Source organism: Molossus molossus, unplaced genomic scaffold (assembly GCF_014108415.1).
Source record: "Molossus molossus isolate mMolMol1 unplaced genomic scaffold, mMolMol1.p scaffold_m16_p_1, whole genome shotgun sequence".
Lineage (NCBI taxonomy): Eukaryota > Metazoa > Chordata > Mammalia > Chiroptera > Molossidae > Molossus > Molossus molossus.
Genome location: NW_023425344.1, coordinates 210,070,222 through 210,141,902, shown reverse-complemented (window position 1 = coordinate 210,141,902; position 71,681 = coordinate 210,070,222). Strand labels below are relative to the sequence as shown.

General features: G+C 40.5%; 3 protein-coding genes across 7 annotated transcripts in view; 2 read left to right on the top strand and 1 right to left on the bottom strand.

Annotated features, from left to right (window-relative positions):
- The window catches only part of GMFB (glia maturation factor beta), a 19,411-nt gene extending 15,569 nt beyond the window's left edge, over window positions 1-3,842 (top strand). Inside the window, exon 7 of one of the 3 annotated variants that reach the window (XM_036273217.1) lies at window positions 1,119-3,842. In XM_036273217.1, coding sequence (XP_036129110.1) covers window positions 1,119-1,130 — 12 coding nt within the window. In that variant the 3' untranslated portion in view covers window positions 1,131-3,842. The other 2 variants (XM_036273208.1, XM_036273213.1) reach the window with 2 other exon arrangements.
- An 11,290-nt stretch (window positions 3,843-15,132) lies between these two features.
- Window positions 15,133-30,028, top strand: CNIH1 (cornichon family AMPA receptor auxiliary protein 1). The gene is made up of 5 exons (XM_036266438.1): window positions 15,133-15,316; window positions 20,312-20,380; window positions 24,528-24,640; window positions 25,977-26,120; window positions 29,113-30,028. Exons 1-5 carry the CDS (start codon window positions 15,236-15,238, stop codon window positions 29,138-29,140), a joined length of 435 nt encoding a protein of 144 aa, XP_036122331.1. The 5' UTR covers window positions 15,133-15,235; the 3' UTR covers window positions 29,141-30,028.
- Window positions 30,029-35,395: 5,367 nt separating this feature from the next.
- Window positions 35,396-50,821, bottom strand: CDKN3 (cyclin dependent kinase inhibitor 3). 3 transcript variants are annotated; one of them, XM_036280377.1, is made up of 8 exons: window positions 50,731-50,821; window positions 48,490-48,572; window positions 46,636-46,691; window positions 46,052-46,096; window positions 43,443-43,665; window positions 39,877-39,908; window positions 37,680-37,783; window positions 35,396-35,622 (listed from the first exon to the last, which is right to left on the bottom strand). In XM_036280377.1, the coding sequence occupies exons 1-8, from the start codon at window positions 50,737-50,739 to the stop codon at window positions 35,536-35,538; spliced, it is 639 nt and encodes a 212-aa protein (XP_036136270.1). In that variant the 5' UTR covers window positions 50,740-50,821; the 3' UTR covers window positions 35,396-35,535. The 3 variants fall into 3 exon arrangements, with proteins under 3 accessions (XP_036136270.1, XP_036136276.1, XP_036136284.1); XM_036280383.1 differs by lacking the exon at window positions 50,731-50,821 and adding an exon at window positions 49,528-49,548 and having other exon boundaries at window positions 35,398-35,622; XM_036280391.1 differs by having other exon boundaries at window positions 35,498-35,622; window positions 37,680-37,780.
- Window positions 50,822-71,681: the final 20,860 nt, after the last annotated feature.

Here is a 71,681-nt window from a genome sequence, read left to right as displayed (position 1 = left end):
TTCCACTAATGTGAAGTTCTCTGTTTCTAAAGTATTTATGTATTAACCTGACCATACTGGAACCAGACATAAATACTTATTTATGCCTAAAAATGCACTGTTACTTACAGTTTGTTTCCTGAGTAAAGAAAATCTTCATTTGTTCAAAGTTTGAACAAATAGGAAATCATCTTCATAGTAATGAAACTTTGTAAAATGTTTCCTTATATTTGTAATAGTTAGTTGGACTACTCTCCAGGGACTTTTTGCACTCTTGTGACTAATTTCTATAACTTATGGTTAAGAATTTGTTACTATTTGCAGACACCATCGGAAAGTGGGTATTGTGATAGACAACAGTTGCCTCCTTTTGACAAATACTGGATATTAGCAGTTTATATATAAAAACAGCATATTATCACTTGTCAAAAATTTGAAATTAATTTGGGGTAAGAGACTTGAGTGACCCAATTTTGAGCCATGAATAATAATTTACTATAGTGTAACCTGCATTACAAGTACATTTTTCATCAATTCTATCCCTTCTTTGGTTTCCTATATTTTTTTGATCAAGTCCAGAAACTTGGTTCATCAGTCGCTCATTCTTAAGGTCTGGGAGTTAGATTTTATAATTATAACTATTCTTATGGAAAATAGCATCTTAGGAATTGATGGGTTGTAACTAATCAAGGGCTTTATTCTTGGTTATGTCATTTCTAGAGAGTTTTGAATCTAGGTTAATAATACCTTATTTACAAAGCACCTCTTAATGTCCTGTGAAAACTAGTTATTTTAAAGTTGTTAATACTGTGCCTTTGATTTATTAGCTTTAAAGTTAGTTTAAGACTTTTACACTGCCAATATTCCAGATTTGGCAAAATTAATACTTTTGTAAAGGGTCCAAGTAAAACAACTTTCTAATGTGTGCATCTATAATTTGTAATAAAATCAACTTCATATTTTTAAAATTCCAAATGCTTGCATTGGTAAATGTGTGGCAGTTGAGAGTTATAATTTTGGGCATATTTGTGATTAGTTTTGTGCCATTGGAAAAAAATTACTTACCTTAAAACCTTGGCCATAGTTAATGATATTAACACATTGATAGAAATTTCATCATTTTATACCCTGAATTTCAGAAAATATTCTAAATCGGACACCTGCCTTGCTAGATGATGGCACCCTTGGCATAAAGCAAGAATTCTAATATATAGTGTACTTTAAAAGCAAACAAGTAAGTGACTGTTTGACATTAATTAGAAAAAAGATCTTGAGACTCTAAGGACTAACCACATTTGGTGAGTGAATTCTTATATCAAGAATATCTTAGTCATTTTAAAACTAGCAAAGGCATTTTTTTTTTTTTTTTGTATTGGCATATTTTTCATTTATATGGTCTTTGTCTTTTTTTTTTTTTTAGATTCTTGTGCCAACTTTAACAAAGAGGTAAAAATAGTTGGAGTTTTCACAATATTGAGAAGAGCATCTTCTCAACATTGTTTGGCATCACTAATCTAGAAACAGGAAGCAATAGGAAATTACTTGGAGATGAGGAAGTACTAGAGTAGGTATTTGTTTTGGTTAATTAATGGGAAAGATTTTTTATTACAATTTCCAGAGAGAGAAAACATCACCCAGGAATTTTAAGAATTCTTTAAACAGCTATTTTGGTATTGGAGAATAACCCTTATAGTTCTGCAGAAATGCAAATGTAATCCAAGTGAATTTAATGTAATCCAAGAGTGTTCTTAATGTTTTAAATGAAGGAAATTAGATTTGTTTCACCTGGTTCACAGCAATAAGAGAAACTAATGCTGCAAGAATGTATTTTTTAATGAGGTTCCTTATTTTGTCTTGCTCATTTTAGTTTTGAAAGTCCTCCATACTGTCAAATAATATTGACTTCCATACACAGAACTCTTAGTTCCCCTGTTCTCTAACAGGCAAAGAACTGTGATAAACCATGTTTGTTTTTAGGTTGTCTGCTTCTTATCGATAACATGTATTTTACATGGCAATAGATTGAGGTTAGGGGATCAGTAAACATTTTTTTATTCTTTTTTATAGGGAGATTTACAAATCCCATGTTCTAGAGTTCTCTCAGACATTTATGTAAATTTCCCTTCCATTAACCAAATTTTGTACTGTTCTTTACAAGTACATTTCTTATTTGATCTCTTTTTCTGCCTTCTCTAAAATAGTAACTCCAGATTTCATAACCCCAGTTTTTACATTCCATAACTCTGGTATAGCCATTCCCATTCAGCCTTAAATCTTAATCTTTCCATTTTGGCAGCAGTTTTTCCTGGGAACCTCCTTCATGGTCTTCTAAATCAGCATTAGTTTTCAAATTGTTGGCCTTGCATAAGTTCTGCATAGCAATCTAATGCTGTCAAAATAGTACCAGCTAGTAATCACAGCACATTTTTAGTATGGCTTTTGTGACAATGTAAATGACATGAAAACTGTCCTCAGGTTACCGTGCTGAAATTCCAAAATGTCAGAGTTTTGAATGGTGATCAAAACAGTTTGTTCTAGTATTGAAGCAATTATATTAGGAAAAAAAGTTAGTTGACTGACTGTTTTTGTTTAATTGACTTCTGAAATAAGTGTTCAAATTGTCTATTTCTAAAAAGTTTACTAAATGCCTAGTGCAGTTAAACATACTCTTGTTTAAGAGGGTGTTGCTAAATTTTTTATCATTATGAAATAATCTTTGTAGCATCATATCTGTCAGCACTTTTCTCTCTTTTTATCTCCTATTTTCAGGAGTCAAATGTAGCCATAAGTTAGTTATATTCTGATCTGACACTTTAACTAAAAATGTCCAGTCAGAGGAGTTTGTTGCCAAAATAAACGTGGCTGTCTTTATTCCCCACACGTAGATAGTAGTGAAGGTGTACTTCAAAAATGTTGGGACTGCTTTAAAACCTGAGCAATGTCATTACTCCATAATATGGACTAGTGATGAATAGATATTTTCATAAGAGTTTAAATGGTGATATTTCATGGAAGCAGAGAGTAACTCGTATTTTATCAATTCAAATATTCTTAGTACAGTTGCTTTCCCTATTTGTTCAATAGACTGATGATACTGGAATCTTCAGAATTTGAGCCTTTAAAATGTATGTGAAGACATGTCTCACACATTTCTGGACAAATCTTATTTTATACTTCTGGAAGAATGTAAATCATCTGGGCCACTTAAAACCAGTGGTCCCAAGTTGAATATTCTTGAGAAATTTGTTTCCTGTTATGCCATTTGACATTTCAAATCAGTAATCATGTTCCTGTAATATTTAAAACAACTACATTAAGATTATGATAGAAACTGTGTTTTCTTGCTTTTTGGAATATAATGCATATACATATAATTACTTGAATATTGTTTGGTATCACTAACATGCCAGGGCAGTGCCCGCTGATTTAGATGGTCCAATTCATTCAGGAGGCTCGAAACAGAAATGGTTTAGTCTTGTGAATTTTAACAGTTCCTGTCATCGTTTAACAAAATCAACAACTGACACAACTTCTCAAGCTGTGGTTTCAGTCTCTGCTAGTTCATATTGCATGTTTATTTTGGACAGTCTTCTGTTAAGCATGGTGCTTGTACTGGTTTAAATAAAATGTTAACATGAAAGGACTTCCAGCTTTTCATTTTTTACTCGCCGCCTCTCCCCTTTGGCGCAACTGTGGCATTTGTGTGAGCCACACAGATGCAGCAGTTTACTTTATCCTGAGAAACGAAGAGGCAAAATAAATGGGAATCACTTGGCAATGCAGGATAGGGAGAGAAAATACGATGAGATTATAAAATTTTCTAAAACCTGGTCTGATGCTAAAATTACTCATTTGTAGCAACTGAGGACTGTATTTCAAATGATGAACTTTTGTTTTCAAAGAGAAAACTAGATGTTAGAGACACTCTATACATCCTAAGAAATAAAAATAAAGGTTCTTTTATTGAGTATAGTTTATCACTGTGTATTAAACATTCAAGGAAGACCCATCCTGCCTTTATGATAGTCTGTTCTACATGATATGTGTTTCATAGGTATCTGTTGAGTGAATAAAACTCACCAATACTTACATAGTTTTTGCCACATACGTCTTGTGATTGAATGATTGAATGTGTGGTAGTAGTCACAGTATATTTATGGTTGTGAAAGTAGTTTATGCCTTCCTTTTTTTTTTTTTATCCTTACCTGAGGACATTTTTCCATTTTTTGTTCAGATAGAGTGGGAGGGGGAGAGAGAGAGAGAAACATTGACGTGAAAGGGACACATTGGGTGGCTGCCACCCGCACAACCCAACCAGGACCAGGGACAAACCGCAACCCAGGTACGACGTGCCCTTAGCGGGAACCGATCCCGGGTCTCTCTGGACCGCAGGCCGACGCTCTAACCGCTGAGCCAAAGTGGCCAGGGCTATGCCTTCCTATCTTTAAGACACTCACTAGATTTGTCCAGAGGGAAACATGTCTTCCTTATTTCTCAAAGTTGGCCATTTAGCTACTTGAGCAGTGCCTAAGTTTTTTCATCTTCCTTGTCTTTTTGCCCTTTTCACTTTTCAAAATGGAAAGCATTTGTAACCACTCATCTTACAGCCTGGGCCCACCCTCATGCATGAGGGCACACCCTGAGTGGCTATGGTATCCTTGTACAGTATATTTTTAGCTATGTTGGGGAGCCAATTAGATTTAGATCTTATTGCCAAGCATCAGGAGTTTTCAGAGTTCTCATCCTTTGCTGGAAATCTGCTCCTAGGCTACATGAAAGCTCCCTACTGAGGTAGCCCTCTTTTCCAGTGATGGAAAGAAAAAGCAGAATGCCTAGGTTGTATCCAAAAGCCACCTTGTAGTGCCCAGACAAAGCAGAGCGAGACTGTGTGTGTGGGGGCGGGGGAGGGAGACAGTCTCTATTATCTGCACAATTAAGTATAGATTCTCTAACCCTGGAATGTTAGGTCCTCCATATTTTGGCCAGTTCCTTCCTGTAATGCAGAAGCCAGACCCAAATAGGCCACAGCTCTTTGTTAGCTAGAAGTGCCTCAGCCGTTGCTCCCTGATGAAGGGGCAAGTCTTTAGGCAGCTGTTATTTGTTCCAAATGGATCTACCTTCCTGTTTTCAATCCCCTCCCACCCCTAATACATACATGATCTCTTGCTTCCAGCCCCTGCCTGTTAAACCCAAGGGCAGCCAGCCTGTATGATGTTGCCTGCCTGGTACCAAAAAAATGAGCTGGGCTAGTCTATAACTATAAAGTACCTTCAATTGCTGGCATTGGGGAAATGATCTCATCCTCTTGAATGAGGCAGTTAGCAGTGGGAGCTGAACTTGGGAGAATGCCAGGAGGTGGAGAATAGGCGACGTGCACCCCACAGAGCAGAGGGCAGGATGATGCCAGCGGAAGCAGTGCAGGCGAAGCAGGCAAGCAGCGACAGCTGAGTCCTGCAGCCCCACACTGGAGAGACACTCCTGCCTGCTAGATTCCTGGTGCCTCCTTTCATCCGGGGCCAGTCTTCAGAGTCCCGTCTCTCTGAGGCCTGGTGGGTCAGCTCTTTCTGGGTAACTACATGTCTCATTCCCACAAACCCTCTATTACTGAAGTTATTACGTAGGGAATGTCAGTTAATGTGCATACAAAAGTGCCTAGTCTCGTGCTGCCTCTGGTTTCATCTGGCACTGCTCCCTTCATTTACACTAACCCCAGCCTACTTGAGAAACATGCCCTGGGCTCATCCCCTACCAGCAGAAACACCTCTTTCCCATGCTGCTATTGCCTGCCAAAATCAAGCTCCAAAAACAATCCGAAATGCCATTAAACCATGAAATCTGTTGCACTAAATGTAGTAGTACATTCTTTAAAAAATCCACAACATTGACCTGGCTGGTTTGGCTCAGCGGTTGGAGTGTCGGCCTGTGGACCAGAGTAGGCCTGGGTTCGGTTCCTGCTAGGGGCATGTACCAAAAAAATTAAAAATCCACAAAACTTTTTTTTTTCCCTCACCCGAGGACACTTTTTGATATTTTGTTCATCTAGAGTCGGGGAGAGAGAGAGAGAGAGAGAGAAACATCGACATGAAAGGGACACATCGAGTGGTTGCCACCCACACAACCCAACCAGGGCCAGGGACAAACTGCAACCGAGGTACGCGCCCTTAGCAGGAACCGAACCCGGGTCTCTGGACCGCAGGTCAACACTCTTAACCGCTGAGCCAAACTGGCCAGGGCAAAACTTTTTATCAGTTCACTAGAGAAGAATTGGGAAAAACAAATAAGCAAAGGGAAGAAAAATTCTACCACCCCAAGAAATCCACTGTGATATTTTTGGTTATCTCTTTCCCTGTGTCTGGAGGAATTCTTGGGCCTTATAGTTTTTTTGGTCTCTCAAGAGTTATGGAATTATGTTCATTTTTTTCCAGGCAATAAGAATTCCAATCTAGTCTAATGTCAGAACTTCACTATCTTATTTTCTTTAAAGCTCCCTCCCTCTACCCTCCTTTCCCCCCACTTCACCTTCTCATATGCAGTAGGCTGGGAAACCCACCCTATGGAACAGGGTGTTTCTGTCCTTGATTGCCCTGCCGTGCTCCAGTAGTGGGATCCAAGGAGGCACCACATAAGGGAGCAGAAAAAGACTTAACCTGGAGCCCTGGCTGGTTTGGTTCAGAGGTTAGAGCATCAGCCGGCGAACCAGAGAGTTCCGGGTTCGGTTCCCGCTAAGGGCACTACCTTGGTTGCAGTTTGTCCCCAGCCCCTGCTCCTTCTCCCTCTATCTGAAGATAAATGCAAAAATGTACTCAGGTAAGGATGAAAAAAAAAGACAACCTGGCGTGAGTGGACTCAGGTGTGGTCAATGTCAAATGCCAGCTCTTTCCCCATGGAGTTATTTCTATGAGTTCCTTGCCTATTGCCCCTATTGCCCCACTGGGGACTTGGGCTGTAGATCCCTTGACTGGGGCCATACCTCCTCTGGCTAATGGCTTTGCAACTGCCCATCCCAGTTCTTGGCTTCTCATAGTCAACTTTTTGTTATCATTACCTTGCTTCTCCAGGCAGCGTCCGTGTCTGCCCATAAGCAACATGCATATTTGCCTGGCTGCAACCGGAGAGGGTACACGTCACTCCCTCTGCCATCCGGGTCAGCTCTCAGATCTGGGCCCTGAGTACCTGTCTGATCTCATTTTGTCGTATTCTCTTAGCCCATGACACCTGAGCCATGCTGGGCTTATTTTTGTTCCTCAAACATAAACCAAGCTCAGGCCTCCTCACTAGCTGTAGCTTCCTCCTGGGAAGATTACCCACCTCCCTTCTCTCCCCATGTCCTCTGGCTGGTTCCATTCTGAACTGAGCTTCAATGTTGGCTGTCACAGAGGCTTTTTCTAGTCATCCGTCCTAAAGTGACAACATATTTACCATCACATCACCTCTCTGGATTCTCTGCACAGCGTTTACCATCATCTGATAGTTCTAACAACTGGTCTGATAAAGGACTCTCAAATGGAATAGTCTAACAACCATTTTTTTGGTTGTTTTTCAAAAACTGCTACCTCTCTTTGTCAAATCTCTCTTTTTTCCTCTGGTTAGAAAGCTTCCTTGATGATACGCTATTTCCGTAATATTTCAGTTGCATGGTTGTTGAAAGTGCCTTTTCTGTTCATTTAAAAAATTCAATCTCATATTTGCTTCCAGCACAGGCTAAACTTGTGGCTTGAGGGAAGCAGGGTGCAGGACAGGTGTCCTGTCTGGCACTGCCGCCCCCTACCCCTGGTGTTGGGGAAGGGAGGGAGGAGACAGAAACGATGTGAGCTTAGGTGACTGCCCACACAAAGCTGACTACACTCTCTTTGATCGATTATCTTTGTACACTTGTGCGTGCTGTTGGTAAATAGGTTGCTATTCTTTCACATGTTATTGCTTCTCAGCAATACTGCCTGGCTCTGAGTACCAAGAGGAGAGCAGGTAGTCAAATGGTTCTTTCCAAAGGGTTATTTTTTGGATCTTTGAACGGCTTTTTGGGGTGTCTTCAAGATTACTCTTTCTACAACTTTTGTTTTGCTTGGATTAAATAATGATTATGTTTTCTCATTTTCTTAGTTTTCAATGTATTCATTGCTATTTTCCCCCACATACCCTAATAGATTAGTCAAATGCCTAGCAATTAAAAAAAAAAAAAGATGTTTTTATTGATTTTTAGAGAGAGGAAGGGAGAAGGAGAGAGAGAGAGAAACATCTGTGTGAGAGACACACATTGATAGGCTGCTTCCCGCATGCACCCTGGCGCCACTCTGACCAGGGATTGAACCCAAAGCCTGAGCATGTGCCCTGACCAAGAACTGGCAACCTTTCAGTGCGCGGGACAACACTCGACCAGCTGAGCCACACCAGCGGGGCAAATGCCTATCAATTTTTCCAAATGCTTCCACACAAGAAAATTTGTCTGTTTCTTTTTTCTGCTTGGAGCCCTCCCTGCCTTCTGTCCTCCCTCTGGATGGTAGCCGTGAGCCACAGCTGTCATCTGGAGGCTGCCTTCACTTGCTTCTTAGAGTCCCTTGTTGGATCCTATGCATTTTCTCGTGTGAACTCATTTTGCTGGAGCTCGTGGTACATGGAAGGAGAACTCTTGTACTGAGAGCTGATGGGTGGTTTGGCTGGTGTACCAGATTTTTTCGATGTGCCTCTCCAGAACCCCTGCACGTCCTTCTCCACCCTGATCAGGAGGCTGACCTAAAGGAACACATCAACTGCCTTCCTCATCCTCTGGTTTCTGCTTGAGTTCAGCCAGTCTCCAGGGAGGATGGAGAGTAGGGTGTATATTCTTTCAAACACTCTATGGCTCTCCACTGAAATTTCGCCTCTACTCAAGACAGCCCTCTCTGCAAAACCTGCTCCTTCTGGATTCTGATAATTGCTACCTCCCCTCCTTGAGGACTGCAATATGCTATCCCACTCTTTAGTAATAGCCCTTTATCAAATCCTCCTCAAATAATCCTAATTTAGAGTGCCATCTTCTTCCTAGGTATTAAGTTCTAAGGTGAAAATTATTTTCCCTCAGAATTTTAAGGGCCTGGCTTCTCCTCCCTCTAGCTTTAGCATGCTGTTAAGAAGTCTGATGCCAATCTGACTTCAATTCTTTTGTAAATTACATTTTGGTTCTCTCTGGAAGCTTTGGGGATCTTAGTTCTGTTTTGGTGAAATGTCTCAGTGATGAGCCATGGTATGGATCTGGTTTCATTCATTGTGTTAGATACTTGATGGACCATTTGGATCTGGAGGTTCATATTCTTCAGTTCAAGGAAAAAAATTTTCCATTATTTATTTGATAATCTCAATGTGTGTTTGAGGGGCCATCTCTTTACATCAACAATTTTTGAACACCAGCTTGGTGTCCTACAATTCAATGCAATTCTGACACTATCTACCTAGAATAGCATCAAATCCCATAGGTTAAGGGCTCAGTCCCACAGACTGCCCTCCACTTCAGGTGCCAATTGCAAGCCCAGGTTATTATCTGTGTTGTCATGTTGTATACCTTAAACTTACATATGTTATATGTCAATATCTCAATAAAGCTGGAAAAAGCATTTTAATATATATCAGTTTCCTGTCAACCTTTCCCCATGTATTTTAAAAAGATAATTGTAGCCCTGGCCGGTTTGGCTCAGCGGTTAGAGCGTCGGCCTGCGGTCCTGAGAGACCCGGGTTCGGTTCCCGCTAAGGGCGCGTACCTCAGTTGCAGTTTGTCCCCGGCCCTGGTCGGTTGTGCGGGTGGCAGCCACTCGATGTGTCCCTTTCACGTCGATGTTTCTCTCTCTCTCTCTGTTCCTCTCTCTCCCTCCCACTCTACCTGAACAAAAAATGGAAAAATGTCCTCAGGTGAGGATAAAAAAAAAAAAGATAATTGTACATGGTGTATATCAAATTTCATGAGTATACATTCTCTATTTTAAAAAACTTCATAGCCCTGGCTGTTTTGCTCAGTGGTTAGAGCGTTGGCTGAAGGACCAAAGAGTCCTGGGTTTGATTCCAGCCTAAGGCACTTACCTCTATTGCAGTTCGTCCCAGTTGGGGTCATGTGGGAGGCAGCCGATCGATCTGTCTCTCTCACATCTATGTTTCTTTCTCTCTCTTCCTCCCTTCTGCTTTATCTGAAGATGAAAAAAAAAAAAAAAAGGAAGAATATCCTCCGGTGAGAATTAAAAAAAACAAAAAACCTTATAAACCAAATTAGTTTTATAATATTTTTCTGAGTGCATATATCTTGGTTTACTTAGCAATTCCCATATTGTTTGATATATTGGCTTTTTCCAGAACTATTGCTAGAGCTATTTTGGTGCAAAAGGCTTTTTGTATGTTTTTAATTATTTTAGGAGGGTTATTATACTGAACTGGACGCCCAGCAGCAACAGACAAAGGAGCCCTGCCAACATTGAATACTTTTATTTATTTAAAGTATTGCTTTATTTCATTTACCACAATAGTTATCTTTTTAAAAATATATTTTTTTGCTTTATTGATAGGGAGAGGGAGAGAGACATAGAAACATCGATGAGAGAGAACATCAATTGGCCGCCTCCTGCATGCCCCCCATTGGGGATCAGGCCCACAGCCTGGGCATGTGCCCTGACCAGGAATCGAACTGGCGACCTCTTGGTGCGTGGGTTGACGCTCAACCAGTGAGCCAAACCAACCAGGTTAGTTATCTTTCTTTTTGAACTTGCTTTTTCTTGATTACTAGAGAGACTTATTTTCTCACACGTTGTTAGTCAATTACAACTGTAAATTGTATAGTCCTGTATTTTGTCCATTCATCGACTGGGGTTTTAAAATTGATTCTAGTGAGTTTTCAACATACATATTAATCCCTTGTCATTTTTTTCCTCTGGATGTTTCAGTTTCCTTTTTACTTTGGCATTTTTTTATGTTTTAATTTTTTATTTATTTGTATAATTGATCTGTTGATTGGGTGTATTGTGTGTGTGTGTGATGTAACTCACTGATTTTCAGTTTAGAAAGTATGCTCACATCCAGAGATTTGACAATCCTATATGTTCTCTTACCATTTTATGGCTATTCTTGGATTTACCTAATTATGTGACATAAAGTATTTTAATTATTTATGTACCTCAACTAAGGTTTTAATATCACCAAAAATATTATCCCCTAAATTTGGAATGCCTCTTTGAAAAAGTATTAAATTCTTATATGGAATTGGGTCTTTTTCTAGAATAAGTATCCTAATACATTGATATGTTTGTCGATTTTTGAGCCTCAATCATAGTGATACTTTTTGCAGCTTTATAAAATGTTTTCAAATCTTGTAAGGCTAATTTATTTTCACCTTCTTTGTTTTCAAATATGTATCTGTTATTGTCATAAATTTATTCTTTAAGGTGAACTTTAAAATAATTTTGTTCTAAATCTCATTGGGATGTAGGTTACAATCATTGTAATATAAATAAATTAAGGAGAAAATGACATCTTGTGTTGTTGTTAATCCTCACCCAAGGATATTTTTCAATTGATTTTTAGATAGAGTGGAAGGGAGGGATAGGGAGAGAGAGAAAGGAAGACACAGACAGAAACATCGATGCAAGAGAGAGAAAAATTGCCCCCTCCAACCCTGGCCCCAAGGGGCTGGGGATCAAAACTGCAATCCAGGGGAATCAAACCTGCAACCTTCAGGTCTGAGGGCCGACATCCCAACTGCTGAGCCAAGCCAGCCAGGGCAGAAAAATATCTTTTAAAACTTCAATCAAGAAGAATCTCTTTTTAGGTCTTTTATTTTTCTCAGTAAGGTGGTATAATTTATTTTCATATTAGTAGCACATACTTCTTGTTGAAGTTTCTAGGTATTTATGTTAATCGGGCTTTAGTTGTTGGATTAATTGTGATATTACTCATGATAATGGATTGATTGACCCAGAAATCTCTGTATTATTGAGCCTCATTGAGACTGAAATATGGCTTGGAACTTGGCAGCTCCCAGCTCTAGCTGTATGAACAGTTTTCTGGTTTTCATATCAAAAGCAGAAGTTTGTTGATCCTCTGTCATTAAGGTATTAAAGCATCTCCTTGTCTAGTTCCATGGTTCTGTGGTTGAACCACTTAGCCATTTACTTGTTAATTTTTTTTCATTTTCAACGCTTTGGCTTATTCAAAACTGATTTGACTTCCCTTCACCTATGGCCCATCTTGGCCCTTCCTGCCACATAGCCACTCTCACTTATGAATTCAGATTCAGTTCCCTTTACAGTCCTTTAGGCCTGTGGGTGGTAATGGCTTCTGGCTTTGCAGGCTGCAGAGTACCACATCTTCCCTTGTTAGTTTTCTTCAGGCCTGCCCACACCATTGCACATAGTCCAGGGCATTGCAATGAGGTACATGGCTGGACTGGCACCTGCCCCAGGTCTGGCCTGGCCAGGACATGCCCAGCTTCCAAAGGTGAGAGTCCTTGTAATGTTGAAGGTGAGAGATGGAGTCTCATTACGGTTCTTCTAGGCCGTGGCCCCCTCTGAGAAACAGAATGGAGCCAGTCCAACAGGACTGGAGGGAAATGGATTCTTTTCAGATGATATTTATTTTTACTTAAAAAAGTTACAATATGTTTCTAATAACACCATATAAAAATTTTTTAAGTGTATAATTGAAAGATTAAGCACAAAAGACTGTAAAATTCAAAGATTAACAAATGATAAAACAGATGCCCATGCACACATTTTCTAGCCTAATTACCACATGTAGAGGTACTGGGAATGGTGCTCAGTGCCAGCTGAATAGCACCTCAGATGCTCCAAGACGTGTAGCTTATATGCACAAATTTGCTTCTTTCTTTGTCATGTTTTCCAAGCCAGTGGAGTTGTTAGACTCCCAACATCAACGGTTCTTTTGATGTTTCAGAGTCTAATGAGGTTGGTATAAGATGACATGAACAGCAGATACAAATAGCAACCAAGCAGTGAACATATTAAACTTTTGATAATTACTGATTTCTAACTTACTCTGGGATTCCACTTATTGCTGGGTTCTGCTGACTGCTTTCTCTTTAGTGTTTCCCCCCTGTGGCCTTGCCCTCTGTTGCCGAGTGTCCTTGTATGTCTCACATTCTGTGAGAATCTGTGTGGTCAGCAGGAGGATGCTGTCCTGGCTTGGCGGAGCATTGTACAGCTGCCCCTCCTCAGTACCTAGTGTAGATGGGATGCATTTATAAACACAGGGCTGAATCTCATGATTTGACTTGGACAATTCCCTGAAAACTGTTTACCCCAAGACCAGGAGAGACATCTGCCCTTCATTAGATCATGAGTTCTCTTGGACAAATATTGCCGAGTGCAGTATTTTGCTACGCTTCTATATACTGAATAAGTCTTCCTTGACCTGTCTTTCTCTCACCATGATGTCCTATCAGGCAAATCCTACTGAGCTTATCTCCCAAATACTACCAAATATGTTCACTCCTTTCTCTCCCAGCGTCCACTGCTTTAGTCAGAGCCTCAACCACTTTTGTCGGGACCATTGCTTTGAGCTCCTTGTTTCCAATCTCATACTCCTTAAATCAGGGTCGTGCACAGTGGGGCATTTGTATACTGCACACCAGTGGCAGGCCCAGGTTAGTGGGCTGAAGTAGCCTGCATTTCTGTGTCCTGGTGTGGATTTCTGTTTATCTGGAGAGTGTACCTTTGTAATTTGCCACATAATCCTGGTGGCATAGACTGGCACTGTGTAAGACAGTAGCCACTAGCCACATGTTTATTTAAATTTTAATTAATTAAAATAAGTAAAATTTAGCCCTGGCCGGTTTGGCTCAGCGGTTAGAGCTTCAGCCGGTGGACCAATGCTGTGGGTTTGATTCCAGTCAAGGGCATGTACTTCGGTCGTGGTTGGTCCCCAGCCCGTCGGGGTCCTGCGGGAGGCAACTAGTTGATGTGTTCCTCTCATGTCAATCTTTCTCTCTTTCTGTCTCTCTCTCCCTCCCACCCTATCTGAAGATAAATGGAAAAATATCCTCAAGTGAGGATTAAAACAAAAAAGTAAAATTTAAAGTTCAGTTCCTCAGTCATACTAGCCACATTGCAAATCCTCAATAGCCACATGTGCTAGTGGCTACTGTGTTGGACAGTGCAGGTAAAGAAAACTTCCACCATTGCAGAAAGTTCTGCTGGACAGAACTGGACAGACTCTGCTTCTAAACCATTCGCTGTACAATTTGCTAGTGTGAGCACTCTTTAATGAACATCTAAACATGTCCCTCTTTTGCTTAGAAGCCTTCAGTGATTTCCACTTCTGTCAGCAGGCGTCAGTTAGCAGGCAGTGAATCAATTTCGTGGGTCATAACCAGTATCAAAAACAAACAGCAAGGAGAGAGAACAGAATGGGAAGCACAAATGGGTCTTTAGTATTGTTTTGTGAAATTTTTGTTTCAGTTATATCTGTATTTCTTTGTCCCTATATCTAGATGTTCATCTCTCTCTATTTCACTATCTATATGATGTTCTACTTGGTTGCAATGGGAAAAGTCTTTCTAATTGTGCATGATGTGACCCTCTATGATGTGAACCCTCCCTAAGCCCTTTCTAACTCTCAACACTGTCTTGCCCTACCCTACCTATGTTCCACTAATTTAGAACTGATGATTTCACCTAAGACATTAAGCTTTTGTTTTTTTCTTTCGTTTACCTCTGTGCCTTTGGATCCTCTTCTTGGGCTGCTGATTCCCCTTCTCTTTATTTGGACAACTTCTACTCATCTTGTAAGCTTCAGTTTAAGAAACAGGAATCCTGCCTTGAACACTCCGGGGCGGACTGCGTGACCTTCTATAACCTGCCGCAGACTTCTGTTAACCAGGTTATAATACTGTCATGATTTATTTAGGTGTTCGTTGCCGGCACTATACAGAGTTCTTTCAGTGCAAATATTACCTTACTCATCTTTGTATTTCAAAGGAGCACAATACCTGGACCATACTAGGCTCTCATTCAATAAATATGTATTCAAAGAATTAACGAGGTAGAAAGAAAAAATCAATCAGCTGTGCGGACAATATAAATGCAACGCAGAGTCTTGCCATCAGAGGGCGCGGGCGCACCTAGGCCACTGCGCAGGCGCACTGGGAGGGCGGGCGCCGCAACGGCGGCGGCAGCGGCAGTCTTGGCTGTGGCCCGGGGAAGTGAATGGTTTTACCCAGAGGGCCCTGCGCCGCCTTTCTCCGCTGGCACGGTCGCTGCTCCCTGCTCCCTGCTCCTCCTCCCCGGCCATGGCGTTCACGTTCGCGGCCTTCTGCTACATGTTGGCGCTGCTGCTCACCGCAGCACTCATCTTCTTCGCCATCTGGCACGTGAGTAGCCGACGCCGGGGGAGGGGGAGCGAGGTGGCGGCGCAGCCTCCTCTAGCCCGGGCCCGCGGTCGGGGTAGCAATGGACCCCCGAGGTCCGCGCGCCGTCAGTGGGGCGGGGCGGGGCGGGGTGGTGCAGGCCGCGCTGTCGGGGGTCTGCGCCCTCGCTCGCAGGCCCCGGCCCAGGTCCTGGAGGAGACGGAGCGTGCGGTGGTTCGAGGATGCGCCCGCCGGGTCCCGGGCAGGCCGCGCGCGCCGCTGTCCTCCTGGCTGGGTGGGGCGGCCGCGGTCCTGACCGGCCCTGCGGGACCCCGCTTCGCAGGCGCCGACTCCCGGCCGGCCCACCGCTCCGCACCCCAGCATCCCACGTCCCGGGGGAGGATGTCTAGGGCTCAGAGAGGCATGCTGTGTACTTAGCGGAAATGAAGTTTTCCAAATTATTAATACAGATTGACTTTCTTTTCGGGTTGCCACAGGAGTGTGGCCCAAATGGGATAGTTATAACCTACTTGAGATGCATTTCCAACTCTACAGCACTTGTTGGGTGCTCTTCAGGTAGAAGCACCGTTTTCGGATTGTTTCCTTGTGAACTTTGATGCAGGCTAGATTGATTAGTTTGGTGACCTCATCTCCGAACTTTTCCCCTAAATCATACTTTGACCGCCAGAGTTTCTCAAGAGACAGCCTTTCTAGCCACCTCTGTATTGAGGGGAACTTGATTTAGTAAAGGTAGTTTTAATTTGATTTTGAAAATGCTCAGAAAACTTAAGCTTCTCTAGGGAAGTTTTTTTTTTCTTTTTACCAACATGCTGCAGAATAGAAGCACATCTTTACCGGTACCGGGAAGGAACCAAATACATTCCCTGTGACATTCTTCTGCAAGAGACTTTTAAGTAATCCTGTTCCACTACCACAAAGTTAGAAGCAGCCTTCTGGAAATCAGCATTCATTAAAAATTTATCTTATATTTGCTTCCTCCCCGCCCTTATAGTCTAGTATCTTCTGGAATATTGGTCTTAATTTGAATGATTGGGCATGTTCACTGTCATGTAAATTTTAAGTCAGGTTTTATGTCCATAACAAGGATTTCTTTATGGACCATAAACGGACAGGATCATTTAAATGGCAGCTGTTCTTGTGCAGAAAAAACCTTAAAGATAGAATGATATCACAAATGCATTTCCTTTTGCTAAAGAGTGTGATTATGTTTGTAATTGTTAAGAACTCCAACTCTGTGTAGTGGAGAATGCTTATGTTGGCTGTTAAAGAACTCCCTTAAAGTACTTGTCAGTAGGAACCAATAACTTAAAAGAGCATTTTAGGCTCTGGTGGAAGAACACTAAATAAAGACGATTTAGGATGCAGACTGACTCTGTCTCAGTAAGCCTCTGATGAAACTAAACTGAAATGTGTGGTTCCCTTCCACCTGTAGATATGGATTAAAGTCACTTCCTGCCTGATGGGAGCTCTTTGTTTTCTGAGTGATGAGGATCCCTAGAAGGGAGCTGTGGATGCCCTTTTTTACATGTTGAACCAGGTCGTGTTTGGCTTAATGAAAATCTGAACTGCAGTTTTTAAAAATGTATAGTTTTAGCTTTGACATGACTCTGTGTTAGGGTGCAGTAGATAAACTTTAAGTCCTGTTTTAGAACTTAAAAATATTGTTTGTACTCCACATATTAATGGAAAGCTTTATCTTTAGGGATTTCTTAGTAGTTCAGAGGATTATGCATCCTTTGGGAACAAATTGAAAATTCTAAATAAGTAAATAGTTTCAATTTTCCTATCTACTCCAGAACCTTCTGTTTATTTTCTTAGGTAATTTAAGTAACTGTCAGAAGACTCATTTGGAAATTTCAAGTATAAATACACAAAATCCTGTTCACATTAATCATTGCCTAGAGGATTTTTTTAATGCTGATGGTAACATCTGTCAGTTCAGTCCTAATTCATGTGATTGATTCTCTGTGGAGAATAGAGTTGGGAGCACAGATTTGTTTGAAAGCTAAAAATGCAGAAGCCTGTCCCTAAAGACGTACATCAGAGTGGAAGGTATCCTGAATTGGGTAGTTTGGTATTTTTAGGGATTTATTTGTTTTTATTGTGTTTGCATTTCTGTGGAAAATTTTGTAAACATCTTTGTCCAGGTACACAGTCACAAAAGATTTGAAAACTACTAGTTTAAGTGTCTTTTCAGAAGAGTTTTGAAAACTAGCTTATAGCACTTAAACAGAAACCCTCGAGCATCATACTATTAAAAGATCCCTTGAAATCACCTGAAGAAAATGTTCAATAAAAAAAAAAAAAGGGCAGTTTTAGTCTGGCCCGTGTGGCTCAGCAGTTGAGCTTCGACCCATGCACCAAGAGGTCTCCGGTTCAATTCCCGGTTGGGGCACATGCCCTGGTTGTGGGCCCGGTCCCCAGTGTGGGGCATGCAGGAGGCGGCCAGTCTGTATTCTCTCTCATCAATGTTTCTATCTCTCTCTCCCTCTCACTTTCTCTCTCTAAAATCAATAAGAAAAACAAAGGTCATTTTTAAAACATAAGTTTGGTACTCTGCTATTAAATTGGATCTTGTTATAGGCAAGTAATTGTATTTGTAATCATGGTCCTTGTCTTTTACTAAAATGCATTGGGGATAGTCACAGCTAATGTCAGGTAACTGACTAATGTCTATAAATAATCAGAAATTTGTATCTTCTAATTATACAGGATTAGAAGGATATTTTTCCGTTTTTTGTACAGATAGAAAGGGAGAGAGAGAGAGAAACATCGATGTGAAGGGACACATCGAGTGGCTGCCACCCGCACGACCAACCAGGGCCGGGGACAAACTGCAACCGAAGTACGTGCCCTTAGCGGGAACCGAACCCGGGTCTCTCCAGACCGCAGGCCGACGCTCTAACCGCTGAGCCAAACTGACCAGGGCTATACATTTATACTTTTAACATTTATATATGTTAGGGATCATTAGCAGAGGAAAATGCCTTTTGGTGACTCCTGTACTGTTTTTTTTTCCCTTAGCATAGGGCTGTCTTTTCTTTTTTTTCTCCTTACATTCAATAAATATTGATTGAACACTTAAGCATGTACCAGGCATTATTTCAGGCCCAGGGGCATAGCAGTGAAAAACTTTGCTTTCGTGGAGTTTACATTTTAATGTTTAATTATTTTCCTTTTATTTCTATTTTAGTTAGAATTTTTATTGTCAGATTGGTGAGTTTTATGACATTCTAGAAATTTTTCAAAAATCTTTTTATGATGCTAAGAACCTGAATAGGAAAGTAAACTAGCATATTAAAATCTAGACATATATGACTCCATTGGTTACTGGTAATATTGAGTAACACTGTCACACATATAAAAATACTGTTTGTAACCCACCAGAGGAAGGGCAGATTAAGCTCTCTGTCCCCCAGGTGACCAGTGGCAGCAACTAAAATATCTCCCCCTAAACTTGGTGACTTTAACTTCTTATTTTGACACTTAACACCACAAAGTGGTGCATGCCCATATTTTGATTTTTAAATACATGTTGACTTTGAATTTCTGTGTTTAGTGACCCTACATATTAAAACCACATTTCTCTAGTGTCTGGACAAAAGCATTTTTGCCATGTATTTGAAGTGGATGTGATCTCTCTCCCCTTATATTTATAACTTTTGCTTATCACTCTGTGAGAAACTGTCCTTACTTTACCTAGGCTTACCCTTATTCAGTCTTTAGTTCAGTGATGAGATGAAATGATCCACACTCAGGAATATGCATGCGTAAGAAATGAAAGAAGGTCAGATTGATCACTTTTATCGTGGCCTTAAACAGGGCTTTGCTCTTGCCTGTATGGTGCCTTTAGGTGAATTGGAACAAGATGCCTCTTTGGGCAGAAGAATCCTCCCTCCTGAACAGACACAGCCTCTGGGTGTGGTCTGGTGCAGCAGAGGCCATGCCAGGGTGCTTGGCAGCAGAAGCATGGGCTGGCTAGGAGCCCCCACGTGGGTGGTCTTTTGTCCTGTGCAGAAACTGCACTCCTATATGTGGTGGTCCTGGCTATGAAGTTGAATAATCCCTACTATTTCTCTATTCTAGACCATTTCTTCCATTTCCAGACTGAAGCAGGACTTTGAAATGTTGTGTGTTCGGGCACATATGGGAACAAACTGAAGTATGCGAGTCCATCTCTAATGTCCCACTGAACACTGTGATGAGGGAGGGGCATACACAGATGATTAAAAACTACTCACCCTAAGGGGCACAGTCCGGTGGGAGACACAACCTTTATGGAAATACGTTATTCCAGTGCAAGAAATGCTGTATTGGCAGCATTATAAAGCCTTGTGCTATGTGGAGATTAGACAGATGGGCACTTATTTCTGTCCAAGGGAGGAGTTGACATAGGAAGAGGATTTTTAGGATAAAAAGGAGTTTTGATAAGTAGTTGTAGGTGGGGCGAAAATCATTTCAAATCAAAATAACTTGAACGAGGCATAGAAAACAATTAAAAATGGAAGGTATTTATCACAGTAGTATCAGATCATTTTAGTGATAATATAAAAGTGTTTTCCCCCTGGCTGGTTTGGCTCAGCGGTTAGAGGGTTGGCCTGCGGTCCCGAGAGACTCAGGTTCGGTTCCCCCTAAGGGCATGTACCTCGGTTGCAGTTTGTCCCTGGCTCTGGTTGGGTCGTGCAGGTGGCAGCCACTTGATGTGTCCCTTTCACGTTGATGTTTTTCTCTCTCCCTCTCCCTCTCCCACTCTATCTGAATAAAAACTGGGAAGATGTCCTCGGGTGAGGATTAAAAAAAAAAGTGTTTTCAGTTCATCAAGTTTGATTCTAGTTATTTATTAGCACATAACGAGTTTACTGTAAATTGGTATACATGTGATGTTGGTATACTTTTGCTTTTGTTTCATTAAATTTATTCAATTATTATTTGATGATGGGGTAGATTTGTTGCTTTTTATTAAAGTGAGCGCTCCTAACTGTTTTAATTTTATTTTAGATTATAGCATTTGATGAGCTGAAGACCGATTACAAGAATCCTATAGACCAGTGTAATACCCTGAATCCTGTAAGTTATAATACCGGATTTTTCTTTAGATTTTAAAACTGTTTTTGTTTTTAACTTGATATAATTTGAAAATGGCCAATATTCTCAGTAGCATGGTATATTTGTAGTTTTTGAAACAGGCAAACTTTTAAAAAAATATTCTTTTTCCTGTCCTTCTTGACTATTCTGACTGTTATTAATCTGCTGGTGGTCTTGTCAGCTGTCATACTAACATTCTTCCAATCTGCTTTTTACATTGTCGGCCAAAGACAGTTGAAAAGGTCAAAAAGATTAAAAGAGTCAAAATTGCATTAAAGGTGTGTACTGCTCTTTAGTTTAATGTTTTACTGCTACATTCATTTCATGGGGAGGGTTAGGGCATTTGTATTTGTAAAATGTTCTGTTCAGTGTGCTCGTTCATATGCCTGTTGAGGTTTATGATTTCATATTTTATGCAAATGCTTGCTGGCCCAGTCAGGTAGGAAAGCTGTTAAATGCTTATGCATTTTTTAAAAATGTTATAGCCATAGGCACTTCTATATTAAATTATTTGGTGCAGTGTTTGACAGTTGGTTAACATAAAATGACTTTTATAGACAGTGAGATTATTCACCTGTAGTTACTGTGAGGGAGTCTTTAGTACCCTATCTAGTTTTATCTTTAGTTATGTCTACTCTGGAATTAATTCACTGTTTCAGCTGATGTGTATTTGGAGCCTTATTTAGGTACATAGCTCTGTTCTTTGGTTCTGGAATCTTGCAGTAATGGCTGCCAGAATTTTGTGATAACAATTTGTATACAAATACATCGTTATTTCTAATATATATCCACTGTAAATTTCTAAAACAGACCTATCTTACCGAAGGTTTTGATTTCTGATGGGTTTATTATAATGTAGCTCCGTTGTGGTTGGGGTTCTTCTGTGTCTTTCACTTCATGTACTTTCCTCATGTAGGAAGATTCCCTTTGAGCCTGTAGGTGTGATTTACCTAGCTGGTCAGAAACTGAAAGGTGGTTTGTAAGAAAGCAGTGGCCATGTCTTCAAGAAACAGTATACAATAATAATTCATCTTTAAAAATTACTTCATGAAGATGAGACTTCAGTTGTGTAAAACCATAATTCAGTGGCTTGCTAGAGGGATTTTATTTGGAAAAGGGTGTATGATAGTGATGTTCAACTGGTGTACAGCAAGAATTTTTAAAATATGCGATATCTGACTACTTAGTCAGGGACACTGACCTCTTTTCTCTAAATTGTCAAATAAAAATGACAACAGCCAACGCAACATTAGCCGCCAGTGTGAATAAACAAAATACCTATTATTATTTTTTTTGTCAGATTGACAAAAATATATATATATTTTTTGGTGTGCTGCAGAATTTTAGTAATTAATTTATATGTGCCACAAGATGAAAAAGGTTGAAAGTTGCTGGTCTGTAAAGTTAGTTTGCTACTTTATTATTGTTTCCTAGATAAATATGAATTAGGGAATAGATTTCTAGTTTGGCTTTATAGAACTGTTACAGTATGATAAGTAGATACATGTTAAAGTATTAACTTACTAGCTGTTACTCTGATCTTAATGAAACAAAATATGCGATGACTGCCTTCTCATTGGAAAGTAGTGATAACGCTCATTGGAAAGCATCTTAACATACTGTTGAAACTGATTGTTACTAAGAAATTTAGAAACTGAACTTTCTCCTTGTGATAGTTGTTTAATGATAGTATATTCTGTCTTCCTTGGCTTTTCACTACTTCAGAAAAGCAAATGATGATGAGGATAACGATAGCTGAAATCAGAGGAGTGCTTTCCTGGGTCCTAGGCTCTGGCTGAGCATCTTGGGTTTTGTCATCCAGTTCTTATGATAGTCTATGTTATTTTCATGAACAGGAGAGTAAACTGAGATTAAAGCACTTAGCCCAAGGTCACACAGCTAATGAATAACCAGAATTTGAACCCAGACAGCCTGATTTTTAAGCTCAAGCTCTTGTATTTTCCTAATTTACTATATATTTAAGAGGGACTCATTTTAACATATAACCTGTGATTTCTGGCTTTTCTTAATGGAAAGAAATTCTCACTTGGAAAAGACATGTACTTGGGACATCCTACTGCTGCAGTAGGTTGCAAGGAAGTTTTTATATAAGCACAAGTTGTGTTACAGATAGGGAGCTGTTAATTGACTTAATGGCAGTGCATCCAACAGTTTTCCCTATTAAAAATTTGTTTTGACAGTTCTGCCAAAGTATGGGGGAAGACAAATATCATTTTTAAAAATGTGAACCTTAACCAGAGAATATGATGTACAAGTTTAAGTATTAGCATTTCAGCCATGTTTGAATGAGTTATTTTTTTTTGGATACTAGTATTTATGTAAATGTTGGTCCCTAAGTAGAATAACTTTTGTGCCACTGATGGGAAAAATTTTGTCATTAAAGAATGATCAGAGAGGATGGGTTTTATGAGAGGTGCATAATAAAAGTTTTTGGACTTTTTTATTTTGGAGGAGGAGGCGTATGGCATTTCTTTCATATTAGAACTGGTAGAGTTGCAGATTATTTTCACTGTTACTAAAGTATATTGTTTAAGATCAGTAGGGATCATGCTTTCAAAGTCATTCTCTCCTCACACCTCAGCTTGTCAGTGTAGGGTGAAAACTTGGATGATAATTTGTATTGTTAGATATAAATTGGCTTTTGAAGGGCAATTTTAATTTTCTTTATTAAAAGAAAATCCTATAATTTAAACTAGGATTATAAACAGTAGCTGCAGTGGAACTCCTAATAAAATGTCTTTTTTTCTTCGTTTGTCCTGGTTGTGGTCATTGAGTTTTAAAGGTTTCCTAGGACCTTTTCTTGTTTAGAGACTATAGATGTTTAAATTGGATGTTAAATAAATGCTGACTTAAAAGTTCGTGCTGTTTACAAATTTATATACTTAAGTTTGTAGAAAATGTCTAGTTGGTGGTGTGGATTAGTTAATTTTACTGGGATTTAAAAAAAAATAATATTCATTAAAAACTTCCCTCTATACTTTTAAAATGGAAAAAGTAATTTGGGAGGATTAGAAAATGGGCTTGAATATAGAGTAACTATATTATTTCTACAGCTGTGGTTTCCCCTCAGGAAAGATCTGCTAATGTTGAGGATTCATATAGTTTTAATTTGGAATGATACAGATATTTGAGAAACTGCTTTGCAGCTGAGACTTGTAGGAAGTCCTTTGGCTGCAACTTGCAGTGAAAGGTGTTGGTATTTTTATTTACAAAGTCATTAGGCTGAAATCTTTAGGATGAGAAAGATCATTTAAAACAAAGCATTAACTCCTGGTCATTTTATAAAAAGCTTTTTGCTTGAATTAATTTTTCCTCACTTAATACTACCTACTATCAAAACATTTATTTTGTTCTTGTTCTGAGCTTCTGCTGGTCTGCCCTGTCTGTAGCATTGCATTGGAAAGCAGGCTTGAAGCAGCAGGAGGGCTGCGTAAGAATGGAAGCTCAACGGGAATTCCGATTGCCTGGGTCAGAACTCAGTCTTTCCCCTCCTGTGTTGCAGAAAGCACATCGATTGTATTTGTGCTTACTAGCTTTCTTTCCTCCCTGACTGTGCTGAGATTATTGGCTGTTGGCTTTCCATTGAAAAATTACTTTGTGGTAATGTGATGTGGTTTGTTAAATACTGTATATGTAGCATTCCGGGTTTCTGTTAAAGGCTTAAAAACACTAATGTGTAAACTTCTAAAGGGGAGCTTTGTTTTTGTGGATTTTTTTATATCATGTTGCATGTGATCAGATATTTCATTTTTGTATTTTTATCATTGTTGAATGGTGGAAAGAAAAAGTATTCCTATTGATTAACTAATAACTGAACAATCTGGGTGGTAACTGTATGATATAACCTATTGCTTTAAGAATTTGAGTTTTAAATTTTAGGTTTTATCATATTTTTTTAGTGCAAGCTATATCCTCTGATCCTTTTGCTTATAATCCTGCTTTTGATAGAAAGTTAAATATGGGAATGAAACTCAGTAGCATCTTTCATCTTTGATTCTAAGAAAACAGTAATTTTTCATCATGGAAACTTGGTTGCCACCTGCTTTCCAAATTAGCAATTGATTGAATGTCCAGGCATTTTGATAACTGGCTTGTGTTTTTCTTTCAGCTTGTACTTCCAGAGTACCTCATCCATGCTTTCTTCTGTGTCATGTTTCTTTGTGCAGCCGAGTGGCTTACACTGGGTCTCAATATGCCCCTCTTGGCATATCATATTTGGAGGTAATATTTGGATGTACTTCTAATACTTTTCCTAATTAAATTTTAATTATACTGTGGTTAATACGGTTATGTTACATGCTAATCACCCAAATAAAAACGGAAAATTAGTTGGTATTTTTATTTTATTATTTTTTTTTCCTGTATTCTTCACCCGAGGATATTTTTCCATTTATCACTAGCTAGAGTGGGAGGGAGGGAGAGGGAGAGAGAGACAGAGAGAAACATCAATGTGATAGAGTCACATCGACTGGTTGCCTCCTGCATGACCTGACCAGGGCTGGGGTCGAACCACAACTGAAGTATGTGCCCTTTACCGGAATTGTCCCAAGACTCATTGGTCTGTGGGCTGACGCTCTAACCGCTGAGCCAAACTGGCCAGGGTATTAGTTGGTATTTTTTTAAAAAGTCAAGTGGTTGAGCAAAAAACTGATTTAATACCTCTTAGAGAGTTTACTTTATTACCTTTAAAGTTTTTTTTTATGTGGTATAACTTACATACAATAACGTGCAAAGTCTTGAAGCATACAGCTCAGTTAATTTAGACACCTGTGAAACTGCCACCCAGATAGAGACATACAACACTTCCAGTCCCATCCCAGGCAGATACCCCTGTACTTCCCAAGGAGAACCACTGACCTTTAAAAACCTAGATTAATTTTGCCCATCTTTGAACTTCATATAAATCCATATGTACAGGGTGTATCTAACTTCTTTCTCTGTGTTTACTTTATGACTTTAAGTTTGGTTATTTATAAAAGATAGTCATGTTTTATAACTTTTAAAAGTTCTATCTGATCTATATGGAATTAGTTTTTTGTTTTAAATAGAGGTAAAAATCACATTGCCCTCAATTTTGGGAAGTATATACTGAAGAAGTGTTAAGGAGTAAAATGGTATCAGTCTGCAGCTGACTCTAAAACGGTAAGAATAGTATGGATATTTAGAGATAAAATGAGAAAGAAAAGGATAAAGCAAGTGTGGTAAGTGTAAACATTTGGAATGTTTGGGTGAAGTGTTCTTGTACCATTTCTGTAAGTCTAAAGTTATGTTAAAATAAAAAGTTAAAAAAAACCCTCTTATTTCCTTTTTATAATTATTCCTATCTTTTTGGATTTCTGATCAAATGTAGAGAAGACTAGGTTTAGGTGTCCTGTTCTGCTCATTTAGGGGCTTTAGTTTTGAAGTTAAGATGATATAAGGAAGGAACTGCAACTCTAACTAGAAGTATTCTTCCTATGTGGATCACCTCTTGTTATAGCAAATATTAGGGGAAACCCTCCTTTCCATCCTGAAGGTTTCCTCCTTTCTGAGTGCTAATAGACTGTGTTTATTACAGGTATATGAGTAGACCAGTGATGAGTGGACCAGGACTCTATGACCCTACAACCATCATGAATGCAGATATTCTAGCATATTGTCAGAAAGAAGGATGGTGCAAATTAGCTTTTTATCTTCTAGCCTTTTTTTACTACCTATACGGGTAAGTTTAAAAAATAAAATGAGCACAGCTAGTGTGGTTCAGTGGATTGAGCATCGTCCCACGGACAAAGTCCTAGTTTGATTCCCAGTCAGGGCACATGTGCGGGTTTTGGACTCGATCCCCAGTGGTGGGTGTGCCAGAGGCAGCTGCTTGATGTTTCTATCTCTTGCCTTTCCTGTCTCTTTAAAAAAATCAATAAAAACATATTTAAATAAATAAATAAATGAAATGAAAATGTTTCACTTTGCTGCCTAAAAAGTTTGTAGGCATTATGATCTTAACACCTTAGAATCCACTTGAAGAATAGCTTAGTGTCTTGAGTTATGGTAACTAGTAAAGACAGTGCACACCAGTAAATCCACACACATGGAATATGAATATGCTGGTATTTGTCAAGGCAGCCGACTGGTGTGCTGTCAGAAGCAGATATTTTGGTCAGGGATGCTGCTTCATAGTCATTCAGTGACTGAAGGACAATCCTTATTCTCCATGGTAAAGCGATAGCAATAGGAGGATATAGCTTGATGATTTTGCAAAAAAAATCAGTCTTGAGATTGGTTTAATTTTTTTCTCTCTCATTCTTCATAAACAGTATACAGTCATCCCTGGCCACTTCACGCTTCAACTTTTGCAGCTTCACTCTATCGCAGTTTTTTCAAATACTAGACTAGACTAGACTGTATTTGAAAAAACCGCGATAGAGTGAAGCCATGAAAGTCGAAGCGTGAAGTGGCGAGGGATAGCTGTATTTTACGGATGGTGCAATTATCAGTTTTTCTTCCTTTCAACCATGATGGACTCATGTCATTCCTCTAGGCCAGGGTTTCTCGAACTCAGCACTGTTGACATTTAAGGCTGGATAATATTTATTTATTTATTTATTTATTTTTAATCCTCACCTGAGGATATTTTTCAGTTTTATCTTCAGGTAGAGAGGGAGGGAGAGAGGGAGAGAGAAACATCGATGAGAGATGGACACATTGACCAGTTGTCTCCTGTACGACCCTCCTGTATGACCAGGGTCGGGGACGAACTGCAACTGAGGTCCGTGCCCTCGACCAGAATCGAACTTGTGACTCATTGGTCTGCGGGCTAACGCTCTAACCGTTGAGCCAAACTGGCCAGGGCTTTTTTTTTTTTTTTTTTAAGAGAGAGAAACATTGATCTGTTGTTCCAGTTATTTATGCATTCATTGGTTGATTCTTGCATTTGCCCTGACTGGGGATCAAACCTACAACCTTGGCATATCAGGATGACACTCTAACCAAATGAGCTACTTGGCCAGGGCTTGGCTGGATAAATCTTGGTTGTGGCGAGCTGTCCTCTGCATTATAGGATATTTAGCAGCATCTGTATCCTCTGCCCACTAGCCAGTAGCACCCCTTCCTCAGTCGTCATAACCAAAAATATCTCCTGTGGAGCAAAATTGGCCCTACCTGAGAAACACTGCTCTGAGTGTACTGTAGTGAAATAAAATGGCTACTTATTAAAACTAGAAAAGGACATAGTCATGTGTGGAATTACAATTTTTCTTTAAGTGATATATATGTACTTTTCTCATCTTTTATTGATTTATATTCAACTAGAGCACTTTCCACCTGATTTTCAAAATATCAAGGAAATTAGCTATATGAGATGAAATTTTTATAATAATTGGCTTTTATTTCCTCTCCTGTTTGTTACTTGAAAACTTGCTATGTATTATATGGTAGACTTCTATTCATAGTTCTCTATACATCATATAAATTTCCTTTGTAGAAAAGGATGCATGAATGGCTGCACTGGAATTTAGGAAAAAGTTGTTGTTATTCTTTTAGACATTATAATTGTGAAAATGAGCATTCTTTAGTGTGTCTACAGCTGTCACTCATATATGAAACAAAGGTAGTGAATCAGTTCTGATAAGTTCCATGTGTCATTCCAGTTTGTTTTCATTTTTAAGTTTCTGTAACAAATGTCTGTAATAGTGTTGGCATATAGTAGGCACTTAAAACACTGTTGAAAGAAATGATTGGATAATCAAATTGGAGATGTAGAGTGTGGGAAAATGTTCGCCAGGAGTTGGTGGCACTAGGACATTCGTTTCTGTTTTGTTTTTATTTTTTTTATCCTCACCTGAGGACATTTTTGCATTTATCTTCAGATACAATGGGAGGGAGAGAGAGAAACATTGATGTGAGAGAGACACATCGACTGGTTGCCACTCGCACAACCTCAACCGCGGTACGTGCCCTTAGTGGGAACCGAACCCAGGACTCTATGCTCTAACTGCTGAGCCAGACCGGTCAGGGCTTCATTTCTGTTTTAAATTGTGTTACAGAGTTTGCTCACCTCCTTGGTTTGTTTCTCCATTTAGAGATACATGATTCTGAAGCACGCTTTAACCCACATAACTCTGTAGAATTGTCTGGCAGTCCTTTAGCCTAAATCAAATGGATATGGCTTTTCATTTTGCTTGTTTGTCCTCTTTACTTTTTTAACCCTGCTTCTGTTGCAGAGAGCCTTTCTCTAATGGGAAAGTTTCTTAAATGACCATTTCTGTCTGTAAAATGGGGATAATAATAGTACCTCCTAGGACTGCTTGTAGGATTCAAGGAGGTCATGTATGTAAAGACCTAACAGGGCCTGGCAGGAAGTGAGCCCTTGGAGATGCTCTTTCCTATTAATAGTCCCATCTCCCAAGTAGTGTGCTGTTTTTGATTTCTCTAAACTCAGATCTCCCATTAAGCTTTCAGCTGTGCTGTTCTACTTGCTAAAATTGGAAAGGAAATAGGGACACCTACAGCACATGCATCAAGCCAAGTCTACCTTAGGCAAAAGTCCATAAATGCAAATTAAAGTCATGCTGTGAACCTGTCGTTGGTCTTTTATGTTTTCTATGATGGTGTGATACCACACATTTGTTTGCTGTATAGAACATACTCAACTTTCTGGTGCTTTTAGTGTTTATAATGAGGAATGTTTGAATTAACAGCCTTTTTCTTCTTTTCAGCATGATCTATGTTTTGGTGAGCTCTTAGAACAACACATGGAAGAAGTGTTCCAGTTAAGTGCATGCAAAAAGCCACCACATGAAGGGATTCTGTCCAGCAAGATCCTGTTTCCAAGAGTAGCCTATGGAATCTGATCAGTTACATTAAAAAAAGACTCCTTATTTTTTAAATGTTTCCACATTTTTTGCTTGTGGAAAGACTGTTTTCATATGTTATACTTGGATAAAGAATTTAAATGGAATTACGTATAAATTAATATAAAGATTACCTCTGGTATGGACAGGTTTGAACTTGCACTCCTTAAGGAACAGCCATAATCCCTTGAATGATTGCATTAATTATTGACTGTCCTTAGTCCATTGGAAGCTTTTGTTTATAGGAATTTGTAGGGCTCATTTTGGTTTTATTGAAATGCCATCTAATTACCAATTAGCTGTAGATATCGGGTGCTTCTAATGAACTGAAAATATTTATCTGATTTGTGGGAAACTTCATGGGTTTCCTCATCTATCATGTAGAGGATTATATATGGATACATTAAGATAATAAGAAGAGTGGGATATTTTCCCTTTAACTTGAATATTATCCCTGTATATTGCATGAATGAGAGATTTCCCATATTCCCATCAGAGTAATATACTTGCTTTAATTCTTAAGCATAAGTGAATATGATATAAAAACATATGCTGAATTACTTATGAAGAATGCATTTAAAGCTATTTTAAATGTGTTTTAATTTGTAAGGCATTACTTATTAAGAAATTGGTTATTATACTTACTGTTCTAATCTGGCGGTAAAGGTAGTTTTAAGAATTTGCAAGTACTCCAGATTTACAAAGTGAAGTAAGAGAGAACATTGTATAACCGTCCTGCTGTTCCTTTAGTGCAATACAATAAAACTCTGAAATTAAGACTTATTTTCAGTGCATTGTTTTAAAGATTATAATAGCGATTTCATAAACTTGCTTAATCCATAATAAAGACATATTACTGTCAAAAACATTTTTTAAATAGAGTATAACTTTTATTTTTAAATACTGCATCTGGATCTAAAAAGGAAGATTTTTAAGTGGCTAAGCACATCCCCCTCTGTTGTCACTTGTCAAGATTCATAACCATTGTTGGCACAGCATCATCATTTTTCTTACCAATTAAAAAATTGTGGCACTTAAAATGTTCTAAAATGTTTTGCCTTTTTGAAACAGCAGGTTTTAAGGTAAAATGACTTAATATTTGCTGCTGCTTGTAACGCAGGTAAATTATAGCTTGCGTGTTTTCATAAGCATTTTTGTGCTTCATTTGGGATGAGGAAGTGAAGGCAGTTGAAAATAGTGTAAGTGGTTCAGAAGTTTCTTAAACAATGAAAACCAATATAGAAATTGCATATAAACTTCATGTTTGGGAAAGTAGCTGTTACCTTTTTGGGATTGGGTAATGGAGGTATGTTGAAGAGATGTAGAACCAGGAGAGTGAGAAGAGGCACACCATTTCATAATGAGAGCCTTAAAGACCTTGTATTTTATAGTCTGGAGAACACCTTGAAAGATCTGACTGTTGGTCAGTTCATGCAGTAAACTATTGAACATGTGCTAGGCACTGGAGATTCATGCTCTGAATATGAGGAGTTGTTTAGTTTCTGATCCACCTAATTATATCAGTACCCACTCCTGATTTTTCTTTTGTATCCTCACTAGAGGATATTTTTCCTTTGATTTTTAGATAGTGTGGAAGGGAGGGAAGGGGAGAGACACACACACACACATCAATTGGTTGCCTCCTGCATGACCACGACCAGGGCTCGGGATCGAACCTACAACCCTGCTACATGCCCTTGGCTGGGAATCCAACCCACGACCCTTCGGTCCTCAGGTCGAGGCTCTAACTGCTAAGCCAAACTGGCCAGGGCCTGATTTTTCTTTCTTGTTCACAACTACTTTTGATCACGAGAGACCTGACCAAGACTTGTATCCACCAGATAGGTTTCCTTGGGCTTTCATAACCCTGTCAAAGTATTTTCAAAACCTTTGTAAGTTTTAACAAACATCTTTTTAATGTATTCCAGAACATTCTCCAGGATTGATGCAAGGTTTACTGGTTTCAATTTGTGGAAGCTACCTTCTCATGCTTCAGAAATTAGATATGTAGTCTTTAGCTGATTCCTCAAAGATGACTGACCGTGAGGGTGACCTATCTTGGTGGTAGGTTGTTAGTCACTAGGCATGTATGTGATTAGAACATTGAGTACTTGGATGATCTCATATCTACTCATCTTTACCTTTTCTAGTGTTTTATGCAATTAAATCCCTTATGAGAGAAAGCAGAAATAAAATACTTGCATTTGACAATAACCCATTAATTCTTTTCCTTGCTCTGAATTTAATTTGTGGTCCACCCCCACTCTTAATCTGTTTTTGGATGGCCATAGCCTTACTTACCATATTCTTACAGGTCCAGCTGAGGCATAGTTAGCCTGGGTTATAATCCTTTCCATAATCCCTCTGCAGACAGCTATTTATTTAGATACTCTATTTTTCCCCCCTTGTTACAATTATTTTTGATATGTGCTTTGATTTATCTTTAAGAGGTTTGCAACTCTCAGAAACCATTAGTGTAACACACTGTGGTTTATATTTATACTAACAGCTCTCGTTGCTGTGGTACTATTCTCCCGAGTTAGACATCTTATATAACAGATGTAGTCTATGTAGCAGCTATTCTGTTGTCATAATACTGTATCATGGCAATATGTCCCTTTAGGTCTAAGGAGGTATAGTGGTAGAAACTTATTTGAATGCTGAAATCTGAATTTTATTAATGACAGTTGATGATTTTCATAGCGCTTAACGGATATCCCCACCTCCTATCCCTGGGTAGAGGAGAGTTGGCTCTGACTATAGACAAACTGCTAATTTGTTTGAAATTTGAATTATTTTTCATGAGAAGGGGGAGTGATAGGAAATTACTAGACAATCCACTTTTGACGTGTCAGGTATTACTAAAGCATTTGAGAAACACTATGGATTATCCCATGAACTGTCAGACCTACCAATCAGGTTCAGATACCCTGATGATCGTCTTTCACAAAGCTACAGAGTGCATGGCAGATTGCAGTGTATTGTCTCTTAAAGCCTGTTCAGTATTTTTCATCTTGAGGATTACTCATGCTAACAGCTCTCAGTAAGAGCTCTTCTCTGCTCCCCAAACCAACATTTTTGAAAATATGTCAGATATTTGCATAGAAAAGAAATAGAGATGTAGATATACTTTTAAACTAGCAAAATATTTTCTTTGGTACAACACTTCTCTTTTCCTCAGTTTATACGTTTATGATCAGTGTTCATGGAATGTTATTGTCATGGTGCAAATAATGACTTCTATGTCTATTATATCCTGCAGGGGCTGGGCCTTCATCTGAGGTATGTTTACATCATAGTTCTGTGATTATATTGAGCCCATTCAAGTAATGATCTGTATCTGAAAAGTGTACATCTAAATTTACTTATTTATATTAATTTAACAGCCACAAATGTGCATCTCCCAATCAGTTGTACAGTATGATTGTAAATCAGAAATTCTGACAGCAAAAATACTTTAAAACATTCTTTTCAAAGGGGAAAGAAAAAAATATTGATACCATGTCTAGCATTGTTTGTAAAAGTACTCATATTCACCCTTTTGGGAAACTAATAATAATGTAGTCTCAAATAACTTAATCTCTTTTGCTCAAACCAATCATTGATTTGCAGTCAGACCAGCAGCTAGTGAGTCTCTGGTACTAGTATTATAGCTCAGAAGATGGCTCTGAACTAACGCTCCAGGGCGGTGCCAAAAGAAAAAAATGTGGTTCTGTTTCTGGATATGTTGAATCACTTTCTTAGAACAATTTTGCTAAAGCTAAATGATTAAAAGGAGTAAACAGCTCTGTTTGTTCTCTTCGGTTTTGGAAAATAGCATGAACCATATAAGGTGAATGATCTGTGGGATCACAGTGAAGGTTTTATCCTACATTGATTTTGTTGGTGCACATTGCGGAAGTGAAGATGTAGTGGAAAAAAAATAAGTTAATTTTATTATTCAGTGTTTTTCAAAACATTTGCATTTCTTTAGTTACCATGTTTATGTATTCTGGAGAAGAAAAATTTCTTAAATAATAGATTGATGAGTGGGTAGACCCTAAAACTGCTAAGAGAAACATAGAATGTAGTTGGCCATTTGTGTTCATGGTTTGTTGAAATCTAAGTTAACATCACGGTGCTGTACCACTGTCCAAAGAAATTGCCTTTAAGTAGTCCTATCTTAGAGCTTGCTTGATTTATTTTGCTTTTGTATCTTTAATAAAAACCATCTCAAATATTTCCTTGTGTAGTTTATGGATAATGGTTGAGTCTGTGTGTTAATTCAGTTTCAGCAGCTAACTTTGGCTTGACCAGGATTCTAGACTATCTCTTGGCCTTGCCTCTCCCATTGTTTTTTTTTCATCCTCACCGGAGGACATTTTTCCATTTTTTGTTCAGACAGAGTAGGAAGGAGAGAGAGGGAGGGAGAGAGAGAGAGAGAGAGAAACATCGACATGAAAGAGACACATCGAGTGGCTGCCTCCCACACAACCCAACCAGAGCCGGGGGGACAAACTGCAACCAAGGTACATACCCTTAGGGGGAACCGAACCCCGGTCTCTGGACCGAAGGCCAACGCTCTAACTGCTGAGCAAAACCGGCCTGGGCTCTCCCATTGTTTTGAGGGCTGTCATACAGGTTGGGCAGAGAAGACACTTTGCAAGAACGTTGGATTTATATATTAAACTGAATTGGACGATTAGTTTTGAATAGTGTCACTCCATGTTTCTCTGTTATGGAATAATCGATGTTTTTCCTTATCCTTGGTGTTAGTTTGTTTAGTCAAGCGTTTTAAGTGTGGAAGCCTTAATTAGCACTTGCACTAGAAATTAAGACATACATGCACTTAAAAAATTCAACTGATTATAAAGGATTTGATTAATCCATGCTAATATTTTTCCTTCATTTTCTTAAGTGTTCATGAATAAGCTATATTGGAAGAAAACGAGTAACATTTGGTCATGTCAATTTCAGTGACTTCCTAAAGTTTAATAGAATATTGTGATTTTAAATTGTATTTGATTGTAATACCAAAAATCATGAGGAAGGTCAACCTATCATTGCAGCCTACACTTAAAAAAAACAACTTTCTTGCTATACCTTGGCATTTATTATGTTAGATAAGAACTCCCTAGTTTAAACATAAGAGTATTAAAATATTGATTGTATATTATGGATCTTTGGTCCGAAGTTCCCAAACACCACTAGTAATTGTTTTAAAGTATTCCCTAATGAAATTAAAGTAGTTCAGCAGCAGCAAGAATGTGAAACAAAATATGTTTGGTTGTTTTTGGCATCTTTTTTGTAATTATAAATAATTTAAAAACTAAGCTTAGATGTAAAATTTACTTTGTCTTGTGTGCAAGTGCTATGATCACTGGTTCACATTTGTGATGACTTACCGGTAGCAGAGAGCCGTGGGGCCTACCCCCTACGACACTGAGAGCACTCATCTGTTAAAACAGGCTCTGACTCACTGTACAGTCATTAAGTAATTAAAACAGGAGGCTTTGACTCGTTGTCTACAGTCCAAATGACTGCCTTTGATAGCTCCACATTGAATGGAAAGACAAAAGTGCACGTCAGTAGCATTAGGTAAGGTGAAGCAGTGAGATTTGGGGACTGTTAATCTGTAGATAACTACTTATATGTGAGTGTGCGAGAGGGATCACATTCATCCGTGCAGTTTCTAGGGTGAAAAAAAATGTTCTAAAAACAGAGTAGCTGTCTGAACCAAGAATTCCTGTCTCTGAAAATATCCAAGCAAGTGCTGGATAAACAGCTGTTGGGGATGATCCAGTACCAGGGGGGAGGGGACTAGATGATGTATAGGGTCTTTTACAGTTTTGTATGTCTCTGAAGTAGGAAAAAACGGGAGAGATTTTAGGAGGAATAAAGGGTAAAAGTTATTTAAATAATTTTAGCTTGGGTACTTATACCAATGTTCACACTTACTACTATGTTATATACCACCCAGTAGTTCCAAAGAGTAGTGAAGTAAAAGTGGGGTAAATTATAAAAATATGCAACCAAGTATTTTTCCCATATGCTTTCTCAACATTATGTCCAGGTAAAATATACCAGAGCAGCCGGTTCATTTCTAAAAAGGGAAATTGTAGAGTAATTTTTCTATCTCCTATAAGAGATGAAAGAGACACAACGAAACTTGTCAATAAAATCTTTAGGAATATCTGCACATACACATTTACATTCAAGTTGGTTAACACTAGTGGTTTCACTTCAAATTATGTTCAAGAACTCAAATATCAGACATGGTCATATATATGCTGTTTGAAATTCTTTTTTTTATCTAGATACAGATCTTGATAGTGAATCTCTTGATGACAGGTGTGCAGCTAGTTTGTCCCGGAAATCATGAAGATAATTATATTGCTGAAAAAAGTAAAGATGTATTGAAATACATTGTAGAAAACTACCTACCAGAGTAGTCCCAGTGCTGGTAGGAATCGAGTCAGAAACATTTGCTAAGAACAATTCTACATTATTTGGAGAAGCAAGCATTTATCTTTCAATAAAGCTGCATAAAGTGTGAAAAACTGTTGCTTCAGAAATCTCTAAAAATCAGAAGGTAGCTTGAAACAGATTAATGTTTTATAAATCTGTAAAAATCCTTTGTCCCTTTCCTGGTAGGAGCAAATAAGATTAAAATAGTCCTTGAAGGCATTCTTTTTGCTAGAGTATTTTCCCTGGGGGAGGGGCTAAATAGGGAGAAGGCACTTTTTATAACAATTAACTTTGGTATATTCAAGAAAATCTATTTCTTATAGAAGTCCTATTTTTTTGCTTTTTGTGATGACAATCCATTTGAAATAATTTTCATAGTAGATAATATTATAAATCATTACTCTTAAATATGCAAAAATTTAAAAGAAGTTTTATTTGGAGTTTTAATAGCTTCCTAGAGGATAGTCTTACTCTGCCAATAATCTCATTTCATCTCATTACTAAGGAGTTGAAATTGCATACGGCTAACAGGGACACGCCTGTCAGCCACACACAGGACGCTGAGGTGAGAAACAGACAGCCTGTACTAAAGTGGGCTTAATTCTCTCCAAGATTAAAGATGTAAAAAATGCATATACGTATATACATGTACACCTATGTTTGACTTGAGAACATCTTGAATTTGGAGCATCATTTGATCTTAATAATAAAGGGAGCTGTTTTCAGAACCTGTGCAGTGAAGTGGATCCTGTATGGGCTGTTTTGTGAATGACCTTATTTGAGCCCTGAGAATCAGGCTGCTTGGTGAATTTATCAGTTATAATAATTCACATTCATTACACTTGGTTAGACTTGCGCCTAGGGAAGATGGACTGTCCAGCTCAGGGCGCCTCCTAAAGGCCAGGATTCTTTTGTGCCTGCTCCTGACTTAGTCTTTCAGAGCTACAAATAAAGTGAAATCTGCAGAATCTTTGCAGCAACATGAATAATATATAATAATATCCTTGGGCATTGCCACTGCAGTAATTTTGAAGTGTTAAGGGGAAAGTCAGTGTGGAAAATGCCACTTTGATTATCCACAGTGAAAGATAATTAGCATTGCTTTACATTGTTTTGTACTACAGTCATTTATTTATCTTTATTAAGTGCTTTGGTGATATAATACGATCTTAATTAGATTTTTTTGCATAAAAATCTACCCAAGAAACTACTAAGTTTATAGTAACCATCACTGAACAGTTGTAGTAACCATCACTGAACAGTTGTAGATCCTGGAAGAGTAAACTGGGAAGTTCAAATTTTTTCATTATTTTGTCTGCAAGACTGGACTTTTTGAGACATCCATGTTATATAGGAATGTAAATTAAAAACATCAAAATATAAACGTGATATATGAAGAACAGAATGCTTTGGATTTTCATTGCCCTTTTGATAATACAGGGATTCAGAATCAGCCACCGAGGATGTGCGTCAGTGGCACAAGGGTTATTTGGAGCTGAAGGCAACCTCGACCTTGTGGGCTCAAGAGAAACTTCTGTCCCACTTCCTCAACTATCTAGAGAGATCTGAATTAGGGGCCTTGCCCATAGTAAGAGATTACTGGAGATAACCCATCTATATGGCAGGGCAAACTACCGGTTACTGAACGTGTGCTCTCCCTTCAATGACTTGAAGCCCCAAGGTGCCTTACCTCATCCCCAGCTCAGAATGTCATATATACACGTCACTTTCCATTTGTCTCTGAATCTCTCCTGCATATAGGGTCTCTGACTCATGTACGTGTGGTTTCCATGTGCACAAAATTAAATTTGATTTTCTCCTGTCAATCTGTCTCATGTTGATTTGATTATTCAACCAGCTAAAAAGAACCAGAGGAGGGAAGGGGGTGTTTTTTCCCCCTTTCCTCACACAATGATGAATTACACTGTATTTCTAATTGTCTGCCTCCCTAAGGACACCTGTATAGAAAGAGTCAACCTCCTTACCTTTATGGTCTGTATTGCTCCAGAACCTCTTAGGTCTCTCAGGCTGTCTATGGCTTGCTGTGGTGATACTGTGTCAGACAGATACAGTAGGAGACAAGCGGCTACTAATAGAACGTGATAGAAAAATAGTACATTATTAAATAATTAATAGGGTAAATATTATTTATTTATCCTCACCTATGGACACTTTTGCATTCATCTTCGGATAGAGCGAGAGGGATAGAGGAAGAGAGAGAGAAACATCTATGTGAGAGACACACATCGACTGGCTGCCACCCACACAACCCCAACCAGGGCCGGGGACAACCTGCAACTGAGGTATGTATGTGCCCTTAGCGGAACCGAACCCAGGTGTCTCTGGACCACAGGCTAACGCTCTAACTGCTGAGCCAAACTGGCCAGGGTGAGTATTTTATATTTAATTAGACTTATGTTGGTACAGGAGACTAAGTTTGGTGTGACTGTTTGAAATGAATTAAAAAACCAAGGCCTTAGTATATGTTTTTGGCAGTTATGACTTTAAATGACTGGTTGAATCAAAATTTAACACAGGCTTCATTCTTTTTTTTTTTTTTACATAGGTTTATCGAGTTGTAATTCATATGTCATATAAAGTATACAAGTTAGTGGATTTCAGTGTATTCACAGATACGTGCAGTCATCACCTCAAAAACAAACCCTGTACCCTTTTATCATCCCCCTTCCTACCACTCCATCGCCCCAGCCCTAAGCAACCAATAATCTACTTTCTGTCTCTATAGATTTGCCTATTCTAGACATTTTTATTAAATGGAATCACATGTGGTCTTTTGTGACTAGCTTCTTTCATTTAGCATAATGTGTTCCAGATTCATACATATTGTGGCATGTTCCTTTATGGATGAATACTTCATTGTATGGATATATATTTTGTTTACTTTTCAACTGATGGACATTTAGATTTCCATTTTTTTGCTATTATGAATAATGTTGCTATAAACGTTCATGTGTAAGTTTTTTGTGAGGGCATAACAATTTTCTTTCTCTTGGGTAATATACCGAGGAGTGGAATTGCTAGGTCATATGGTGACTGTTTAACTGAGGAACTGCCAGACTATTTTCCGAAGCAGCTGCACCACTGTACATTCCCACCAGCAGTGCATGAGGGTTCCAATTTCTCCACGTCCCAGCAAATGCTTATTTTCCAGTTTTTGGATAATAACCATCCTAATGGGTGTTAAGCGGTATCTCATTGCAGCTTTTTTTGCATTTCCCCGGTGACTAGTGATGCTGAACATCTTTTCTTGTGCTTATTGGTCATTTGTATATTTTGTTTGGAGAAATATCCATTCAGATCTTTCTCTCTTTTTAAAAATTGCATTGTTTGTCTTTTTATTATTGAGTTGTAAGGGTTCTTTATATATTCCACGTGAGTTCCTTATCAGATATATGGTTTGCAGATATTTTCCCCACTCTGTGGGTTGTCTTGAATTTGACAGTGTTCTTTGACACATACAAGGTTTTGGTTTCCATACTGTCCAATACTGAAAGGAATAACTGTTACTCCAGTGTGGCAATTCATTAGATGATTTTCCCTCAACACATTTTTTTTTTTTTTTTTTAAGTTTAAAGTTAACATATGGCCTGGCGAATGTGGCTCAGTGGTTGAGCATCGACCCATGCACCAAGAGATCTCAGGTTTGATTCCCGGTCAGGGCACATGCACAGGTTGTGGGCCTGATCCCCAGTGGGGGGCGTGCAAGAGGCGGCCAATCGATGTTCTCTCTCATCGATGTTTGTATGTCTCTCTCCCTTTCTCTCTGTCTCTAATATCAATGGAGAAAAAAAAATTAAAGTTAACATATGGTAATTAACTTTGGTTTTCATACTTATGTTACCAGTGTATATTATTTAGAAGTTACTGTTGGTATCATAACACCTGCATAGGGACAACATCAGAAAACAAAACAAAACACAAGAATGCAGGTGCTAAGACTTGTAAATTATGTTTTGTAGAATGCTCCAAAAAAATGCTGAAAACACCTCCCACTCCCACCTCAGCTTCATAGGGAACACCAAATTTAGGGCCTTAAAGAAACTGATGAGTCTTAGCAGACTTACATTGTGTTTTGTTTCATTTTCCATACAGTGAGCATATGGCCCAGAAACAGGAGTTTGAAGTTAAAATAAAACTGAACAATGAAAATCTATTTCTTACCAAGACAAGATCTCCCAATTCCTCCGTAACAGCTGAAAGGGAAGTACAGTTATGAAATTTGTATATTTTCATTCCATCCCAACAATTACAACTAAGACTTGTTATTTCTGCCTTCTATTTCTAACTCTAATGCCTAGCACAGTGCCTTGCACACTGAGATTAATAAGTATTTTTGAATCGATGAGGAGCAAAATGCTTATTTATTATATATTCTGAACACCTCTAAGGGTCAAGTAGGCAAGGCCTTTTTAGTGACCTCTTTAAACTCCAGGATCTACATCTGAGAAGTGGAACTTGTTACTAAATAGATAGAAATCAGACTGTTTTACCAACTGCCACTTAGATTATCTTTCTCTGAATGAAACCTTAGTGGTTATAGGACAAGTGCAGTCTGTATGATAACCTCCCTTATGTAAAGAGTACAGAGGTGGCATATTATAGAGGGTTAGAGCATGGACTCTAAAGCCCCACTGCCTGGGCTTGAATCCTAGATCTGTCAATTATTTTTGTTAATCCTCACCTGAGGATATTTTTTCATTGGTTTTTAGACAGAGTGGAAGGGAGGGAGGAAGGAAGAGAGGGAGGGAAAGGGGGAGACCAGGGGAGAGAGAGAGCAAAAGAAAGAAACATTGATGTGAGAGAGACACATCGATTGGTTGCCTCCTACATGACCCGCACAGGGGATGGGAACTGAATCTGCAGCCCAGGCACATACCCTTGACCAGGAATCAAACCCATGACCCTCTGGTCCACAGGCTGATACTCTAACCGCTGAGGCAAATCAGCCAGGTCCTAGATCTGTCATTTACAAGATGCACGAACCTAAACAAGGTATTTAGCTTCTCTGGGCCTCAGCTTTTTCTCCCATAAGATGATGACAGTGCCCTGGCCGGTTTGGCTCAGCGGTTGGAGTGTCGGCCTGCGGACCAGAGAGTTTTGGGTTCGGTTTCCGCTAGGGGCACGTACCAAAAAAAAAAAAAAAAAAAAGATGGTGACAGCAACAGTGCCTACATCACAGTGAGGACTCATGAACTGGCTTTCTACTCAGTGTTCCAGATGTAGGCCTGTTTCAGAGATGAGGATCTACCGTAGACAGGTAGAGAGACAGAATATTGCAGTGGCTTTCTGCTAGACTGATACTACTTTATACCTCTTGCTACCCTTGTCTTTCCTAAGACCCAGCTCCAATTTCATTCCCCGAAACGCCTCGCACCCCCACAGAATCCATCGCTGTCCTTGTGCTGCCTCATGCACACCTTGTGCGAGTTTCATTGCACTCACGTGGCAGCACCGTTAGCTGTGGGTCCTTGAGGGTGGGGGCTGCACCTCACACTGTGTTTTGTATTCAGTTTGGGTTACACAGTAGGTGTTACGGGTTGAATTGTGTCCCCAGAAATAATGTTGAAGTCCTAATCCCTAGTGCTGTGAATGTGACCTTATTTGGAAATAGGGTCTTTGCTGATGTCATCAGGTTAAGATGAGGTCTTTAGGGTGGGCCCCAATCTCATATGACAGGTGTCCTTATAAGGGGAAATACCATATGACATGGCGGAGAAGCATGTCATGTCAGAGGCAGAGACTGGAGTGATGTAGCTGCAAACTGAGGAACAGCACAGATTGACGGCCACCACCGGAGCTAGGGAGAGGCACGGAAGGGTTCTGTCCAGACTCTAGACTCTAGAGTCTCAGAGGGAGTAGGGCTGTTGGTTTTGCTTTTGGGCTCCCAGCCTTCAGAACTGGAAGGAATACATTTCTGTTGCTTTAAGCTATCCAGTCTTTGATACTTGTTATAATATCCTTAGGAAATGGAACACCCTGGTAGGCAAGCAGTGTTCACTGACTTTGTGAAGGAATGAACATGTTCTGGGAGAGCCAGTGAGACAGCACTGGTAGACAAGACAGTGAAAAAATGTGCCAGACCCTGTTTCTGATGGATAAACTCTTGAGTGTCTAGCAATGTGGGCACTCAAAGATGGCAGAAGGGAGAGAAAATTGTCTTTGTCCCAACAGTAGTTACCCTAGGGCACCTTTGAAAGCTCTGGGACAATGAAAAATTCCAGTCATCACATGCTTTAATTTGTGGGAACCTGAAGCATTTGACATCTGCAAGGCCCATCTTTCCATCCTGTCTACATTTTGTTCAAACATCAGAGCATTTGATTTGCTAGAACCTGTTAACAGTAGAATTTGTTAAGCTTCACTAATCTGAGCTAGTTTGATCTCTGGAAACTTTTCAGTAGAGGCCTCTTTCAAAGATTTACTTGAAAAAAAAAAAAAAATCTCAGAATTGGTTTGAAAAAAGGGTCCAAAAATTGGAAAATATTTTTCACTAACTACATCTAATGATCTAATGCCATTTTATTTAGACTTAGAAAATTTAGCATAGACAACTATTTTTTCTCAAATTTTGCTTTTATGATTAGTAAAGCAATTAGTAATTGCCTACAGTAAAAGATCATGCTTTTTTTCTAGAGGACATTTGCAAACTGTAGACTGCAGGATGCCTTCTAGTTCTTTATTCCCTACTCTGCACCCTATAGTTCTCTGTATGACAGAGCTGACTTTGGCCACAAACAGGTGTGTGTCCTCAAAGACCCTGCACCAGTTGTTCTGCCTTCAGAACAGGAATTATTGGCCTGAGGTCCCTGAGCTCTAGGTTGAAGAAGAGAAGTTGGCTGGGCTTGCCCTTTCCCTAGGTGGCCCAAGACTACTCCATTATTTGGTATTGTCAGCCTACTTTCTAGCTCAACGCAATGAACTCAGGGACTTTAGGGCTTTTGAGGTCTTTAATATTCTATCTTGTTTCAGAAAGGATTAGCAGCTTATTAGGCTACAGAAAGTACAATTAGCACAGAGGACTGGTTTGTTCCCCGTGGCTGGCCCTCCTCTGCTGTGTCTCATTCTGGCAGAGCATCGGCGGCTCTAACCACTGCCTTGATACTGCCTACTGCTGGTCACCACTCTCTTCTTCCTTTCTCCAAGCTTTTTTCGTTTCTCCTTTTTTTTTCTTTAACCTGTTTTATTTTGTTTTAAACTTTCATATCAGCAGTTTGTGTATAGCCATTTGACAAACAGTGAAAGTCCCTCTTTCATACTGGTAGCAAATTTATATCATCAAGTATGATTTTCAAGTCATGTTTTTAAGATTTCTCATTGCTGAGAGAGTATTTCTTAGCTGCTAACTTTTAAAAAATGGACTTTCTTGCTGTTGGAAGCAACTGAAAGGCTGAACAATAAGTAAGTTAAAGTGAGAAAAATACACAAACTTTTTTGGGAGAGAGGGTCCCCAAATTATAACTAAGGTCTAAGACAAAAACCTGTAACCCTATTCTAAAGATTTTAAAATCTACTCTTTTATTGTCCTTACTTTCCAAAAGTAATAATAGCAAATTTCTGCGTACTTGCTCTGTACCAGGAATGGTGCTAGTACTTTTCATGCATTCTTTCTTTCTAATCCTTGCAACAAAACAGAAGGTAAGTAATAACTGAATAAGGATGCAATAATTCGAGAAGTCATTCGGACTGGGACATTTCTCATGTAACGTATGGAGAAGAGGAGAACCTACTGGATTAAGGTTTTTCGGTTATTTTTAAGGCAGACTGCAAGGGCCTCCATTATTTCACAGCAGCTGGCTATGTCGGGAGTGCCTCCATCTGGGATTGGATGATGATGAGTGATAATTCCATGCTGCTGGTAGAGGTTCAGAAGGTTTGGGACTCTATATTTTGACAGTTCCCCTCTGGTGCAGAAAACAAATATGTCTTGTATGCCATAATTCTTTAGTTCTTCTGCCAATAGAACAAAATACACAGACACACACATACAAAACATTACATATTTAAATACAGTCAAGAGGGAAAATATGGAGTTACATTTCTTAAGCCAAACTAAGTAAATAACAAGTGATAATCTCTAAATTTGAAGTGCTTACTGATAATCTAAAACAATATTGATCTGTCTTAAAACTAGGGTAAAAATCAACTCACTAAGCACAAAATAGGATTTGGAAACATCTGAAATGAAAGGTGACTAAAAGTAAACCTGACTTTACAATTCAAAATGCTTTTTATTGAATTTTAAGATGAGTCAATTATATTGCTGTTCTTCAAAAAATTTTTGACAATAAATGCTGCTTTAAAATAAATGTAAAAACATCGAATATTTCAAAATAAACTCTTGAGAAGGGATGATAGCACTTTTTTTTTTTTTTTTTTCCTGTTTTCTTCTCACAAAACCAACTTGGTTGCTGCTCTCATCAGCCTGTTATTTGTTTTGCCCTAAGCACTGTATATAAAATCTCCAGCAGGGCATGGTGCAGAGCTCTTGCCTTCTCCCTCATACCACACCACAGCACCGCATATTTAATTTATAAACCAGGTCTCTAGGAAATAAAACATGAACTATATTAGCATTGTGCAACTTAGCTGCTTTCACTATAATGAATATGAACAAGCAATAGTACCATGGGCCATTCTATACACTGAAACTTTCTTATGGCAATATCCACTACAGAGCATTTGGTTCATAACGAATAACCAATTCTAGCTGATCTGAGCCTCCTCTCCCTCCCCACCTCCTAAATCCAAGGACATTTAGCTATTTAAGTACAAAGTGCCATTGATCACAAACCTCTAGATTTGCACTTGAAATGTGGCTAGTCCAAATTGAGATGTTTTCAAAGTGTAAAATACATATCTAATTTCAAAGATTAAATATAAAAGCCCTATCTCATTAATCATTTGTTTTATAATCAAAACCCATTGAAATAATACTATTTAGGCTATATTAGGTTAAATAAAATATATTATTAATTTCACCTGCTTTTACTTTGTTAACTATGACAACTAGAAAATATGCAGTTACATACACAGCTTCTATTTGCGGCTCCCACTATATTTCTACTGCACTGTGATGCTCTGGAGTCTAGATAATACTGTTATAGTTTTGTACTTCTAAAAGGATTTAACCTGTCATTAACAGACTGAACCATTTTGAAGAATAAATACATTTCTATTTGCCTCTTGTACACATTGGATAGTTTCAATTATACAGTGGTTTTCAAACTTCCCTGGAAAGGACTTTGAGGAGGAACCACAGGAAATGCTACAAGGAGATTCTACGTCTCCTCCATCAAACATTGTCATCTGGCTTATATATTGGCTTTCATTGAAAAACAAAAGGTTTGATAAAATATTGGCAACCTCTTTTCTAGAAGATACTAAATAAATAGGACTTTCCAAAATGTGCAAGATTGGTTCTTGAACCAGTAATTTACATTAAATGTTCTCCAAGTGAAAATTTCCTACCATGGTAGGTCTTTCTAAATCAGAAAATCTTTACAAATATTGCAAGGGTCAACTAATCTATTAGCCTCTTTAAGTCTTCTTTAGTAGGTAAGGAATAAATTAGAGAAAGTACATTAGCAAATTGATATTATAAAACAACCAGGAAAAAATTTTAAGATTAAAAAAATCTATACTGGTCAGAATCAAGCAATATTACATTTTTATTTTGATGTGTTATAAGGACATTGGGAGAGCTAGTAGCCTTGAGATAGTCTAGGCCAACCAGAATAAAATATTTTGAAAATCCAAGTGTTTAGTATCATGAAATGTGTAAATTTCAAATTGGGACAGATTATCAGGATATTTGTAGGATTATCAGACTCCAGGCTATAGTGGTATGAACATCCTTGGGCATGTGAAGATCAGACTTCATCTTTCCCACCTAGAGGCTGGCTTTCTAAATTGTCTATCTGGGATGGACAGTTTCACTACTACCTCTAGGTTCTCAGCTCAGGCTTAATTTCTACTACCACGGTGAAGTCTGCAAACAACAGCAAATTCAAAGATCTGGGCAGTGCAATGTCAGTTTTCTATTTACATACTTTTCTCCCTCCAACTTATCCATTCTAAACCCAAATGCAGTTTCTACGTATCACATAACTACCATTCAGTGAAAACCAACATCATGTTTACTTAAGTGAATGGATGAGTTCTCTGTGCCCTTCACAAATGCCTCTTTACATAGAATGAATCTGTGGTTTGAAATGTTATGAAATATCAAACATTTATTTGGTATATTGAGAAGAGACTAGTTTTTCTTTCTGACAGAGATTTTCAGTGCTATTAAAAAACAACAGCTATTAATATGGTTGTTTCATATTACACCTACCTGTATCTTTTTGGATATTTCTTCTAATATCTTTAAATTTACAACCTATAAGTAGTAATAAAACAAGTAAAAAAGTTAGTTTTTGGTCATATATAACAAGTATATTTTAACACAAAATAGCTACTTCAAAAAGTCATTCCACATTTTTACATACATACCTCAATTCCATTTTGAATGTAAATTTCAATTTCCTATATTCTTAGGAATATAGTCCAGGGGTTTATAGATCCCAGTGGAAGGAACTCCTAATGCAAGGGTTATTTATTCTGTGTCTTTTCTGTAACAAGTACCTGGCTATAGTCCTCAGCCTCACATTGTACCCCAGTGTTTAAACTGATTAAGATAGGGAAGCCAGAACTGTAAAACCGACTGTGAATCTGGAAGGGTTGAAGAGTGGATCTGTTTCTCTATGGCCTACCATAAGGGCTCCCAAAAGCGAGTTCCCCATGCTGATGGCCTATGAAATTCTCCTATTACTCAGTACAGAGAATAATGTGTTAGCTGACAAAAATAAATGAGAAACTCAAAAACAAAATAAAATCCTTTAAATATATCAGTAAGAAGCCAAATGTAGTGTTACTTACCTGGAAGAGCACATAAACCCAGAAACTGAGAACAATTCACTCGTGACAAGGGTAGCCTGAAAAGATAAAACCTTATCAAGTTCAGTTCAGGTTATAAATGGAAATTCAGTATCACAAACGTGTGTGCTTGCCACTGAACAAGGGTGTTTTAAAGGTTGACAGTAGTCATAAAACAAATATTCATAGTTACATATCAATGTGTTGGTCACAAAAAGGCCTAGAAAGACTGGAAGTTTTGAAACAGAGACTTATCTTTTGCTTTGTCACAGTTTAAGTCCTAAAAAGTGGCAAGTTAATTTAAACTTACCTTAAAGATAATAATGCCTAGAATGCCTACAGCTAGTTACCCTGTGGTATATTACCTGAGATATTTTGTCTTAGTAACCTTAGGAAATAAGCTAGAAAATGACCACCTGACAATTTCATCCCCAGAATTCATTCTACATTATTTTAAGATTTCTTTGTAGAACCTCCTTAAACAGATATAATTCATATTATAAAAAAAAGTCACAGGCCACTCATTCTTTGTAGTAATGGATTTGGTTAAAATGAAATAATTTCAAGAAACCATATCCCCAGTTTGCAGTATTTAGGGACAAGGCAGGCAGAGGCTTATCTTTTTTTTTTATCCTCACCCGAGGATATTCTTCCATTTTTTGTTCAGATAGAGTGGGAGGAAGAGAGAGAGAGAAACATCGACGCAAAAGGGACACATCAAATGGCTGCCTCCCGCACGACCCAACCAGGGCCGGGGACAAACTGCAACTGAGGTACGTGCTCTTAGCGGAAACCAAACCCAGGTCTCTTTGGACCACAGGCCGACGCTCTAACTGCTGAGCCAAACCGGCCAGGGCAGAGGCTTATTTTATTTGTAAGGCAGAAAATGGGTTTAGAGGAAAACAGGGGGTAACATATAAATATTACCTGACTTCGAATTTTTGACTTTAAATGGGGGGTTAGAAGCAATGAAATATAATTGCTATTTGATGGCAGAACAAAAAACTTTAGGCACACCACATACCCTTTTTTTCTTCTTGCAGTAGGGAATGTCTTAATTTTTTCTTAAAAATTTTTTTTTTTAATTTATTGATTTTTAAAGAGGAAGGGGGAGAGAGAGAGAGAGAGAGAGAAACACCGACTTGTTGTCCCCCTTATTTATGCATTCATTGTTGATTCTTGTATGTGCCTGATGGGGGATGAAACCCACCCCACCACCTTGATGTATGCAGACAATGCTCTAACCAACTGAGCTATTCAGCCAGGGTGGGAACGGCTTTCTTAAAGAAAAAGATGATTACATTTACAGGCAAGAAAGAAAATATTTGATTGCTGGTTGTAGAGAATCTGGTGTACCCATAAGTCACTGCCAAGATCTGGAAGTTGATTTTCTATACAGAAACGTTTGAATTTGTTATTGTATCTATGGTAATGTGGCTTTTATCTTAAATGGTCTGCTGATAGATGCATTACTGTGGCAAGTAGTTCTAGGATTTGAGTAAATGATAAATCATTAAATATCTCACCCAGTTTAGTACACTATTTTTTTTGTCATAAGAGAATAAGTAGGTTTTGGTGATAAATGAGAGATCATTCCAATCCAATCTCAACTCCTTACTTGTTTCTACTGTGGTTTTCTCAATGTATATAGAACCCCCACACACACACCTGCAAAAAAGCCTAATTCTATCACATATAGTAAATAAATCATGGAGTTAGACAATCTTGTAAAGATTAGAATTATAATCAGTGGAAGAGAACCATTTAATATATTCTATATACACACTTCATGCTACAAAGATTTTGATATACACATAAAATATTTTAGCTCATCATTGATCAGAAATGTTAACATACCATGATATCTGAATTGGAGTCTGTTCATCTTCAATAGGCTCTTCATCTGATGAGTCAAACTCACTTGTTTGCAATGAACTAGGCTTTAAAAGAAATCAGTTATGTTAAATAACTGTAAAGAAAAATATTTACATATAGTCTTACTATAGCTGATTTTTGCTTAAACACACAATGAATGTGTATTTGCAATTTACTGAATCTGGAATACCAGAGATCAGTAACAGCAACAATAAGTTACTGCTATTTACCATCCTATTAATAATTACAGGTCTTTGTAGTAGAGTTGGATTGGGAATCAAGAAAACTGGCTCTGCCACTAGGTGTATAAGTGATGTCAGTTTATTTTGGATCTGTTTTTCACAATTATAAAGTGAGATTTATCCACTCATTCACAAACTTTTCTTGGACACCTTTATTTGCCAAGTTCTGGAGAGCAAAGATCCATAAAATAAATAGCCTACCTCAGTATAGTTGGAGACACAGATGTAGATTAAAGAAGAAAATTTTAAGTGCTAAAATGGAAGCGTAATCTATGCATTTTAGAGCAGAAAAGAGAGTGACTACTTGGGGATTTGGAGAAAGCTTCACAGAGGAGATGCATTATCTGGGTTTTGAGGGATGAGCAGGAGATTTTAGGAAGATAGGTAAGAAGTTAAGGCTATTACAGGCAAAAGGAGAAAGGACTTGTGTATTTGGAAACTAATATCAAAGCAGAGGGGATGAAGATAAAGATATAGTTTTAACTACCCCATTTATCAAAAATAACCCCCACACAACCTAGTAGTTTGGTTGGGTAGGCGTATAGGTGGAATAACCTGCTCCCAACTTGGTGAATTATTGGACTAGAGAGACTGAGGTGGACTTTGTGCTGATCTACGGAGTTCGAACTTAATCCTGTAGGCATCATTTCTACATGACAAACTGTTGGAGTTTTATAGGACCAATAAAAACACACCTTTCTTCTACTCCCTAGTTGGAAACAACAGAGAGATAAGACACAGGGAAAGCAAACGGAGAGCAATATATTCATTTTATTACTGTCATATGGTTTTAAAGCAGTGGTCTGGGGGGCCTGTTAATTCTTCACTCCAGAACTGGATTTATCCACCCAGTCACAGGCAGCCAATGACAACCCAGGGCTCCCGTGAGGCAAGGAGCACTTCAGAATGTATTCTGCTGAGAGAAGGGAAGAAAGGTTGAACTACCTGTGTTCAACCCCTCCCAGGAGAATCAGGTCACTCATTTTTCCCCTTCAGGGGACAAATGGAGAAAGAGGCCAGGAGGGAAGGACAGCTGATGTCCCAACACACGGTAACATGGGGATTAGTAAGTGTAACCATCTAATGACCTTTCTAGCTCTGAAGCTATATTCCATAATGGTCTTGTTACAAGATCGCATTACAGAACCAAATTAGGCTATGGATTTGAGTTGCTTTGGTCCTATCCCGGGGATTATTATCAATTCAACTCAAATGAAGGCCCTTCAGTCAACCTTGGTGGAAGGTCATGTGAGCCAGGTGGAACTTTAGCTTCTCGTATCTGTTTTTTCTCTTAAAAGCAGTTTTGATTCAAGATTTTCCATTTGTGTGACCCACTCAGGCACCCCCAGAGAGGTTTACAAATCCTCACACAGTTGGACGTTTTCGCCCCCCAAGACCCAGGGACTGAACCTCGGGGAAACGCAGTGCGTCGGGTGGCCCCGGGGATGGCGGCAGCGGTGAAACAAGCGGGGGTTGGGCATCTTTCATGAAATTTCCCTCGTCCGTGGTAAGGCCTGCTCCCCAGGGGGCGCAGGGCAGCCCGCTACATCTTTTGGGGCTGGGGTGTCCGGCAGACTGAGACAGTGAAACTCCGTAAGCCTCAGTTTCCTCAGTAAAACGGGGCTCAGCCCTCTCTGGCAGGGCTGTCGCGAGGCTTAGAAGACCCCGCAGGCGACAGCACACAGCCCATAACAGGCGCAAGCGAGTCCGTCTTCCCCTCGTCCGCCGCCGACCCTGTTCTTTTGCAACCATCGCTCTCGCGGGTGCCGGGAAGCGCCACTTCCCCTACCCGGGACGGTTACTGCGCGAGTCATTCCGCCACCAGACGCGGCTGTCCACGGGCCCAAGAACTGGACAGCAGAATAAAACTGAGGTCCACAATACAGACACCGCTTGTACAGTAAGTGGAAAAGCCAACAGCAGAAGCCAGGACCGCTTTCGTCCCTGCGGCTTCGCTTCTCCAAGCCTCCGCCCGACTCACCGGCTTCATCGCTGGCCGCCCCACGTCGTAACCAGCTACCGTCTTCCTCCGGCTGCTTCGGCCCCGCGCCGAGCCCGCCCCTCCGCTCAGCTCATTGGTACATCCTTTTGTGAGGCGGTGCGAGGCGTCTCCCAGGAACCAATCACTCCATCGCCCTGTTTCTTACTCCGCCCCCGGATGCCCTGGCTCGGCCTCTAACCGTTCATTGGTTCCTAGGTGGCCTTTGAAAGACGCGCGGGAGGAGGGCCTGTTGAACTTTGATTGGCTGGGAGGGTGCCCGCCTCCAGTCAGTTAGAAGGAAGGAGGGGGCGGGGAGAAAGGCGGAGCGAAAGCCTTTAAAGGCTGCCCCAGCGATTTGGAGATGCTGGGAAGTCGAGCTTCCTCCAGGCAGGATTTCGATGTAGTGTCAGAGTAGGGAGTTTTGTATCCTTCTTTTCCTCCTTCCTTCCTTCCTTCCTTCCTTCCTTCCTTCCTTCCTTCCTTCCTTCCTTCCTTCCTTCCTTCCTTCCTTCCTTCCTTCCTTCCTTCCTCCCTCCCTCCCTCCCTCCCTTCCTCCCTTCCTTCCTTCCCCCTTTCTTTCCTTTCTTTTTTCAATTTTTTTATCTTTATTGTTGAATGTATTACAGATGTTCCTCGTTTTTCCCCCATTGACCCCTCCTCCCCACTCCTGCCCCCCTCCCGCCTTTTCCCACGCTGTTGTCTGTGTCTATTGGTTATGCATATAATTTCTTTGGTTTATTTCTTCCCAACCCCCAACCCCCTTCCCTTTGAGGTTTGTAAGTCTAGCAACCAATTTATACTGCTTACTCCCTTAACCCTTTTCACCCATTCCCCCAATTCCCCTCCCATCTGGCAACCAACAAAATGTTCTCTGTACCTATGAGAATGTTTCTGTTCTGCCTGTTTATTTTGTTTGTAGATTCAATTGTTGATAGATATGTATTCATTGCCATTTTGTTTGTTCATATATTTTATCTTTTTCTTCAAAAAGACCCTTCAACATTTCATATAATAACGGTTTGGTGGTGATGAACTCCTTTAACTTTTTCTTGTCTGGGAAACTCTTTATATGGCCATCGATTCTAAATGACAGCTTTGCAGGATAGAGTAATCTTGGTCGTAGGTTCTTGCTTTTCATCACTCTGAATATTTCTCCCAGTCCCTTCTGGCCTGCAAAGTTTCTTTTGAGAAATCAGCTGACAGTCGTATGGGAACTCCCTTGTAGGTAACTAACTGCTTTTCTCTTGCTGCTTTTAAGATTCTCCCTTTGTCTTGAACCTTTTGCATTTTGATTATGATGTGTCTTGGTGTGGGACTCTTGGGGTTCATCTTGTTTAGGACTCTGTGCTTCCTGGACTTGTATGTCCGTTTCCTTCACCAAGTTAGGGGAGTTTTCTGCCATTATTGTTTCAAATAGGTTTTCAATCTCTTGTTCTCTCTCTTCTCCTTCTGGCACCCCCAAGATGCGAATGTTGGCACGCTTGAGGTTGTCCCAGAGGCTCCTTACACTATCCTCATTTTTTTTGGATTCTGGTTTCTTTTTGCTGTTCTGATTGGGTGTTTTTTGCTTCCTTATATTCCAAATCGATGGTTTGCTTCTTGGCTTTACCTACTCTATTATTGAATCTGTAAATTAGTCTTTATTTCAGTTAGTGCCTCCTTCATTTCTGACTGTGCATCCTTCATTTTCTGTCTGGTCTTTTTTAATGCTCTTGAGGCCCTCACTAAGTTTATTGGGCATCCTTATAAGCAGTGTTTTGAACTCAGCATCTGTTAGGTTGCTTATCTCCATTTCGCTTAGTTCTTTTCCTGGGGTTTTGTTCTGTTCTTTCATTTGGGACCTGTTTCTTTGTCTCCTCATTTTGGCTGCTTCCCTGTGTTTGTTTCTGTGTATTACTTAATGAGAGGTATGGGGCTATCCGAGACCAGATGCTGCTCGTTTGAAAGAATTTAGGAAAACCTGAAGCAGGATCCAAGACAGGCCAATCCTATGGTTAAGCAAGTGGCAACAGCTTGGGTGGGCCTGAAAGTTGGGTGGGGCGGGGCCTCAGGGAGTCACCAGGGCGGGGCTACCAGTGTGAGCCAGGTTGCTGGAGTCCCAGATATGGTGGCTGTCTGCTGCCCCAGGGAAGGGCTCACCAAAGGAACAAAGGCCTCTGACAGCACTTTTGTCCCTGAAAAAGCCCCCTCTCCAGCCCTCACTCTAATGCCAAATAGCTCAGTTCTTCCCTGTATGTCTCTGGTGCCCCTCGAGCTGCCTCCCCTCCAAGCCCAGAGGGAGAGAGTCCGATAAGTCCGTGCGCGGGCCCTTTAAGGAGCTGCCTGGGGCTCCAGCCACTTCAGCTTCCCTGAGCCTCAGTTCCCGCTGGTTTTTCCAGCCAGAAGTTATGGGGATTCTCTTCCTGGCACTGGAACCCTGAGCGGGACACCTGGTGTGGGACGGGGACCCCTCAGTCCTCAGGGAGGACCTTCCCAGCTGAGGTGTCCTCCTGGTTTTTATCCACCACACGTGGGTGTGGGACCAGCCTGTTGTGCCTCTGCCCCTCCTACCAGTCTGGATGTGGCTGCTGCTTTAATTCCGTAGTTGTAGGACTTCCATTCAGCTTGTTTTCAGGAGGTTTTAAATGATGGTTGTTCTGTAGTTTAGTTGTAACGTTGATGTGGTTGTGGGAGGACGCATACCGTGTTTACCTACCTGCCATCTTGCCCGGAAGCCTTGTAGTATGTTTTCTTTTTTAAAAAATTGTTCTGGGGGCATGGGAAGGGGAAGGGAACTTCCCTGGAATGCTTTATGAAAACACCACATATCTAGTCATACAAAAACTATGGAGATTGCTAAAATGTGGAAGATAAAGATACCTTGTATGTTTGATATTTTATGTGCTTTACCATTCCAGTATCTTAGACAGGTTAGGGTGTAGCTCAGCCTTCCTGTTCACTAAATATGAATAAAATAATATTGTATGAAGGGAAGATAAAAAGCCTCCAGATGTTTCCAAGCACCAGTGTTTCTTACATAATCAGCTATAATCTTTCAAAACTGTGTTTGATTTTTCTCTCCCCCATTCTCTAGTGCCTATTTTTCTGGCCATGAGGGAGGAAGTCACCTGGAACAATATTACTTGCAGATCTGATAAAAATATGCAGAAGTTTCAGCTCCCTGACTCATGTTGTGAAAATCAGTGGGTATAGAGCTATTAGAAATAATTCCTTAGTAAAGAAGGTAGCGCAATTTGACTTAGAGACTGCATTATTCAGGGTTCTTCAGAGAAACAGAACCCATAGGATATATACATAAAGAGATTTATTTTAAGGAATTGGCCTCCACAATTGTAGAGGCGTGGTGAGTCCAAAATCCTGTGAGGGAGACTGGGAGACTGGAGACCCATGAAAGAGTTTTGGTTGTAGTTCAAAGGCAGTCAGTCTGTTACAGAACCAGGACTAATTGATGTTGCATATGAAGTTCAAAGGCTGTCTGATGCAAAATACACTTTTGCCTTTTTGTTCTATTCAGGCCTTCAACTGATTGGATGAGGCCCGCCCACAGTATAGAGGGAGTCAGCTTTATTCAAAGTCCATCAACTTAAATATTAATCCCATTCAAAAACACACTCACAGAGCCCTGGCCGGGTAGCTCAGTTGGTTAGAGCATTGCCCCCTATACTTCAAAGTTGGGGATTTCATCTCCAGTCAGGGCATGTATAAGAATCTGTTTCTCGCCCTGGCCAGTTTTCTCAGTGGTTAGAGTGTCGGCCTGCAGTCCAGAGAGACCTGGGTTTGGTTCCCGCTAAGGGCACGTACCTCGGTTGCAGTTTGTTCCTGGCCCTGGTTGGGTTGTGCGGAAGGATGCCACTCGATGTGTCCCTTTCATGTTGATGTTTCTCCCCCGCCCCCCCACACTCTATCTGAACAAAAAATGGAAAAATGTCCTCGGGTGACGGAAAAAAAAGAATCTGTTTCTCTCTCTCCCACCCCACCCCCCTTTCTCTCAAAAATCAATACATAAAAATTAAAAAAACAAAGGACAAAAAACATCAACACCCTCACAGAAACATCCAGAATAATGTTCAACGAAATATCTGAGCTCCATAGCCCAACCAAGTTGACACACAAAATTAGCCATAACAGACATATTGGACTTGATTCATCCATTCATTCAGTAAATATTTATTGAGCACCATCGCTGTCCTAGGTACTACTCAAAGTGCTTGGAATACTGGAGTGAACTAAACAAAATCCCCACCTTTATGCGGTTCACATACTATTGGGGGAGATAGTCAGGTAGTGAATGTACTGTGAAGAAAAACTAAAATACGTGGAGCCTGAAGAGGATGCTATTCTAGATAGAAAAGTCAAGGAAGGCATCTTTGAGGAGACATCATTTGAGAAACACCCAAATGAAGAGAGTGGCCATGTGAATATTTAGGGGAAGAGCTTTCAATCTGCCTGAAGAGTGAGGCGGTACAAAGGCCCTGAGGTGGGAATATACTATATGTGTTCAAGGAACAGCAAGGGGGTCAGTATGGGAGAAGCTGATTGAGGTGGAGAGTGATAGGAAATGAAGCTGGGCCTTGTGGTGGGTGTAAGAGCTTCTTTTCTGAAGAATTCAAGAGAAGGTCCAAGAAAGATCAGGACCTGGGCTCTAGCTAAGGCAGTTTGTTTGAGAGAGGGGAACACATGCTCTCTTGGTGGGCTTCAGGATGTTGATACTCCCTCACTTCCTAACTCCCACCTTCTCTCCACGTCTCCCAGTGTTGTCTCTACAGATCCTTTCATCTTCAGCACCAGGTGTCCCTGCCATTTCCTCAGAACGCACCTCCCTCCTCGGAATTAAGTCCCAGCCCCTTCTAGTGTCGTGCAAATGTTGCCACCTCTGGCCTCAGCTGGATGTGAACACAGTCTCAATCTGTTCTAACTCCTGCTGATTCCGCAAAGAGGAGAGGGGGAGCTAACTCTGGACCCATGGTGGGAAGGGAGTAGAGGCTGAGTAAACTGGAATAGTTTAACTTCTGTTTGTTCTCTCCAACAGGACTGTGTCCAAGCTTTCTCTTTCTCCGCCCAAAGACTAACATCTCACCTCTGTGATGTAGGTTGGTTGTTTGTTTTGTTTTTTTTGTTTGATTCAGGGGTTGGCAAACTTTGGCCCATGGACCAGATCCCATAGGCCTGTTTTTATAAGGTTTATTGGAATACAACCATGCTCATCTGTTTAAGTATTGTTTGTGACTGCTTCTGTGCTATAACATTAGAGATGAGTAGTTGCAACAGGGACTGTATAGCCTGCAAAACCTAAACTATTAATTGTCGGGTCCTTTACAGAAAAAGTTTGCCCACCTCTGGTACGTAGTCTATGGGAGAAATGTATAGTTCTTCTAATAACACGAATTTAAGTCTACTTCTTGCAGAGTTCTGGCTTTATTATGCCAAAACGTTCTTCTCTGCTTGTCTTGATCCCTTCAGTACTGAAGGTCCACATAAACTAGCAAGGCCTCTGGCTGGGCCATCTGGTTATTGGCATCCTGGTAACCTGGTTTCCCTCTAATCCCCGAGATTCTTTCCTGAGGGGAGGAGTGGGAGCTTCAGTTCAGCCGACCACACCTGTAGTCTTTAGTTAATTTTTCTGGTGTGTGACTCATGACTGTTAACTCATGAAATGTGTGTGGTCAAAACAATGTGGAAGATTTATCCAAACTACCAGACAGAAAAACATTAACACATGTTCATAGACAGAGGAGTATTTTGAGAGATACTCAAAGAGAAATGAAATATGACTGCCATCAGTAGTTACATTGGATGTATGTTTTACAATAGATCTATATATATATTTTTATTTATTTTATTTTATTTTTTCTCCTCATCCGAGGACTTTTTTTTTTTCTCATTTATCTTCAGATAGAGTGGGGGGAGGAAGAGAGAGAGAGAAACATCAATGTGAGAGACACACATCGACTGGTTGCCACCCACACGACCCCCACCAGGGCTAGGGACAAACCGCAACCAAGGTAGGTGCCCTTAGTGGGAACTGAACCCGGGTTTCTCTGGTCCGCGGGCTGATGCTCTAACTGCTGAGCCAAACTGGCCAGGGCAACAGATCTATATTTTAAAAATATTTTAATATTAATACTAATAGATTTGACCTGTGTATTAGGGAGAGAATACTGGAATCTTAGCGTTAAATACAACTTGGAGAGAATATTACTTCCTCACTCTTGACATGACGAGTTTAAGAATTTCTGTTGTGATAACCATCAGTACAATATAGGACATTTGCAAGAGACATGTTATTTTCCCATTGTTTATTTCTGTGTGAGCCCCTTTCCCATTTCATGTAGTCTTTTTTTTTTTTGCATTTTATCTTGAGATATAGAGTGGGAGGGAGAGAAGGAGGAAGAGAAAGAGAGAAACATTGATGTGACAGAGACACATCTAGTGGTTGCCACCCACACAAACCCAACCGGGGCCGGGGACAAACTGCAACCGAGGTACATGCCCTTAGTGGGAACCGAACCTGGGACTCTCTCGTTCCCGGGGCCGATGTTCTAACTGCTGAGCCAAACCGGCCAGGGCTCAGTAGTCTTGTTGGGCATGTGGCTGAGATAGACCCATGCATGTGCCCTATTTCTCTGATCTCAGTTATTAGTCCAGGGAATGTATGTGACCCAAATAGGTCTTGTGTGCTTTGGTTGCTCTTATTTTCTTCTTTACCTTCCTAAGATTTCTGCTTTTCCCCAGAATGGTGATGAATTCTAATTCGTCCTGGATAGAGTAGATTATAAAATTTATTGAAAATATTACTTAAAATTTAAAATGCCATTGCATTGTATAATTGGAATAGATTGCATTTTCCATAACAATTTTACTCATCCCACACGCTCGTCTGCAGTGTGACTTTGTCATACTTTATCATACTCCTCTTGAATATGGACTGGCCTCAGGGACTAGCTTGAATGTACCAAAATGACAAATAATAAGCTTGATAAAATTTCATACCATGTAACCAGAACCCAGATCAAGAAAAAGAACATTATAAGCCCCAGAAGCCTCCTTTATGTCCTCATCCACTGTCCTCCATAAGTTAGCTACGTTTTGACTTCTGACATTATTGCTCAGTTTTGCTTGCTTAGGAATTGTAAATAAATGGGATCTTTTGTGTGTGGCCTCTTTTGCTCAGCTTTATATTTGTGAGATTCATTGAGGTTGTTATGTGTGGTTGCACTTGTTCATTTTCATGGCAGTATTTCATTATTTGAATATGATAGAACTTATGTATCCAATCTGCTATTGATAGACACTGGGTAGTTTCCAGTGTTGGGCTATTAGGAATAGTGCTGCTATAAATATTCTTGTCTGTGTCTTTTGGTAAACATATGTATACATTGCTATTGAGTGTATACTAGGAGTAGAAGTGCAAATGTTCATCCTTAGTGATAACTGCCAATTTTCCAAAGAGGCTATGTCAGTTCACACTCCCACTGGCTCTGTGTTAGAATTCCAGCTCAACATCTTTGCTAACATTTGGTATTGCCTGTCTTTTTCATCTTAGCCATTTGGTGAGTGAGTCATTTTATTTCAAAGCAGCATCTAATTTCAAATTGTCGAAAGACTAACACTAATTAGTTGGAAAACAGAGAGAATCAGTAGATGCTCTTCTTTAAGAGGCAGCAAAAATTTATAATTTTAGAATTTTCAGGGAATGTTTCCTTATTATGTGTTAATTAGCATGTGTCAATAGTTTTCTGCATTATTTTAAAAAATGTGAATATCATTGGATGTATATAGTTTCGGGATTTATGCCTACTTCAGACCACAAAACTACTGATATGAACTGAGTGGCCCCAAGTTAAGAAGGTTCCCAACCTTAGACAATATCAGTGAGTAGCTCACACTGTGATGGAAGAAATATTTAAGTTGCCCAGGCATCATCAGCTTGGGGCTAAAACTAAAGTCAAAATAACCATCCTTTATGAAATAGCATTTCTCTGGTTCTTCCTCTATCCACTGTGAAACTGCAACCCCTCTCTATCCCTTTTAATATTTCAGTGGGTCCTCACAGACCTCCTGCATGCTCCGAGGTACAAGAGCAAGTCACCATTGTCTTTGGCTCTCCAGCTCTCGCTTCCTGAGATCATGTCTCTGATCACTGCCCCACCTGGATTGGGTTGACACCATGCTGACACCGTGCTGTGACTACCCATGGATGTCCCACCCAACTGCTGTGCCATCTGCACCTTCTCTGTTGCGATGAAATTGCTGTCACATGATTTTGCTAACCTTGAATCTTTAATGTCCCATGGAAATTTTAACGAAACAGTTCTTTTTAGTTTCACGGGCTTTTTGAAGCCATGGAGCCTGGGTCATAGGACGTTGGGCTGCATCCAACACTGGGCAGAAACAAAACTGGCCCTGTCTTGATGTCATTGAACCCAGTTTGTGTCCTTTGACATTTCCCTTAAGTGAGTTGCTTCCCAGGAGTCCCCCGGCCTCTCCAGTAAACAATCCTAGCAAGATTACCTCGCTCTCTGCCAGCTGTGCACAGGCGCGCCTGGGTCCTGAGTCCTCAAGCTAGGTGACCACATGTCCGCGTTGGCCTGGGTTAGTCCTGGTTTATGACTGTTGTGCTGTCATAATTGTTAACAGCTCTCTCTTTTACTTTCAAGTGTTCAGGTTTACTACTGTATGGTCACTGTCTCTCAAGCCATCTCTAGGAACGTTTTCCAGAGGTAAAACAGAACCAGCAACACATTTTAGAGCAGTCAAGAAAAAATATGTAGAAAAGAATGTGAACTCCAAAGGCTGGCTGGCAGCCACTTGGCTTCACCTGCAGGCTCGTCTCTGCTCTGGTCCTAGACTGAAGAGAGCGGGAGTAGGCAGACTGCTCTGAACCTCAGCTGGAGGCTAACACTTGTGGTGGTGGGCCCCTCCAGCACACCCTGTGACCATGGTTTTACTAATCTGGCTTCTGCTGTTTCCCTTAGACAGTTTCTGTTTTATTCCTAGTTTAGTTCTGAGTGGGGCCCTGATTGCCTCTTGCCATTCCCCCATCCCTGGCCGGCCCTGGGACTGGACTCTGGCTCCTGACCCTCAATCACATGGGTCCTGCTGTCCACTGCCCGTTTTCTCCACATGGCCTGTCCTGCCCTGGTGCCTGCCCTGCCCCCCCCGCCCCCGCTTTTGGAAGCCATTTGGTAACCTCTTATTGCACTTGCATGTGGGTTCCCACCAGGAAGGTGGGTGCCCCGTGAGAATGGGCAGGGGCACTGAAGTCAAATGACCTGGATTCAAAAGACCCTGACTTCTGACCTCCGCCATGAACCAGTGATCTGGGCTGGGAAAATCAGGTGACCGAACTTGAGGAATGAAGGTCCCACTTAAAAGAAGCTGGGGAAGAGAGCCGGGAACAGCTGGCTTGAGTTTCCATCCTCACGTTCGGAGGAAGCTGGGGTAGCTCCTGAAGCTGGACTACTCACCAACTGCAGCTGCTAAAGCCCCGGACAGCTTCTCACAGCGGAGTGTAAGCAGCACCTTCCCCACCTCATCTCATTGGTTTGGGGGCAGCCAATTTGAGAAATTTGCCGGGAATGGCGAGTCTTCTCCTCTTAAGTCTCTGTCTTTCAGTAAAATACTTAAGTTCATTTTCAATCTAATCTGAAATAAGGAGACAGCATTATCTCCATCACTTTGTACTGGAGTGAATTCAGAGCAAGTTGGAAACATGTACGTTACAAGCATCCATAATAATGACCTAAAATATATAACAGAGATTGACAAGGCCAACCAGATGATAGTTGCTCTTCCTGGAGTGGGAGATGGCAGTGGAGAAAAGCAGGATCAGCAAACACCCCTTTCCTGTGCAGCAACCCCCCAGTGTGGGTCAGATCTGACTGAGTCAGGCTTACAGTTATTACGGTATGTTACAAACGTTTCTCAGCAGTCGGAATGACTGGTGTCTCCGTGGATTTGGCCAGTTCCTGGCAATTATGTACTTGGCTGCTAGTATAAACCAGTGTGCCAAGTGCCTGGAACGACGGTCCATGTCTGAGTGGCTTTCAGTCTGGGAAGGATGTTGTTCAAACACCGCCTTCCTTCCCCAGATGGCCAAATCCTGGTAACTGTTCTGTCCTTTAAAACTATTTATCCTGAAACTTGACCAGAAAGGATATGGCCACATCCCTTGCTTCTGCGGCAAACACCTGGGGGACCTTGCATGGCTTTTACAGCGTCTGTCTGACGCTTGGTCCAGAAGGTTCGTGCCTAGTGCCTTCATCAGAAAATCACATCCCGAACATAACATGTCAGATGGATTATTATAAAACATCAGTTCTTTCAGACTGTTAAGTCTGGAGGCCGGGCCAACTCCCAAACTGAGTCATGGCCCTCTTTTTCTGAAATGTCCTTCCAGTTTTATTTGAATGAGTGTTAACCAACCTGTCCGATTGTAGCTGGTTCACACTCGTTCTGTGTGCTTCAGCCCTTTACTAAGACGAGAGGCTGTTGCTCGGCATGTTCTGTTGAGCAGTAGAAGCCATGGAAAAACCAAACACTGTAGGAACGCGAGCAAGGACTGTCTTGGCATATGTGGAAAGGACCAGTGTGTGCTCTCCGGGGCAGGACAGGGCTTTCTATCTGTCTTGTTCGTGGCTGTTAACAGTATCTAGACAAACATCTAAGTATTTGTTGAATGAATAAATAAGAGAATAAATAAGTATAAGCTCACCCTCTTCTGAATTGCACAGTAAATGTCATTTTGTCTATTCCTTATTCTCTTATTTTTGTCACATTTTTATTCAGTTAGAAGGCAATGAAAAGCACTTCTTTACTAAATGAGGCAAACAAAGTAAATATGGCACCTTACCCGGGGCCTGGTGTGTGCTGGGCAGTCTTTTCATTTATTCCTGCCACCTTCCTCCTCTGACGGGCACAGCTCTCCTCTGGAGGTAGCCCCGTTCCCCCGGCTCAGCCTTGGGCTGGGCCTTCCTCACAGTGTAAAATTTGTCTGCACCTATAACATGATGTGGCCACGACAACACTTACCTCTTTGCCTCTAATTCGAACGAGGCATCCCTTCTGTATGACAGACCCCTTCCCTCCTGTTGAATCTTGCAGCATGAGTTACTTCACCTGTTTTCTGTCTTCTCCTTGCTATTGGCTTCTCTTAGCCCATAGAAGAGCTCAAGTCTCACCGATGTTAAAACACACACACACACACACACACACACACACACACACGGGAACAATACACCCCAAGTCCCCCAAACCTGCCCATGTCACTTTTACCCTCACAGCCTAGTTTTTCAATAGAAAGGTCTGCATTCAGAGATGTGACTTTCCCACTTAAAATCCTATTACCCTTTGCAAAATTGAACAAGAAAAATTTCTTTCAGAAGGAAAATCTGAAATCAGAAAATATGTCTCTTCTTTAAGAATAGAACTACATATGTTCTTCTTCTTTGCTACCTAGATTTCTTAGGATAAGAGCATAAATCCCCAATCAAACTGCAGTTTATCACGAAACTTTCTGTTGGTGAAATCTCTTGACAACAAGGAAGGAAAATACAAGAACACTCCTTTGTTGTAAAACGTGTTGATAATCCAAGAGGAAATACATTTTTGGACCCTTATACTGGGGTCTGTTTTAAGGTTGATGGGCGGAAGGTGAGAATAAATGCTGGTTCTTGAATGGAACCAGTTGGTATAAATCAGCAGGATGTTCGCCGATCTTCTTTCTTAGGTGCACGATTGGAAAAGGTATAAAGAGGCCATGTAAACTTGTCAAAGGGAACGATTCTAAATGCCTTTTCTCTCCTATGGTAGAGTCCTTTATAAAGTAATTTCTGATACTTTTTTCCTGATTTCTAAACACAACACTGTGTCTATACTCCTGCTTTCTTCCGACGTGCTCTGTGAAGGTCATCTCCTGATGACACCTTCCTGTCTCATGCAGTGAACATCTTAGGTGACCTCTCTGTGGTCCTTGAGTCTGGTGACTGATCCCTTCTTGAAATTTTCTCTTCCCTCAGTTCTCCAGGAGTGGGCTCTCCTTCCTCCTCCTCTTCGATTCCTCCCCCTCTGACTGTCCTGGGAACTTGGTATTCCCCAGGGTTCTTTCCCTGGCTCTCTTCCAACTCCCCACACTCCTTGTCTGTCTTACTGATCCTGTGGCTTCAATGGCCAATAAGTTGGTGAGTTCCTAATCTCCACTCCTGGCCCTTATCTTCCTGATGAGTTCCAGACCTATGCACACAAATTCCTCCCAGGATGTAAAACTCAACATGTACAAGGCTGGAATTATGATCCCTTCTTCAAACTTGCTTTCTCTCCTTATCACTGTTGCCCCCCCAACCTGAGGGTATCCTAGCTCCTCCCCCTCCCCACCCCCACTCCCTCCATATTAACTGGTGACTAAGTATTGCCTTTCCAACTTTCTGGGGCCCCTTCTCTTCATCTCCATTGCCACTGCCTCAAATCAGACTTAACTATTCTCACCTGGAATATTGCTTCTGCTTATATACTTCTCTGCTGCATTCTCTGAATGAATTGTTTGATGAGGCCAGAGGGATCCTTTTAAGATGCAATTCTGTTCACATCATTTCCCTATTGAAAACCCTTTACTAGCTTCCCATTGTTGATGAAGTTCAAATGTTGAGCATAGCACAAAAGATTATTTGGTAATGGCCCCCTGCCTAAACTATGTATCTTAGCTTTTTTTTTTGGCAGGGGGCGGGGGCAGGGGGTGTCTCAGACTCAAAGGCCTGCAGTGGAGGGAACAGTGGGGACGAGGAGGGGGAATTTTAATTGGAGAGTTTATAACCCCATCTAAAGGGACATTCCAGTTGTTGTTGGCTTTTGGGCCGAGTACAGCCAAATTAACCTTTTTTAAAAAAAATTTTTATGAGAAGCTGGATTTTCTGTTGATTAAATGTTAGAAACTAATTTAAAAATTAAAAGGCCCTGGCTGATTTGGCTCAGCGGTTAGAGCACCAGCCCGCGGCCCAGAGAGTCCTGGGTTTGGTTCCCACTAAAGACAAGTACCTCAGTTGCAGTTTGTCCCGGCCCCCATTGGGGTCGTGTGGGTGGCAACCACTCGATGTGTCTCTCTCATATCGATGTTTCTCTCTCTCTCTTCCTCCCTGTCTCCCTCCCCCTCTATCTGAAGATAAATGCAAAAATGTCCTCAAGTGAGGATAAAAAAAAAAAATTAAAAGACATTGATGGACATAGACAACAATGTTTATGGGGTGTGGGGGAGTGGGATAGGGAGGAGGGTGTCTGGGGGGAGGAGAAACATCTGTAACAAAAATAAATTAACTAATTAAAAAAATAAAAATTAAAAGACATTGGGTGGTAGTTCATTATGAAAGTGAAAAAGAGCCCTGGACGGTTTGGCTCAGCGGTTAGAGCGTCGGCCTGCGGTCCAGAGAGACCCGGGTTCGGTTCCTGCTAAGGGCACGTACCTCGGTTGCAGTTTGTCCCCGGCCCTGGTTGGTCGTGTGGGTGGCAGCCACTCGATGTGTCCCTTCACATGGATGTTTCTCTCTCTCTCTCTTCCTCTCTCTCCCTCCCGCTCTATCTGAACAAAAAATGGAAAAATGTCCTCGGGTGAGGATAAAAAAAAAAAAAAAAGAAAGTGAAAAAGAAAAACAAACGTGCGTTCTGTGGACCAAATTAAACGCATCTGTGTAAGACTGTGCACAATCGAGGCCTGTCTGTGAGCTCCCCCCGATTTCTGCATTGCAACCGCACGGAACCGCTCCCAGGGCCCTGCCATGTGGAAGGCCTCACCTCTGCTTCTGCCGGCTTCCTCTGTGTGGGATGCTCTTTTTCCTCCTCACATGCCTCCCACACTCCCCCGCTCTTCTCCCAAATTAGTGGTAAGAAATCTGGAATTTATCTCTTTGTCAAGAGTTCCCTCATAAGTCCCTTCTCTCTGAAGCATTTCCTGACATGTCTTCACCCTCCTTTACGCAGAAAACTCTTCTACTTTGTACTGCAACAGGTTCTGTGGACCTTTTTATGCTTTTGATTTTTATTTGTTTCCATGTTGCAATTTCTAGAGTTTAAGCTGTAAGGGGACAGATCCCAGGTCTAATTTATCCATGTATCCTCAGCACCTACCATATAGTAGACACTTAATAAATATTTGTTGAATGAATAAAGTACACAGCAGTTATTTGTCAAGATGTATACTTTTTAAAATTGACACTCTAATTTTTATCAAAAAATAGCAAAATGTTATTTTTGAAAACCATGGTTGAAATATCATTCCCAAATCCTCAAAAATATGGATGCCTCTTTTGGAAACTAGTCTCCAAAGATGGCCACCACTGCAGCGTGCCTCCCAGTACTCATGCTCTGGTGTGGTCCCCTCGTGCCTCCCAGAAGTCATGCTCTGGTGTGGTCCCCTCTCCTAGAATCTGGACTGGCCCTGTGACTTGCTTTTCTTGACCAGTAAATGAAGTGGAAAGGACATAAATGAAGTGGAAAGGACACTGCATGACTTCCAAGGCTGAGTCATAAGAAGTCTTACCACTTCTGTCTGAGTGTCTAGGAATGCTTGCTCTTGGGACACCGTTTGGGAACCCAGCTGCTGTGCTGTGTGAGCTCACATCACACACAGAGGACACATGGAGGCCACTGGTAGACCCCCGCTGGGCTCCCAGCCAATAGTTAGCATCAGCCACCAGCACGGAGTGGGGCATATAGCACACCCAGTCCCAACGAACCTTCAGATCGAAACCATGGCCAACTTTGCACAGCAACTGCGTGACACCAAGTGGGAATCGGTGGCCGAACCCATTCCACCCACAGAACTGGGAGATAAGAATAAAATTGCTCTTTAATAAAATTATTTTTAATTTAATCACTTCTGTTATGCAGCAATGGATAGCCAGAACACCTTGGAAGTGAATAAAATATGCCTGAAACTGTTATGTCAAGAGCATTTTAAACTATCTTGCTATAATCGACCTTGGAGTTTTGTGCTACATTATTTCACAAAAACCTACTTGACCTTATGCTTCAGTGGGAGTTTTTAAATGTGTAGTTAATGGGTACGTTTTAATTTTTATCAAAAATTCTTAGTTAAGTCCTCTAACAGGTTTATATATAGCAGATCCTTACATAGTGAATTATGCAATAATGAAAAATTGCCTGTATAAATTCCATCCTATAAGTAGCCAGTGAATATTTCCTTTTATGAGAATGAAGTTATAGAAAATATTTTCTATGGTCCTTTCTATGTAGCAGTTAGTGTTTAGTAAAATAATCTATACCAGATTTTAGTCAGTAACATTTATTTAGCTTCTTTATATTGGATAGTCCTCTTTCACTGATTTTATTTATTTTTTTATATATATTTTTTTATCCTCACCCAAGGACATTTTTCCATTTTTTTGTTCAGACAGAGTGGGAGGGAGAGAGAGGAAGAGAGAGAGAAACATTGACATGAAAGGGACACATTGAGTGCCAGCCACCCGCACGACCCAACCAGGGCCGGGGACAAACTGCAACCAAGGTACATGCCCCTAGTGGGGGCCGAACCCGGGTCTCTTGGGACCGCAGGCTGACACTCTAACCACTGAGCCAAACCGGCCAGGGCTCTTTCACTGATTTTAAAATGAAGCTGTAATCCACAAACAGTACAACTCACCCTTTTTGGTATACAGTTCTGCAAGTTTGGACAAATGTAGACAGTTCCATCGGCCCCCAAATATCCTCCTGCCTCTTTGTAGTCAAGCCTCCTCCTCGGCCACTGATTTTTTTAAAGATAATTCATTGAGATGACACACCCAACATAAAACAAACCATTTTAAAGTGAACAGTTCAGTGGCATTTAGTACATTCATAGTGTTATGCACCTACCACCTCTGTGTAATCCCAAAACATTTCCATTACTTCAAAGCAAAACTCTATAGTTTTCTCTCTCAATCTCTCCTCCCCCCAGCCCCTGGCAACCACCAGTCTATATTCTGTTTCTGTGGATTTATCCATTCTGGATATTTCACCTGAATGGAATCATGCAATAAATATATGACTTTTTTGCGTCTGGCTTCTTTCACTTAGCATGACGATTTGGAGAGCATGAGTCGGGAGAGGGGCCACATACAAGGACATTCATATCTGAGAGGGAATATGAGGACAAAGGAGTGTGTGGTTGTGTCCAGGTGGGGTCTGGGAGAGCAAGGCTGATGCTGGTGTGCTGTCCCTGAAGAGTGCAGGTAAGGCAGCAGAACGTGGCCACGAGAGCCTCGATGGCGGCCTGGCTTCCTGGCTGAGTGGGACTTGGAGAGCGTACCCAGTTTCACATCACTGGGGAAGGGCTTGGAAGTTAGCCAAGAGCTGGAGAAAGAGGAGGGGACCAGAAGGGCCTTCTGGTAGGGAGACCAGTCATGATGAGAGTAGGTACTAAGTGGCTGGGGACCAGATGGAAATCCAGCCCCCCTCAGCAAATGCTGGCCTGGAGGGCCACTCATCAGAGCTGAAGACCAAATAGGGCAGAGCATCACCGCAGAGGCCAGTGTAGGGCAAATGCCAGCAACAAGGGACAAGATGCCTTCTCCTGGTGCCATGATGCTGGGTGAGCCCCCAGAGCTTGAGAAACACTCAGGGGAAAGGACGGGGAAGAGAAATTCCAGGACAGCTTTTAAACTCGAAGTGGCTAAACAGACCTAGAATTCGCTAGGAGTGTAATTCTGCCAGCAGGTGGAATTGGAGTTAGAGAATATGAAGAGTAGACTTCCTAGTCTTTCTGTGCCTCAGTCTTTTCTCCTGGCAAAGAGAGGGGCGAGCACAGTACCTCCTCATAGGGTTATTGTGAGGGTTAAATTAATTAATATGTGCACAGCATTTGGGCGGTTGCCTAGCACACAGCAAACCGTTACTGAATATTAACTCTCATTATCGGCAAAACACATACATACATATCACAAGCAAACACATGGAAAAACAGAAAGCGATAGGAAAATAAAGACATTGCTTGAAAATCTTATCTACTGTGGTTCTGTGCTATTGTACAGGTGCACTAGGAAATCAGGGTTCCTGCCCTTGGGAGCTTTCAATTTAAGACATAATCAAACTTCTGACAGTCTCTCCTGTCGTTGCTAGAGCTGAATTAGCAATAAGTATTGACCACATGCCAAAAGATGTAAGATGATAACAACAAGGCTGGCTGGTTATTTCAGGCATGGCTTTTAGGATCTCTGCGTTTGAGGGGAGGGGGGAGTGTCACTTAGATCTTGCCCCCAACTTTGTGCAGTCATGGGCTTAGCTTTATGAATTTACCCAGAGTGCGTTCTCTCTCTCTCTCTCTCTCTCTCTTACATGTAAAAATAGTTTCTGTTCAACTCTAGTACTTTAAAAGATTTATTGGTCGATTTGATAATAGCATATCATTTTAAGTGTTGTTGCTAGGAATTAGTAGCCAAAATAGAACACATGATGTAGTTTTTCTTGTGAGTTCCTCACTCATTCTTACTTTGCCCATCCTAACATTTATAAAATTGTTAAGCATATTATTTTTTTCATCCTTCCCCATTCTGTCCATATGGTCAGTGTCTATCAATGTCTATTATAATCCCATACTATTGGCTTTCGGCCTGTTATTGTTGGATCGTTATTCAGAGAGTTGGCTGCCTTCCCGATTGCTTGCGGCTGCCCTTCTCCTGAATCATTGCAGTCTCCACTACGTGCAGGCTGTCCGGTCCTCCCATTCTGCGCTCGTTCTGCGCAAGCTCCAGACTCAGTCCTGTGCAGAGCTGTGTGCCTGGTCTGATTTTCTGGTGCCAAAGCCAAATAATTAACGTGTAAATTCCATTTTTTTCATTTCTCAATTACTGTTTATAGTCAATATTATTTTGTATTAGTTTTAGGTGTATAGCATAGTGGTTAGATAATCATGTACTTTACAGAGTGGTTCCCTGATATTTCAAGTACCCATTTGGCACCGTACATATTTATTGACTATGTTCCCTATGCTGTACTTTTACATTCCTGTGACTATTTTGTGACTACCTATTTGCAGCTCTTAATCCCTTCACCTTATTCACCCAGCCCCCCAACCCTCCTCCCCTCTAGCAACCATCAGTCTGATCCCTGTATTTATGTATCTATGAGCTTGTTTCTATTTAGTTTGTTTATTTTGCTCTTTAGATTCCATATAATAAGTCAAATTATATGGTATTTATCTTTCTCTGTCTGGCTTAATTTCACTTGGCATGATACCCTGTAGGTCTGTCCATGCTGTCACAAATGGTAAAATTTCATTCTTTTTTATGGCTGAGTAATATTCCATTGTACATATGTACCACAGCTTTTTTACCGGCTTATCTATTGATAGGCACTTGGGGTGCTTCCATATCTTGGCTATTGTAAATAATGCTGCAATGAACATAGGGGTGCATATATTCTACTTTAAGTCCCTTTTACACTGGGGGGGGGGGATATCTTTTTTTTGTCTGATGTCAAATCTTCTGTAGTAAATCACTAGGCCTGAGATCCCCAGGGGCTTGTTTTAGACCCTTATTTGTTAAGATTCATTGACTTTGAATAGTACCTTCTAGAGCTTCTTTCTATTTTAATGGAGGAAGGGGGAAAATATTGCTTTTTCTTTCAAAAAGTCTTTTTTTTTTAAAACAGGTTAAAATTCATTGGTGACTAAATCATTATAGTGACGCTCTTGGATACCTTTTTATTCTGGAGCGCTCTGGGTACAAACACACCCTACCACGTGCATGAATGCCTGGCTCCCACCTCTTCTGTCCTGAGAGGGAAGGACACCCCATGCCCTAAACCGAACAGCAGGACTGCAGTGAGCCCTTTTAGCTCAGACAGAAGCAGAGCAAGGACACGAAGGAGCATTCCAGAGGCCGTGCAGGTTGCTGTCGGGGAAGAGGAATCAGTACTTTATTCTCAAGCACTCTATTAACCAGCCTCTCCACAGTGGTCGCTTTTCCTCCCCCACCAGCTTTATTGAGAAAGAATTGCCCCTTTTCTTCTCAGCTGCTTCTGAACCCCTCTGCAAGTGAAGTGCTGACTGCAAACAGTTCAGCTTTGGAAGAAAACGTAAGTGAGAACCAATGAGGAGACACGAATGTGCCTTTTTAGTGCTTTCCTCACTGCTTCCCAAATTGCTTTCATTTAGGCGGGAGAGCCAGCGTGAGCGGGGTCCCTCCCGCGGCTGGCTGGCGGGCTGTGAGTTCACCGCCACTGGAATGCGGAGCCAGGAAAACGCGGCTGCGCAGCCGGGCGATGGGAAGCCCTGAACAGCTTGCTGAGTTATTGCTTCACCCTCGGCCTGAGCGGCCCGAGCGGCCCGAGCAGCGGGAGGCGAGACGATGAGTGAGTGAAAGAGCCCATGGACTCCAATGTGGGCCGAGGGAACCAAAACAAACACGGAGAAAACAGGCCAATATTTAAATTCGTTTAAAGGATGGAGCACGCAGGGATGTTGGACCATATTTTGTCTAGTGAACAGATTTCATTTATTTTTAATGGCTGTGTTTGTCTGTGGAAAACAGAGTTGCAGGATGGAACCTATTTTTCTGCCATCTCTCCCACACCTCTTGTGACTCTCAGGGACGGTTCCCCATTCTTGGGACTTAAGGTGGCCTGGAAGTGTTACAGTGGGACCGGTTCTGAACTTGAATGCTGTATTTGTTGGAAACTTTGCCTAGCCACATTAGGAACATGGAGCAGACCATGGAGGGAGCAATAAAAGCATTTAAAAATTATGATTTCTCATTTCTCAGCTCTGGTTGAACAGCATCAATCTCATGGACAAATAGTCTTTCCCATCCCCTCTGCAACGGCTGCATGGCTGCCTCTCTCTGGATATTGTCTTTTGATCCTTCCCTTGGATATTCTCAGTTTTTACCACCTCATATCAGAATTTTATGTTTCCATTCATCTTCTCACTTTTCCACTCAAGGTCACCCTCCCATGGATCCAATGCATTTTCAAACATGGCCATATCCTTGTTCAACTGGGGTTTCCAGTGCCTCCTGCCTCTGTCAGCGGCCAGGGGAAGCCAGTGCCTTACCTCATTGCTCTATTATTTAATGGCAACAACTGTTCATTGCCTTGATACCAAGTATTTTGATGAACACAAGATGATCATCCAAGCACATATTCTATCCTTGCAATTATATAATGAAATAGAACATTGGTTAGTTTTGAGAATATATCTGTATATATGTTGCTTCTCTCTCTCTTCTCTCTCTCTCTCTCTCTCTCTCTCTCTCTCTCTCTCTCTCTCCCCCTCCCACCCTCCCCTGGTCTTTAGAGGGAGTATATTACAACCAAAAAAGCAGACAGATGAATTTCTGTGTTCACATTACATTTGTCTAAGAAAGCTGCCAATTTTACTTCCTTCTTATATTTTTCTCCAGTTTTCAGGAAAGTATTGGAGGAGCTAGCTTATCATGAGTGGCATGGGCTTGGGGGATGGTAATTTTTCAGTCACACTGTTAATAAAAGTACGACTGACATTAATAAAAGGCATTTTCTTCAGGCTTCTTTCATTCAAGAGTAAGGAGCAGTCTAGGCTCATAACTGTAGAGGGCGCTCTTGTCTTAATAATAGCATTGCGATTGGCACTGGAAAAAGAAGCCAGGTGGAAGAGAGTAAGTACTCTTTTATTACTAGGTACTTTATGGAAAAGAAGACACCAAATCTGCATTGGTTTCACATTACCTTTTATACTTTTTCTTATGAATAAACTCATCTTCAAATATTTATCCTTTGGTTCAGTTTTTGTTGCAAGTGTGCAAACCCCACCCAGTGAGAATTAACCTCTTTAATACTTTATACCTTGTGTTGGTTCTGCTACCCAGTAACTGATGCTTTGTGTGCAGGAAGCTGTAAGTGATCTTTCAAAAATGGCAGTTAGAACAGGGCACCCCTTGGCATAAAAGCCTTCGGTGGTTTTCGAGCTCCTTTAGAATGAACACCCCTTCTCT

Coding starts and splice junctions, on each gene's coding strand:
- CDKN3 (XM_036280377.1), bottom strand. Junction 46,097..46,635: donor GGGTTTATGTGCTCTTCCAG/GTAAGTAACACT, acceptor TACTACTTATAG/GTTGTAAATTTAAAGATATT. Junction 43,666..46,051: donor AAATATCCAAAAAGATACAG/GTAGGTGTAATA, acceptor TTCTATTGGCAG/AAGAACTAAAGAATTATGGC.
- CNIH1 (XM_036266438.1), top strand. CDS start 15,236: ATGGCGTTCACGTTCGCGGCCTTCTGCTACATGTTGGCGCTGCTGCTC. Junction 24,641..25,976: donor TTGGCATATCATATTTGGAG/GTAATATTTGGA, acceptor TGTTTATTACAG/GTATATGAGTAGACCAGTGA. Junction 26,121..29,112: donor TTTTTTTACTACCTATACGG/GTAAGTTTAAAA, acceptor TCTTCTTTTCAG/CATGATCTATGTTTTGGTGA.